This window comes from Hyperoodon ampullatus, assembly GCF_949752795.1.
Source record: "Hyperoodon ampullatus genome assembly, chromosome: 5".
In the NCBI taxonomy this organism is placed as follows: domain Eukaryota; kingdom Metazoa; phylum Chordata; class Mammalia; order Artiodactyla; family Ziphiidae; genus Hyperoodon; species Hyperoodon ampullatus.
Window position 1 is genome coordinate 87,349,229 of NC_136918.1, and position 72,089 is coordinate 87,421,317.

At 36.5% G+C, this 72,089-nt stretch overlaps 1 protein-coding gene and 1 pseudogene across 2 annotated transcripts; one reads left to right on the forward strand and one right to left on the reverse strand.

The window, feature by feature from the left end:
• Nucleotides 1–9,153: 9,153 nt before the first annotated feature.
• Nucleotides 9,154–41,129, forward strand: CD200R1 (CD200 receptor 1; the record flags this gene model as incomplete). Its single annotated transcript, XM_079705470.1, has 8 exons — nucleotides 9,154–9,220; nucleotides 28,902–28,985; nucleotides 30,039–30,098; nucleotides 35,069–35,386; nucleotides 35,502–35,753; nucleotides 39,451–39,556; nucleotides 40,276–40,321; nucleotides 40,989–41,129. The coding sequence occupies 8 exons, from the start codon at nucleotides 9,154–9,156 to the stop codon at nucleotides 41,127–41,129; spliced, it is 1,074 nt and encodes a 357-aa protein (XP_079561596.1).
• Nucleotides 41,130–46,202: 5,073 nt separating this feature from the next.
• Nucleotides 46,203–47,274, reverse strand: LOC307053784 (protein Cripto-like; annotated as a pseudogene). Its single transcript has 2 exons — nucleotides 47,219–47,274; nucleotides 46,203–46,734 (listed from the first exon to the last, which is right to left on the reverse strand). The product of its transcript is annotated as a protein Cripto-like (transcript).
• Nucleotides 47,275–72,089: the final 24,815 nt, after the last annotated feature.

Genomic DNA, 72,089 nt, shown 5'->3' on the forward strand with positions numbered 1-72,089 from the left:
AAATAAGATGGCTGAAATATGATCTAATATCACAACAATATAATAAATATAAATAGTTTAAACTAACCCATAAAATGATACGATTCTCACATTGGTAAACAACAAAAACAAACACAATGAAAATGCAACATTCAAATTCATTAGGTAATTGTATATGCTGTCTTTGAGACAAAGTTTAAAGTAAAATATGTAGCCTTTTAACTTCTTTTGAACTATTGGAAGCAGACAGATGGGGTGGGCCCGAGCCAGGATGTAGCTGAGGTGATTAATATCTTGAATATAAGGAACTTCAATATATCAACAAATATTATAGTTAACTCAAGCAGAAAGAGAAAAGGCTAGGCAAAGCATATTAATGGTCAGTTTACTGAGGAGGAAAACTGAATTGTATAGAAACAAGAAAAGGATTTATGACATACTACACAATGGCTTATGAATTATATATGTTTTATGACTCTTTCGAACATAGATAGACCATCAAGAGAAGACTCAGACTTACATAATAGTAATTGAATTTGACCATCTCTGATATTTTGCCAACATTTGGCCTTATACATATCATAGGTTTACATTTTAAAACTTTTTTGTTTTGAAGTTCTATTCGTTAAGGTAGGAGGATAAAACACACTTTATTTAACAATTTGTTAGCTTGACTTATAACTTTAAAATATTTAGACATGTGCTATGTGGGCCTCCATCTGTACTCTCATGTGGGCCCAACAGATATTAGGAGTGGACTGATAAAGGAGACAGAATAATAAAAGAAAATCATAGCAGGCCTTTGTACCTATTGTGGAAGACTATACAAGCATAACAGTGGTTAAACAGTGTATTAATTTTCTGTTGCTGCTGTAACAAAATACAGCAGTTTAATGGCTTAAAACAACTTTTGTCTTACAAATGTATTGTCTTACAGTTCTGGAAGTCAGGAATCTGAAATGGCTTTATCTGGGCTAAAATCAAGGTGTCAGCAAGGCTGTGTTCCTTCTAGACGTTCTAGAGGAGAATCTGCCTCTTTGCCTTTTCCAGTTTTAGAGGCAGCCTGCATTCCTTGGCTCTTGTCTCCTTTCTCCATCTTCAAAGCCAGCAATGTAGCGTCTTTCATCCCTCTGATTCTGAGTTGCTTCCCTCCCTCTTTCCCCTGTAAGGGTCCTTGTGATTATATTGGACCCAACTAGATAATCCAAAATAATTTCCCCATTTTAAACTCCTTAACTTAATCACATTAGCAATGTCCTTTTTGCCATAAGAAACCTATTCACAGGTTCTAAGGATTAGGATGGACATGTTTGGGGGAAACATTGTTCTGACTACCACAAATGGTGAGTGGGAATAGGAAGGCAGGTAGAAATTGGAGCATTTGGAGGAATAGTTTCATTTTTTACTTTATATAACTTTGTGCTACTGTTTAAATTGCTTTCACAAAGAAGATTCTACTTTTATAATAATAACTATTAAAAATATATTTTGATCCCTCTCCACTTTTTGTTTCTTTTTATAGAAAGTATATTTTATATCATGCATCTCTTTGCCTTGTAGGAGAATTATTTCAAATGGCCTCTTAAAGTCATTGTGTTTAATACCATTTAATAGAGATACAAATTGGTGTATATAGAGCATAACTGAGTTACCTAATATTTATACTTGAATAAAGGGACAATCTTTTGGAAGAAGAATAACAGTGGAATAAGAGACTATAAATAAGATTTTTAAAAAGATTCCTTTCAGAATATCACTTCCCCAAAACTAGCTCCAATCTGTGTATTGACTCTGATTCTCAATAATACTGATACCCCAGGGCTCAAGGAGTTGTTATTTGCCTCCAAATGGGCCCAAGTTAAAATTTAAGTTAAATACCTGATGACATATTCCTGGGAAAGCTTAACTCTTTTAGTGGTAGTAATAGTTTATTTCTCTTTTTCCTTGATCCTCTCACGTCAGCAAACCAGATTTAAGCACTCATAAAATGCATCACCTTAGAAGAGAGATTATTTAATACATGCACAATGGACAAAGATAAAAGCAGCCTACCCTTCACATCACTGCCCACATCCCTTCTCCTAAATGTATCTCCCAAGACATTCTAATGGTCCGGGTTTCCTCCCTCTGGATGGAGATGCCTCACGATAGATACTGTGGTGATGATTTGCTTTGGAAGATGGAAGCGTGGCTGCTGTGTTCCCACTGCCGTTGGTTCTGGGGTTTTTGTTTTGAAAAATTAGGGTTTATATATCAACAGGTGGTGAAGTTCATCTCTGATTCATTCTCCCCAAGGTTGGTACATCTCCAGCAGGAGCTCAGTCATAATTGGCTTAGGACAAATTTGTTAGAACCAGGGCACCACTTCTTATAGGTATGATTGCTTTATCATGTTCACCTAAGGAAAATATAGAAACACTAAGCCAGATAGATCTTATCTACTTCCTTTTTTCGATACAGAGCGTTCGACATCTAAACAGTCTCATAACCTTCCCCTCCACCGACAAATGTGAGATGATCATAAAAATATTCATTGGAAAATTCCCCTAGACACACTTTCAAGTCATACTGAACCACTCTGAAATTATTGGCAGTATATTAAATAAGATGAATTAAAGCATACAAGAAAGAAACGTCACTAGTAGGAAAATAGTCACAGGAACATAATTTAGACAGAGGTTAATACAGCATAAATGATTTCAAGGAAAAATAATGTAGGACTTCTGACTTTTAAAATTCTTAAATTTGATGTATGGAATATCTGAGCTTTTATGTTTCATTAACATAGTCAAGTCTACAAGTGACCAAAATAAACAAAGATTTTAATAGAGCAGATTGCAGAAAGTCGTGATAAAATGGAGCAGCTACCAAATGCAAGGGTTCTTCAGCTTCTGGTATCTGTTTATCTTTTTGCTACTGCCCACAAGTTACATTTTTTTAAAAAAGTGCTTTTGAATTAAGAACTTTACTCTCTCTCTCTCTTTTTTTTTTTTCTGATCCAATACAGTGGAGATGGGTAGAATGGCCAAGTTAGGAAATATTTTTAAAGTTAATTTAATTAATTAATCTTTTTATACAGCAGGTTCTTATTAGTTATCTATTTTATACATATTAGTGTATATATGTCAATCCCAATCTCCCAATTCATCACACCACCACCACCACCCACCACTTGGAAATATTTTAAAGAACAAAACAAAAAGACTTGCTGATGGATTGTGGGAGATAAGGAAGAGTAAAGAATCAAAGGATGGGACTTCTATATCAGGTAATGCCAGATAGAAATTTAGACCAACCTTCCCACTGAAGACAAGTAGAAAAGCTAGAATAGTAATAATAATAATAATAATAATAATAATATAATAAATCTGTTGGAAGGTATCAGAGAACTCACAAGGTGATGAAGGATTACCTGGTCAAGATCCAGAAAAAGAAAGAAATACAGATTGGTGAGGCTAGCACCTGTAACTACTTTTACCTTGGGGATATTTGTTGATCTAGATGAGCTGGCTGAAAAGTTAAGTAGTGATTTACAGTTTCTTGGGGCAGGAGAGGTGGGGAGGCAAGGAGAAAGTAAAACTATTCCTCACGTAGATTGCAACCCAGCTTTCAGGCCCCTGGTGGCCTAGAGAATCTGTCCTTAACGTTGGATTAAGATGATGCCAGATTGCTAATGTTCAGATTTCTGGCAGAAGTAAATGAAAATCTTCTCTGGAGAAAGATAAAATCATACAGGGCCTCAGATTTTTTCTACACTTTGGAAAACAACACATAATGCTTGGCACATGAGGAAACCCGACATCACAGAAAGAATCAATAGAAACAATAGATAATAGAGATTCACTCACAGCCAGATACTTTAAAATATTCTTTTTATGTTCAAGGAGACAAAAGACAAAATCAAAATTCTGGTGGAAAATGAGAAATTAAAAAATGACAGCAGATTTGAAAACAAGAATCAAATAGACATTCTAGAACAGAAAAAAAAGATGCAGTAACCAAAAACTAAGCAGCAAAACTGAAGTTTGAACCCAGGAAGTTCAACTTTGGTCTTAACAGCTACTCTGAAAACTAGGCAAAAAATTGTCAACATTCTTAAACTTCCAAATTTAATGAGAGTTTAACCAACTTAAACTACATTCTGGTTAATCATTGAAAATATTATGTGATGTCATGAAAGATAGACAAATATGTAGTATGGTCAAATACGTAGTTTGGAAATATAAATTTTAAGCCACTGATATAATAAAACTATGGTCAACAGAACATTTGTCACTTCTGTGAAAAAGTTCCATTGAAAATTGAATGAAACTGTAGAGAGATACCAGCTTCTATGAATGATATAATTTTCATGTTTCATATTCTTTTACCAGAAAGTTGCACAGAAATAATTTATTAATTTAATACTGTCTAAAACTTTTAAGGTGATCCCATTTAGCTCAGTCTGGAAAATTTATTTTTAAAAGTTCCTGTTTCTTCTTGACTCTAGTAATTAAGGCATTTTGGAGATTAGATAATATGTGTCTCTTTTCAGAATAGTTTGCCTGGATATTGGTTTTTAGCCAAGGTATATGACTTGGCTTTTCATTCTTTTCAATTCATTTCTGTATTCTTCTGGACTTCCCCGTCCCAGTTGTCACTCATAGATGAAAATAACATAACTTCCTCTGAAGTTTTTTTTTTTTCTTCTCTGAGAATTGCCAGTTTTACCCAAAGTTGCCAAAATCGTCACCAAGATTCACCAAGGGGTGTGTAAGGGGAATTAGGAGGCTCAAACACTGACTGAGGGGCTGGTCAGGAGTTTGGAAGGAGGGAGAAATGGGTTGGGGAGGTCCCCAGCTGTCCCTCCCCTTTCTAATGCCACAGAAAAGGGATGTTTCTTTGGTCAGCACTCCTCCCCCTCCCCCACATCCAAGTTCTCTTTGGGAAGTGGAGTAACATGTTAGAATGTTAACATACTTTGTAATCAAAATCTCAAAGTGTAGCTGTTACTGAATTTGCTAATAAATTTATTTGTAAAAACATTAGCTTTGGTTTCACTGAATTATCCCCAGGGGGCAGCAGAGAGTGATCTTACTGCAAATAGTGATTAGAGGCAGAGCACCGAGTTACTCCCTCTCTCTCTGTCTCTGTCTCTCTGTCTCTGTCTCTCCATCTCTGTCTCTCTCTCTCTCCCTCCATCCATACGTCCATGTATCTCTCTCTCTCTCTCTTCAAAACAAACTATTAAGTTGTAAGAGTGCCCAAATGGAAGAAAGAGTGAGTAGATGAATAGATTTAGGAAGGGTGATAAGTGTGGGAGATGTATTAGAGTCAAGACAGAGTTAAAAAATAGGTAGTAAAGTAATTTGCCACATAATTAAGAGACAGATTTGGAGTGAGATTTCTTGGGCTTGAATTCTATCTCCATCACTTATTAGCTGTGTGACTGGACAATTTACTGACTTTAGTAAACTATAAAATGGGGAGAGTAATGTTTTTACTTCATAGGGTTGAGAGGGTTAAATGAGGCCATATTTATAAAATGCTTAGAACAGGATCTTAACTATTTACTATGGACAGAACCAGTGAGGTCTAGAATTGATATTTTAACAAAATATAAATATATAAAATGTGGCTACTAATTTCTCTCTTCTGGTTTTACTTGTTTATTTGATATTGCATACATTTTAGTTTCAAATATTTATTTCTAAATTTTCTTTTTGTACAATTTATGAACTTATATTGGAAAACAATGATTAGCTCTTATCTATCTTCTAACTTTTAAAGGAGAATTATGGAGGTATAGCATCAACTGTATATTGAAAGTGAAAATTTTCAAGGTAAATATCAATGACATAGTAGAATGTAAAAAATAGAAATACACATTTTGTGAGGCTTTTTTAAGCTACTCATCAGTACATTTAATGACTGTGCATGGAAGAAGATCCAGGACTTCAGATGGGTCTTCAGAGCTTGGGTCAGGGAAAATTGCGGAAAAGTGAATTAGAGAATAGGGAAATAGGAAATGGCTAGGAGACCAGCCATTTTATGCAATCATAGATTGAATTATAGTGGCTCTGTGGTAATTCATTAGCCTTAGATCTCTAACCATTGCACCATGAGGGCAGGGAGGAAATAAAATAAAGAGTGGAGTGTTGTAGAGTTTGAATTCTTTGAAATTCTTCACATTGTTGGGCATTGTTCTTTCACCTCCATGAAATAGTTACATTAGCAACTGGGTGGCAGTAGGACAGGGTAAACTGAGGGACTTGGAATTAAGTGTTTAGTAGTGTGCATGTGAGTTTGTGTGTGTGCGTGTGTACGCACATGCAAATGGAAGGGTAAGTCAGGCCACATATCTAAGCCAGAATGTTCACAGAGAGCAAAAATGACAAGGCAAGTAGGCATTGGCCCATTATCGCAAGGATACACATCCAGAAAATTCAGGTAAGGAAGGAGGAGCAGGCAGGTACTTCAGTTACAGGCAGTCAAGACTCAAATCCAAGAGGTGAAAGAGCAGGCAATGGAGAACAAGGGGTCAGAAATAAAAGGCCATTAGAGTCTGTGCAGTAAATATTCAAGGTCCATGCAAAGCCTTTATATAATGGGGAGGTGTCCCAAGGGCAAGATGACATCTTCTTGACTGGTTTCAGTTGTGGCTAAGCATGACTGTGACAGGAGACAAAGAGATACACCTGACTGGAAGAAGTTTACTTCAAAAGCATTTATAGGCAGATGAATCTTTTTTTTTTAGTAAATCAACAGAGCAAATTGGGGGCATTATGTCTTAAAGCAGCTCTAACTTACTAAAGCTTACTAGGCCTTTTCGCCTTGGCTGCTACAACATTAACCTGCGTAACATTGTTCTGTGTGTCTCTGTGGGCACTGATTCATAATTGGCAGTACTGAAGAGGAGTTGGAAGACTGGTGGAGTAAAAGGTTTGAGTTTCTGGTTTGAGGGGTACCTTTCTCTTGATCTTGCTTCCATCTTTTGCTCTGCTTTTTGGGACCCAAGGGGCACACCTAAGGAGGATCTTTGAGATTTTTCAGAGACCTGCATATACAAGACAAGCACATTTTTCTCTCATTCTGTTGACTTTCACGGCTTATGTTTGGTGGATGGTTATGCTAAAAAACTCTTGGTCTCTTTATTGTTCTTCCAAATACTTGCTCTGCATAAGAGGTCAAGGTGGGAGTTGGGAGGTTGGGGGGATGGGGTTTTGGGATGGAGGGGATGTAAGAGTGCGAAGAGAAGGTCTCATCCCGCCAAATCTACTTTGAGAATTCTATGGTTTTTCACACCACGCACTTGACTCTTAAAATGCTGATTGTACATTGTGGTTGGACCTGAGATGAGGGCATAGGAGTGTGTCTATTTAAAGTTGTTGCCTGAAATTTCAAACTAGAGGAGTTAACTGGAAAGAACAGAGGGCTAGTGAACTTGAAATGTGAGTTTTACTCCCAGCTTTGTCACCAAGTCACTTTGGGACCTCACGCAGATCATGTAACCCTTCTGTGCTTTAGTTTTGGCTGTGTCATTCAACAGGCATTAACATAAATGATCATCAAGAATTTTTGATGACATGAGAAAATGCTCATCTCAATATAATATTAACTGGAAAAAATAGGTCATAGACTCAATTAAGAAACTTGCCTAGTATCATCAGATTAGTAATTGTCCAGCAGAGACTCAACCCATGGTCTTTTTAAGTATTCCATGCCCTCAAGCACCTGATTTCACTGTCTTAAATTGACTCAGTGGAAGGAAAGCTTGAGAAGGGGAAGAGGGGAAATATATATTGTTTACTCTTGGGCAAGAGGCAAGATGGAACTGTTAGCTTAAAGAAAAAAAATGCATGTTATTTAATTTTTTTCCTGTTTGCAATGTTTTCTTCCCCTTCCTGGGGAGTTTTGCCTTGGGGTAGGAAACTCTTAGTACATAGAGGAGTTTGTTCCTCCCAAACATAATCTAAATACCTATGAATAGTCACATTAAGGCAGGTGTTTTTTTTTTGTGTTTTTTTTTTTTTTTGGTAACTCTAAATTCCCGATGTGTGGCAACTAAAGATGAGTATTTATTTGTAATTTGGTTCAAATGATCATTCTAGCTCTTCAAACATGAAAGTGAATGGGAATAAGTACTGAATTGTGATAGACAGTATTATGCCCCCCACAAAGATGTCCGTGTCCTAACCCCTTGTAAATGTGTAGCCTTACACAGGAAAAGAGACTTTGCGGATGTGATTAAGTTAAGGATTTTGAAATGGGGATATGATCCTGGATTACCTGGGTGGTCCAATATAATCACAAAGGTCTCTATAACAGGGAGGCAGGAGAATTACCACCAGAGAAGATATAACAAAGGAACAGGGGTGGGAATGATGCAGCCATGAGACACAGAATTCAAGTGACCCCTAGAAGCTGGAAAAGGCAAAAAACAGATTCTCTCCATGTGTCCAGAAAGAACACAGCCCTGCCAACACCTTGATATTAGCTCTATAAGATCTATTTTGGACTCCAGACCTCTAGAATTGTAAGATAATTAATTAGTGTTGTTTTAAGCCATTCAGTTTGTGGTAATTTATTACAGTAGTAATACACTTATGATGCTTCTAGAATTTTATGTGACTCCCATTATAGACAGTAATCACATAAGAATTTTCAAGGGAATATCTTTTATTCTAAACTTGATTACTGAGGCTGTACACCTCTTCAAACTGGAGATAACTGCTAAAAGTTATGATGACTGGGAAATTTACAGGATGGGTCAAATATGGAGAAATATCCTGTTTTGCTTTTTAAACCAAATTTAGACAAATCAGTTTATCTTGGGCACGTTCAATGCCTTACTGTAAAGTTTATCTGTGTACAGCAGAAGTGAGAAGAGGACCAATGAGCTGAAAGATAACTCAATCAATCCACTTCCTCCGTCTTTGCTTCAGTGCTTCATACAGGAAATCTATTGCCGTGTCAAGTTCCAGAGAAGTTTCTTCTGTTCCAAGTTACTAATCAGGCTGAAACACATAGAGTTGACGGAAAGGGCTAGGAGGAAAGAAGTGCCGTGCTGCTTATGGGCTAAGAGGATCCAGCACGGAGAAGTGGACGAGAGAGAGCCTCACCATGTCCATAGCTCCTTTTACACCTGTGTGGAGGAACAGTGCTGAGTGAAGGGAAGAAAATAAGAAAACAGAAATGCCCTGCACTTGGATAACTTCTGATCTTCAGCTACTACTGATTTTGACTCTCTTCTTAGTTGCAGGTGGGTTTGAATTCTCTTTGGGAGGGTGACAGGAGAATGACTGGTGAGAAACCTGGTCTAAGATTTTCCTGAGCTTTCTTTGCCTTTCTTAGGGAGCAGAGCACGATAAATGCAATCTGAGATATGGGGGGTGGGGTTTCCTTCTAAATTTACTTCACTTTATTATTCTTATTTTCCTCTTTGTCTTATTTTATTTTGTGTCCTACTACACTCTACATCTCTCTATAATTTGCCCCACTGCCCATTTCCTTATTCCCCCTCCCCCTTTTTTGAGTGAGACAGAATTAATTTCTAGTAGCAATTCAAGTCACCTGAAAAAAGTGGCGCTATTTTCGTCTCCCCCTCTTAAAAAACTTAAATAATAATCCCAACCTATTTATGTCCATATTGTTAACAGTATAAATTAGGAAAGTTTATTGCTTTCTTGTCACTTTCGATGACCAGGCACTTTTAAAAATAGAATACGTTCCCAAGCTTGGTGGTGCGTCTGTGATGTAGGTCTGTATTTATCTTTAACATGTGTGGGCTGTCGGAGACAGTTTCTGGGTTAGAAGACACGTTCTTCAACATCTACTTTCCTGAAGGAGTTGTGGAGAACTTGGGGCTATTGCGGGGCTGTCCGAGTTGGTAAGGTTGGTAGAGGGTTGGTAGGAGTGGGAGGGTCTTTTCAGGTTTCACTTGTAGTAGATGGAAGCAGCTGCAAGGAAATATTTGGTTTTAAATTTTATAGTTTGGTAAATGAAGGAAGAAAAGTATTTTTTCTCATATAAATGACTTTAAAATACTGTCTATCTTCCAGCAAAACATCTGTTTTTCTGCATGTTAATCTTACTGGTGAGCACACGTAAAGTAACTATACTGTATTACTGTACTTTTCTATGGAGCATTTTCACATACTTTTTCTCCTCTGATCTGCACAGCAACCCAGTGAAGCAGGCATAGAAGACATTTCTCCATCTTACAAAGGTAGAAACTGAGGCATAGAGAGGTGAAATGATTTGTCCCAGGTTACACTACTAGTTTATGACAGTCATACCCAGTAATAATATACATCTGTAAGCATCACTAAAGATTTGAATAGGCAATTTTCCTCAATACTTAGTCATTATGCTTTTCACTAACAGTGCCACTAAGCCAATACTTAGTTATAAACTGAATGGAGTATTTACTCACTTAAAAAAAAATCAATTGATCTGAATCTTTCAATAGTTGAGGTCTTGTAGAAAGTTTTTAAAGAAACCTGTGCAGGACCCAACTTGGCAGGGAATATCAGCTAGGCAATGAGCTATTTATGTCAAGTTGCACTATGACTTTTGGGTAAAAGAAAAAAGATCAAGATTAAAACATAATCAATAATTTTGAATTTAATGCTTTAAAGGTTTGGATTTTAAAACTATTTCTAACCACAACTAGGCGATACTACAAATATCAAATCTCTGAAGTCTGTGCTTCTATAATTATAGTGTTATCAGAATGTTTAGGATAAAGATATGGAAAAGCAAATTACTTTATGTGCAGTGATTTCGCATGATAAATTCACCATGAAATAATTCCGAATAATGATATGTAAAGCACTTGGGGCATGAGTTTATATCTTTATCACTAATACTTCTTTGTTATTAATGCTGCCAAACAGAAATAACTCACTCTATTATACAAGACAAACTCACAAAGGAGGAGAGCTAATGACTTCACTGTAAACAACATACTATTTTAAAAAATCCACTGACTTTTTTTTTACTTATTTGATTATAAATTCAAGCAGTGTGGTAGTTGATAGGCAAAGTTGGTAGACAAGGTTTATTAAGAAAATACCTGAGAGGGAAAAATAAAAACAATGCTAATCATCCACTGCATAGTAAAGCTCTCGAACCCTATGTCTGGTCCCCTTCCCTCAAACTCCCTTTACCCCACACCACTTCTTTTTTATTTTATTCTATTGTCTTCTAGATTTTTTTCTTGTGTTCAAATTATATTTTGACATCCCCATCAAAATCTTTTATAAAAGATTCTATCTTTTATAAAGATATATAATCTCACAGATATTGAGATTATGAGTTACTGAAAAGGAATCCTCCACCTTTTTTCTTCTTTGGGCTAATTTTGACCATTTGTTATTATCTCCCAGTAGGGGGCAGGCAGTAACAAGAAGGGGAGATAAAAATCATGGCAGGGCTGTTAGGTAGCTTCAGCAGATTTGCAAAAAAACGAAAAAGAGATTAAAAGCAATTGAGAAAAAGAAGGTGTTTGTCCTCATTAATTTGTCTTCTCTTCCTTTTCTAATTTGTGATAGCTGTGAATTTACACATTATAGTAATTTTTAGGTGTGGTTTCCTCTAAACATCCATGCTTAAACAATTAATAAATGAACCAAAAGTCTTTATATAGAGTCTTGTATATAGAGTGTGTGTGTGTGTGTGTATGTGTGTGTGTGGGGGGGGAATAGGGCCTAAAAATTGTTAGCAATCTAAATTAGAGAGATCAAGCTAAGATGAAACAAGCAGAGAACATTTTCAATCAGTCAGTCTTGAAATTGTGTATGAATCTAGTAAAAATCCAAAGATAGGAGAAATTATGGTGGGTTGGACTTATTGAAGACTTTATGGAAGAGATGGGCCTTGAATGATAGGTTTGGATAGATGCAGAAAGGCAGAGATAGAAAGTGGGAGGAGGAGACGTGTAGCATGATCAAAGGCAAGGTTGTTCAGGGAGAAAAAAACTCTTAGCTTGATGGATCAGAGATTGTTTGTTATATGATTGCAGGAAATAAGGCTGAATTTCAGGGGTCCTTGATCTCTAAACAAAGAAACTTGGATACCGTACACTAGTCAGGAAAATAATATAATAAAAAAATATTTTGGAGAAAAATGTGGCAGCGGTAGCTCACTGAGTGGGAGTGGCACTTGGTAAAGCTTTATTTTGAAGCAGGGGCAAGAGCTCCTACCCTTGAGTTTACATTTTAGGAAGGCCCATGATATTACTGAGAGACACTGGCAGCTGAGAAGGGAAGTTTCTTTGCAGGGGAAGATGTTAAATTCAGTACAGAGAGGGCAAACACATAGGATGAAAATCCCTATAAGTACTTGGAAGTATAGCACATCCAGAATTTGTGGATGGAGGATCCCACAAAGAGAGTACACATGAAGAGATAAAAATAATAGAATAAACTCTAGAGATTTTTGGATTTGGATCCTAGGAGTGATAATTATTTCTTCCTCTGTATAACAGAGAGTAAGATCTGAGAAGAGATGGGAAGGGAGACAATCTGCCATATAAATGGAATGCTTCACTTTAAATAAGAGGACAGAAACTCTTCTGAAATTGCAGAGTAAGATGAGAAGCTGGATATAAGGACGCTAATAGGTTGAGGATAGAAATAAGGAAATGGGAACAAATGAGAGTTCCACGGTAGATAAATTCCCTCCCAATAAAGTCATGAGTATTTCAGTTAATGGTGCTAGTTAATAACATAATTCAGTTTTCATTTGGTTTCATGTTGTACCTGAAAAATCAATCTGTACAGTGATTAAAATGTAGTAACTTTTTCTTTTTTTTTTGTGGTATGCGGGCCTCTCACTGTTGTGGCCTCTCCCGTTGCGGAGCACAGGCTCTGGATGCGCAGGCTCAGCGGCCATGGCTCACAGGCCCAGCCGCTCCGCAGCATGTGGGATCTTCCCGGACCGGGGCACGAACCCATGTCCCCTGCATCGGCAGGCGGACTCTCAGCCACTGCGCCACCAGGGAAGCCCAAAATGTAGTAACTTTTAATATATACTTTTGCCTCTTCCCCCTTGTTGTCATCAATACACATTTGATAATTCCTAAATGGGATTAGGGAGCAGATCTGTGGTTATGAAATGACTTTGGACTGTGTGATGCTAATTGCTCCTAAGAATCAAACCATTACTTTTTTTTATAGTTATAAACTTTAAAAGTTGAGTTTTGAGCAGAGAATATTTATTAGTGAGGACCTTTGGAAGAAACAGCTGGAAAGTAGGACAAGGGAGCAGAGGGAGAAGTCCACCAGCAATCTTAACCATGACCCTCATCTGACCCCTCATGGGGGTCTCTAGAGTTAGAGTGGCTCCAGAGAGACTCTGCATTGAATCAAAATGGCTGGAGCTTTATACCTCCAAATTAGTCAACGGATGTGGGCTGCCCTGGGAAAAGTCTGACTGTGTGTGAGACAACTGAGTTGATCTCCGAAGATGCTGAGAACTGAAGGCTGTCTGCTGACAGTGCTCCTAGCAGCAGGAGCAGAAACTCATTCCTCGAATAGGATTCCGCGTACACATACTATCTCCATCATAGCTGCCATTTCCAGGGCTCTTCATTCCTTCCTGAATCTCTGAGTTTCTGTCTGGTGTTATTTCCCTTCAACCTAAATAATTTCTATTATCATCACTAGTAGTATAGTTCTGCTGGTGAGGAGTTCTCTTAGTTTCCTTTTATCTGAATATGCTTCATTCTTGCATATTTATTCTTGCATATTTTTGCTGGATGTAGAAGTCTGGTTGACTTTTTTTTCTTTCAGCACTTTAAAAATGTTGTTTCACCATTTCTGATGAGAAGTTGGCAGACTCAAAACATTGTTCCTCTGACTATAAGGAGTCATTTTTTTTCTGGCCGCTTTAAAGATTTTCTCCTTATTGTCAGTTTCGCCACATATAATGTGTCTATGTATAGTTATTTTCACATTTATCCTGCTTGAGGATTACTGAGATTCTTGAATCTGTAAATTTATGCTTTTCAGCAAATTTAGGGAAATTTTTAATCACTATTTTCTTCAAATATTTTATCTATCAACTTTCTATGCTACTTCATTGCAGGTCCCTATAGCTATTATAGGTTGTTTTTTTCAGTTTTTTTTTTTTCTCTCTGCTCTTCAGATTGGATAACTTTTATTGATATATTTTTAAGTTTGCTAACAATTTCCTCTCTCACTTCTCTTAAGGCCATCCACTGAATATTTTATTTCAGATATTGTATTTTTCAATTTTAGAATTTCCATTTATTTCATAACCTGTCTCTTTTCATTCTGTTGAGATTTTTTGTTTTTTCATTCATTGTGAGTCTATTTTCTTTTATATCACTGTGCATAGTTTAATATTTACTTTATGGTCCTTTTCTGATAATTGCAGTATCTGTGTCAATTTGAGGTTGATTTCCCTTTAATGTTTTTTTTTTCCTTCTAAGAATGGGCCACATTTCCCTGGTTCTCTGTAGGGTGAGTAATTTTGTTTAGATTGTGAATATTAAGTCTTAGAGGCTATGTTCTGTTATATTACTTTGTTGATTTTTTTCCCCCAGAAAACATTTACCTTGGTGGAACTCAAACTAAAAACTTTCTCAGACATTAATTTATTTCATTATTTTTTTAAAATTATTTATTTATTTATTTAGGCTGTGCCAGGTCTTAGTTGTGGCACACGGGATGTTTGTTGTGGCACGTGGACTTCTTAGTTGCGGCATGCAACTTTTAGCTGCAGCATGCGAAATCTTAGTTGTGGCATGCATGCAGGATTTAGTTCCCCGACCAGGGATTGAACCTGGGCCCCCTGCATTGGAGCACAGAGCCCTACCCACTGGGCCACCAGGGAAGTCCCATCTCTTGGACAGTATTTTAAATCTCGGTGCTTTTACCTTTAGCTAGTTGGCTTCAAGTGTGCCCTGCCATGTGGGGCTTGGGGTCAGACAGAGAGGTGGGTACAGTTTATACACAGAATTTAGAACTCTAGCTCTCTGCCTCTCTCAATTTCAAGAGACCAAGGTTGCCCTGAAATTTATCTTCTTGTTCTTCAGAGAACTGTGGGTTTTCTACTAGAGTTTTAGCTGTCCAGTGTCATGCCAACTGCACCCTTTTCTGGGACTAGAAGTGGTAAATATGGGAAACTTTCTTTCTTTCAAGGATTGATACCTCTCAAGAATCTTCTTGCTTTTTCTACTTGCCAGTGGCTTCAAATAGTTGTTTTTCTATTTTGTCCAGAATTTGTGGTTGTTATGTGTGGAAGCTTACTTGTCCATAAACAAAGTAGAAGTTTCTTCAAATCTATGTCTTTTTAATATCATTGTGTTTTTACCAAGCGATATTGATTTAGTTGGTTGTATTATCTTGGACATTTAGATTGAATGTATTATATTATTAAATGACTTTTTGTTTTCTAAATTTCATCCATGCCTTGACTATTTTGGTGTTTTTCATTTTTCTCAAGAAAATCTCAGTCCCCTTTCCCTCGTTTTCTAGATTCTTATATATCTCTGTATTGGACTTAAAGATCCGTCATGAGATATAATTCTAACCACTAGCTATGTCATCTTTAAGAAATACTTGCCCCCCCTTTAAACAGTAATTTCCTCATTTGTGAAATAAAGGAGATGCATGACACTATTGAGAAGTATTGAGTTTTCAGACAGGAAGGATTTTAGAAACCTTCAAATTAAATTCTTTCATTTTATACATGGACAAATAAAGCCCAGAAATGTTTAAGGAATTACTAAAGACATTACCCAACTTTTTAGTCGATGAGCTGAGCTTGGAAATCCTCCATAGCACCAAAAATAGAGGGGAAAATGGATGTGGCAAGTATATGTGGGAGAATCTATGGTTTTTTAGATGTGATGTACTTGAAGTAACAGCAAGCATTCAAGTGAAGAGAAATAGCAGCTTAAGGGTTGAGATTTTTGTTTAGGAAAAATAAGTCAAGGCTAGCATGTGGGCTAGTTTTTCTGTCAGTCAATAAGTAAGTGGGTGTCTGCCATGTGTCAGACACTATGCTTCATGCTGCAGATACTTGAATAAGACAGACATTGATCCTGCTCTCATGGACCTTAGAATCTGGTAAGAAACGTAGATATTAACTAAATCATCACAAATAATTAAACAATACGAAATGTGTAAAGAGAAGTATAAGGTGGCATGGAAATGTGTAATTGGTAAGTCTGATCTGATCTGAGGGTCAGGGAAGACTGCCCTGTGGAAGTGAGGTTTAAGATGAAGATGAGCAGAAAATAGCTAGGCAAGGAGGGTTGAGGGGATGAACATTCCAGAGAGTCAAACAGCCTGTATGAGGGCAGAGGGAGCTAAACTGTGACTGAAGTGGTAAAACAAGGAGAAAGCAACTGTGTCGAGGCCCAATTCAAATTCTGGAGGTGGGAAAGGATGGTGAGAGATGTAAAGGGAGAGAGGAGCAGGCGAGACTTGGGGCAATACCTTTATTAAGGTGCCTGAGGAGACAGGCAGGCTTGCAAATGAGGAGACAGATAGAGAGAAGCACAGGGTAGTGGTAGAGGTGAAGGAAGGGGTTTTAGAGGGAGAGGAAAATAATAGGATCAAAGTACACCAAGCAACTCAGGAACATAAGCACTGAAGAAAGGTCTAAAGTTTGACTGTAAAGGGCCTGGTAACCTTCAAAATTGTGGTTTGAGTGGAAGGGTATAAGAACCACAAATTGCTGACATAGAGGATGGAGTGGGTGGGGGGGAAATTGAGACTGTGGGCTTAGACGGCTAATTCTATGTTAATTTTCTGTCAACATAGGGGGAACCTGAGTGTGTTCAAACTGTATCATTGGAGAACAGTCAGTGATTTGGTAAAGATACTTTCCCAAACAGGGTGTTCGCATATGCAGTTTTAAATTGTTTAGTGATTTCTTTTCTTTGCCCTTGCCATTTTGTTACTTTACCATGAAATACTATGCCATCTTTCCCTACAATTTATCTATTACATCATATGGGAGTATCTGGTTATAGGATTTATTTTTGTGGTATTGACAATTTTTGAAAAAATGTTCAAGTAGTAAATAGTGGTAGATTCAAAATTATTAGATCTAGTTGTTTTTATTCTCCAAAATATCATTCTATCTGCCTTTTATTGGCTCTCTCCTACATGTTACCCAGAGGTTGTTCTAAGCCAGTAATTTTAAGCTAGTTGCCAGACAGAGTCACCCGCAGGGCCTAAAATATTAAAGATACAGTGGTGGTATCTTAAGCCTACTTAATCAGACCTTTTAGGGCATCTGGACTTTCACAAATCTTTGCAGGTTATTCTGATGGGAGCTAGGATTAAGAACACTGTTTTAGGTCTTTCTTCATTACCCAAACTATCCCTGTTGTCCCAGATCTACAGGCTGCTATGGATCAGATTCTGCTCACCTTCAGATTTACCCATCATCCAATGTGGACTTTAACTTCCACAAATGATAAGGTTTCTGAGGGCCAAAGCCTTGCCTTATTCATTCTACCATCCCCAGAACTCTGCACAGCTACCTGAAGCTGAGTACGTATACTCAGAAAACGTTTGTCAACCTAAACTTCCTCAAAATGTCTCTTGCCTCTGTAACCACTCTTGCCTTTTATGCTTCTCTCTCAAAAACCAAGTGTCAGTCTTCAAAAGCAAGCCTCCACTTTGCGTTTGTCTCATCTCCTCCCGCTACCTTTAGGATCCTGCTTTACCAGTTAGCCTCTTTCATTCTTGTAACTTCTAGTGCTCCCTCTTTCTGTCTACAAATATGCTATGTTCTCCTCTCTTCTTAAATACCCTCTCAGTCCTCATAGTTCCAGATATTGCCCCATATCTCTCTTTCAGGTTTGACATGAAAGGATAAAGCCACTGTCCCATTCTCCCATATCTCCCATACCTTCAAGGTCAAACTTCTTGAAAGAGCAAGTCTACATTTGTTGATAATTGCTTCTGCTTGGTCCCTTGCAATCTGTTCTACCCATCCCTCTGTACTATAACACTACTTTCTTACAGCTCCTAAATGTCTCTGATGACCTTGTTAGCAAACCGTAAAGCCTCTTAGTCCTTATTTTAAGACTTTTCATACATGATTTGACCTTGATTATTTCTGTCTTGAAATCTCTTTCCCTGGCTTCAAGACACTGCATTTACTTTCTACTTTTCCTCATCATTTCTGCTAACTTCACTTCCTCCAACAGATCCCTAATTTTAAATGTTTTCAAGACTCTGGTTATGGCCTCTTCTCTAATTTCCACAACAGAGACAGCAATTTGGCAGCCCATGGGCTGGATCTGGCTTGAAGAGACTTTTGACTGGTTCATGTACTATTTTTAAAAATTTGAATTTGTTGCCAATATTTTTAAATTGGGAAATTTTACCCAAAAAACCTGAGATAGTGTCTGGGGTTGCTGTGAGGATTAAGCAAAATGATGTATATAAAACACTTAATACTGTGTCTGAATTTTACAAACATTAAAAAAAATCACTTCAATAATTATTTTGCAGTTTCCAAAGCACTTTCATAGATATTATTTTATAACTTATTTAATTGGCCCCTACAGATAGACTTTTTGGTTGTTTCTAGTTTTTTTTTTTCCTTGGAATTAAAAACTATGCTGGAATTAATATCTTATAACATAAGGCATACCTTGGAGATATTGTGGGTTCAGTTCCAGACCACCACAATAAAGTGAATATTGCAATAAAGTGAGTCACACAAACTTTTTGGTTTCCCAGTGCATATAAAAGCTATGTCTACACTATACTGTAGTCTATTAAGTGTTCAATAGCATTATGTCTAAAAAACAATGTACATACCTTAATTTAAAAACGTTATTACTAAAAAATGTTAACCATCATCTGACAACACAGGGTTGCCACAAAACATCAATTTGTAAAAAACTTAGTAAAGTGAAGCACAGTAAAAGGAGGTATGTCTGTATCTTTGTATATTTGATATGCATATATATTCATGATCTGTCCACTGAACGCACTGACCCTTGTGATCACTGATACACATTTGTACAATATCTTCTATGAGCTAGGGAACAAATCTGTCTTCATTAACTAGTTTTGGACTATGTGATGGTAACTGCCTCAAAAAAATTAGCCCAACAATGTGGCTTTCATTAATACTGTGTCCTAATAAAATGATGCAGACTTTGTGACTATAGTCACACACACAAAAATTATTCCCAGAAATATGGTTTTTATTAGCATTGTATCCTATCCATATTTCTTTTCCAAATGGCTAATTAGTTCTCCTAGTATCATTTATCAGTGATATAAATAATCATCCTTCCCCTTACAAATTTAAATGACCACTGTTATCAGATACTAAATTCCCATATGTGTAGATAAAGCATCTGAGGTTCAGAGAGTAATCTGTGCAAGATTACAGAGGTAATAAATGGAAGAGCCAAAATGTTAGTTGATTTTCTTACTCTAATTTTGGTGGTTTTTTTCTATTTTTGTCTCTGCTAAAACTTTGGGTTTTTACCCAATATTTTGTTTACTGAACACCTAATTAGGTGTTGTCTGCTACTAAATTAATGTATTTTAAAACGTAAATCACTTTCATAAAGTGTAAGACCACGAAATATATGTTGTGATACCAGGATCAATTGTTGACATTATTATGTTAAAAAAAAGTAAGTATTCTTGTGTTTCTTCGTACTTATTTTAATTTTCTTGTATAGTGACATATATAATATATATTGCAGAGTATGATATATGTGCATTTTAAAGAACAATTATACAGTGAATATCTATGTAAATTAAGACATAGACTGTTGCCAATTCTTCCTCAAATATAGCTCCCAAACTTTGCTCTAAAGGTAGCCATTATCTTTTGGGATAATCATTCTCTTTGGTGTATAATCATTCCCTGTTTTTTTTTTACATTTTACCATGTACATATGATGTAGTCCCTAACAAAAAAATTTATTTTGCCTTTTTTTTTGGTATTGTGCATAAATGGAATCATACTATGTATATTATTTTATAACTACATTTATTTACTCAATATTATGTTTGAGATTTAACTATATTTAAGTTTGTAGCTGCTGTTCATTAATATAAATAATTTTTATCATAAAATTTCAAATGTTTGCAAAATAGTTTTTTTCCCCTGGAAAAATTCTGGTGCAGAAATAACAATTATGATTTAAAATAAAAATTTTCTTATTTTGCATTTCAGTTTCTTTCCTTTTTGGAGGCAAGGATCATGTTAATTGAAATATTAAGCTATGAGACAGATGAAGGAGATAGTTTTAATTTTAAAAGGCATGTTCCATTTTATATTGCCAAAATGGCAAACATTTATTTTTTTTTCTCTTCTCTTTCTGTAGGAAACTACATTTGTCTCAGGGAAAAAATCCTGAAATCATTATGGGAGACTAGATTTATAGCAAAAGCTGAAACTATCTTTTTTTAGCTCTGGTCTTTCTTCGGATCCTAGTATATTCCCTCCAGATACATGTTCTCTGCACATAAAAGTACTTTTATTTGGAATGTTCTCCTCTCATTCTCTCTCTTATTAGCAGGTTCTTGTTCATTAGGCCATGTATTAATCACCTATTGCTGCATAATAAATTACCCCCTAACAAATATTTATATTCTCACAGTGAGCCAAGAGTGAGTGAGAGAGAAAACACCAGGACAGAAGCCACAGTCTTTTTATAACTTAATCTTGGCAGTGACATTCTATCACTTCTGCTGTATTCTATTTGTTAGAAGTGAGTTATAGTAAATCCAGCCCACACTCAAGAGAAGGGGATTTTACAAAGACCCAAGTACCAAGAAGGGGGAACAGTAGGCGCCATCTTAGAGGCTGCCTACCATGCCTCAGTACTAGGATAAGTTACTCAAGATACATTTTATGTACTTTTCATTTATTACTATTGCAATTTCACATAATTATTTGATTATTTGGTTAATGTGTATTGTCCCCATTAGATTGAAAGCTCCATGATAAATGGGCATTTATTGAGTGCCTAGCTATTGTAATTGAATAAATAAATATTATTAATGCAGCTTCCAGCTTCCCTCCACCAGTCCAAAAGCTCTTATATATGTGATAGGTGGTCACTAAGATACCATCTCAATGAAAACTAGTGAAAAAAGGCAGAAAAAAACCTATTTCCTTTCTTCCAAAATTTCTAGTAAAATTCGTGCATTACTTTTCAGGTAGCTTTAGTAGAGAAAAAGATCACATGAGTCTGTTATTCCAACCATTCCTGTTTGCTATCTAGAAAATAAAATTTTGGGGAAAATTGGCTATGCTTTCAATTATTCTTACAGGGGTGGGAGTACTTTTAAATTATATATCAGAAAAAAAATTGTAAATTAGGATCCCTTCCCCCGAGTTACAAAGTTTATGGATTTTCTGGCCAATTATCATGGACTTCCACTCGTTCCCAACATGAAAATCAATGCATTAGAAGCAGAAATAGAATTAGACTATTTGGATGACAATTCATCTTATTTTCAGTACCTCTAAAGAAAACAATTCAATGTCTCTTCTTGCTTGAATCCATTCATAACTCTAAAAACTGTTGGGAAATAATACTTTTATGTCTAACCTATATCCACAATATGCAGTTTTATAAAACACAGTACAAACATACTAACTAAAATGTTAAGATTGATATTTTAAGCTTTCTGGAGCCAAAAAGTTATAGTAAAGTTTTCTATACTGTATTTACTTCACGATACTGGTGATTAGAAAAAGTTATGTGCTCAGTATAGCTAAATAAAGTTCTTCCAGCAATGTAATTTTAATTTGCTTTGTGTGATTAAGATCTCAGTCTCAAAGTTGCATTTATTTTAAATGACACTTGAATCTTTAGGAGAGATGTATGGTTTCCTTTTTACTGGGTTTAAAACCTCAGTTTGTAATGTTCGTTGGATACCTTTCACTAGTTATTCCTTACTTATTAAGTAAGGATGACAGTCTGTGTTTTGCAGAGGAGAGAACTAGAGTAAATAAATTCATTTAATTATTTATAATGATTCAGGCAAGAAGCAGAGTAAGAAGCAAAACTCATATCCCTCATATTTTCCTGCCATTGCTTAATCCAAAATCGTCCAGTTCTGTATTTATTATAACTTGCAGAGTTTTAAAGTTTGAGAGCTTGAAACACCAAATATTTTCCTTGTGTAAAATATCAGAATATTCCCACAGATTTCAGTGTATTGAAATATATTCAATATATTTGTATTCTATGTTCCTTTTTTAAAAGAGTTGATAGTAAGTTCATTAAATGTTAAATAACAATAAAGATGACAAGATGCAAAGACCATAATAAGCAATAAGAATAACTTCTAATTAGTTCAATACTAGCATAGAAGCCTCAAGTTTTGGAGAGAAATATCAGAAGAAATGTAAAAATAAAGCTATTCTCCATTATTCTCTTTTACAGCTATATGGTAATTTTATTAGAGCATAGCCAGATACTTTAAGCTACAGTTTTCCTTCAATTTTAGAATTCTTTTAGCTTAAAATTCATTTGATCAGACTCCTTACTGCTTGTTTGTATTCTCCCAAAACTTTGCCAATGAATCAAAGGGCAGAAAAATCTTTAATTTTTTGTCTTCCATCTTCATACATTAGAAATAATCATCTAAGGCACTATACTGACTATTTAAGTATGGCATAATCCATGTTCTATTTTGGTTAACAACAGTTACTGAATCAGAGGTTTTTATTGAGAATGGTGAAATTATCAGAAATGCCTATCTCTAACTTTTTTAGTCAGTAGAGCCCAGCAGAGCACAGGATTTTACAATAGATAAAAACTGTTAAGTAGCACAAAAAAACCATGTGCTGTTTCTGAGAGCCTTTTTCACTCTCTGGAGGAAGCCTTTGGAGTATGGGTTTGCACAGTCAATGCCTATACAGTGTCTATTGTGTGGGTGGTATATGCTTGCTCAGGCATATGACAAGGACGATTTGGGAAAGAAAACTCAAAGTGAGTACTCAAAGTGACTAAGAGGTTTCATTAGTAGTCAAATCACAAAACATCTTACTTCTACTGATGATTTTGACTTAGATGGAAAAGGGTTTTTTTTAAACATTATTTTCAGTGCCAAGGTTTTTCATTTGTATTTTCTTTTATGTTTATTTGTGTAGATGCATGTTCTAATATTATGTGTGTTACAACCTGATGTTTCGATATTATTTTTAATTAAATCTAGGGATAATTTATGTACAATTAACTGCATCCATTTAAAAGGTACATTATGATGAGGTTTGACAGTTGTATATATCTGTGATCATCATCACAAACAAGATACAAAACATTTCTATCATTCCCAAAATATTCCTCCATGTATATTGATAGTCCATCCTTGTCTTCATTCCCATATCTTCAGGCAACCACTGATCTGCCGTTTGTCACCATAAATTAGTTAGCATTTTACATTAGTAGTACTCTTTTGTGTACTGTGTAGTGTACTCTTTTGTGTCTGCCTTATTTCACTCAAGGGAATGATTTTGAGATTCATCAATGTTGTGTGTATTCCTTTTCATTGCTGAATAGTATCCCATTGTATGGATAACTAATCTATCCATTTGCTGACTGGCATTTGGGTTGTTTCTAGCTTCTGGTTATTTGTGAATAAAGCTGCTATGAACATTCATGCACAAGTCTTTGTGTGGACATATGTTTTTATTTCTCCTGGGTAAATACTTAGGATTGGAATGGTGAGGTTATAAATGGGCATGTGTTTGACTTTTGAAAAAAACTGCCAGAAATTTTCTAGTGCAGTTATACTTTTTTACATTCCCATTTATAATGTGTGAGAGTTCCAATTGCTTCACATTCTTGCCAATATATATTATCAGTCTTTTTAACTTTAGCCATACTGATAGGTGTGTAATCATTATCTCACTGTGATTTAAATCTGTATTTCCTCTACGATTACTAATGTTGAACATCTTTTTGTGTATTTATTGGCAATTTGAATGTCTTATTGGTGAAGTGTCTGTTCAAGTAATTTCCTGTTTTTTAATATTGATTTTTAAAATTATTGAATTGTAAAAGTTCTTCACATATTCTACATAGCAGTCTTTTGTTAAATACATGTATTATAAATACTTTCTCCTAATCTGTGGTTTCCCTTTTCATTTTCTTAATGTTCTTTTTCAAAGAGCAAAAGTTTTAAATTTTGATAATGTCCAGTTTATCAAATTTTATTTCATGGTTTGTTATTTTGTATTATAAGAAATCTTTGTATATGCCAAAGTCACAGAGATTATCTCCTATGTTTTCTTCTAGAAGTATTACAGTCTCAGCTTTCTACATTTAAGTCAATAATCAAATTTAAGGTAATTTTTTGTGTATGGTATTAAGTAGTGGTTAAAGTTCTTTTTTTCATCTTACATACGGATATCTAGTTGTTCCACCATCAGTTGTAAAAAAGACTTTTCTTTTCCTTTTAAATTGTCTTAACATTTTTGGTGATAATCAATAGACCACAAATGTGTGAGTCTATTTCCGGACTCTCTATTCTGCTCTATTGAAGTATGTGCCTATCCTTTAGCCAATGCCAGACTGCCTTGATCAGTGCGGCTTCAGAGTAAAGCTTGAAATTAGGTAATATGAGTCTCCCAGTCTTATTCATTTATTAACTGTTGCTTTGGCTATTCTAGGTTTGCACTCCCACATAAATTTCAGCTTCTTAGTTTTCACAGAAAAGGCTACTAGATTTTAATTAAGACTGTGTTGAATCTGTAGACCAATTTGAGGAGAGTTGACCTCTTGAGTCTTTCCATCCAAGGACAAGGTATTTATCTCCATATATATAGGTATTCTTTAATTTATCTCAGTAATATATTTTGTAGTTTTCAGTGTATACGCCTTGTGCATCTTTTGTTAAATTTATTCCTAAGTTTTTTCTTTTGCATTACTACAAATAGAATTGATGTAAAAATTTTATTTTCTAATTATGTGTTGCTAGTATATAAACATATAATTGTTTTAAAATATTATTAGCATTTTAATACTATGACCGTACTAATTTCAATTAATTCTCGGAGCTGTTTTATAGATTTCTAACAATCATGTCATCTGCAAATAAAGACAGTTTTATGTTTCTGTTTCTGATCTATATGCCTTTTTTTCCTCTTGCTTTATTGCAATCTCTAGAACCTGTAGTACAAAATTGAAAAGAAGAGCAGAACTTCTTGCTTTGTTCTTGATTTTAGAGGGGAAATATTTCATTATTTGTATGATGTTAGCTATAGGATTTTCATAGATACTCTTTAACTGTTTGAGGAAGTTTATTTCTATTCCTAGAGTTTAAAAAATCATGAATGAGTGGTGAGTTCTGTCAAACGCTTTTTCTACATCTGCTGAAATGATCATGTTTTTTCTCCCTTATTGTGTTAATGTGGTCAATTTCATTGATTTTTTGAGTATTCAATCAACATGCATTCTTTTTTAATCAACATGCATTCTTTTTTTTTGCGGTACGCGGGCCTCTCACTGCTGTGGCCTCTCCCGTTGCGGAGCACAGGCTCCGGATGGCAGGCCCAGCGACCATGGCTCACGGGCCTAGCCACTCTGCGGCATGTGGGATCTTCCCCGACCGGGGCACAAACCCGTGTCCCCTGCATCGGCAGGCGGACTCTCAACCACTGTGCCACCAGGGAAGCCCCAACATGCATTCTTGAGAGAAACCTTATATGATCATGTTGTATTACAAGTGCTAGATTTGATAATACTTTGTGAAAATTTTTTGTCTTAAAGTTTATAAGGGTTACTGCTCCGTCGTTCTTATTTGTAATGTGTTTGCCTGGTTTTGGTGAACAGTTTATTCTACACTCATAAAATGAGTAGGGAAGTGTTCCCTCCTTGTGTATTTTCTGAAGGGGGTTTGTGTGTAGAACTGATATTACTTCTTTATTAAATGTTTGCTTAAATTTGTCAGTGTAGCCAATCTGATGGGAAGATTTTTATCAACAAATTTAATTTCTTTAATAAGTATAAGGCTCTTCAGATTATCAGTTTAATCCCAAATGAGGTTTGAAAGATGTGTCTTTCAATGAATTTGTCCATTTCATCTGTTACTGAATTTGATTAGCATAAAGTACTTAATATTTGCTTGTTATTCTTTTCATGAATGTATTATCTATGTTAACGTCCCTTCTTTCACTCCTGATATTTGTGTTGTTTTTTTCTTGATAAATATGGTTATTGGTTTATAAATATTGAAGAACTTTTCAAAGAACCAGCTTTTTTTTTTTTTTTTTTTTTTGGTCACGCCACGGCTTGCAGGATCTCAGTTCCCCGACAAGGGATTGAATCCGGCCCCCGGTTGTGAAAGCACCGAGTCCTAACCACTGGACCACCAGGGAACTCCCAAAGAACCAGCTTTTGATTTTGCTAATTTTTGTCTTGCTTGTTTTCTGTTTTGTTGCTTTCTGCTCTTCCTTTTATTATTTTCTTCTTTCTCTTTTGTTTTTAGCTTCTTTAAGTGGATTTTAGATATTTCTTGTTTTGTAATTAGTATTTAAAGCTATTAATTTTTCTGTAAGCTGTTTATTTTTGTTTTAGCTGCATATCACAAAATGTGATACTGTATACACTTTTATCTGTCCCTCTTCTTTCACTTAACAATATGCCCTGGAGATCACTCCATAATAGTAATATAAAGATATCTCTCATTCTTTTTAGGAGTTTCATTATACTTCATTTTGTGGATGTCCCATAATTTAGACAACTAGTTCCTTATGGGTGGCTATTTGGGTTATTTCTAAAAGTCTTGCTATTACAATGTTGTAATGACGAGTCTTCTGTATACATATATTTTCATACGGTTGCCTGCATATCTTTGGGATAGATTCTGAGAAGTGATATGGCTGCGTCAAAAGGAAAATGCATATGTAACTTTGCTATTTACTGTCATATTTTCCATTATCGAATCGGTAACATTTTACATTCCCACCAGCAGTATATTGGCATGCCTATCTCTCTACAGTTGTGCAAACAGAGTATGCTGTCAAACTTTTGGGTTTTGACGATCTCATTGGTGAGAAATGGCATTTCTGCATAGTTTTAATTTGCGTTTCTTTTACCATAAATGATGCTGTGCTTCTTTCTAAATGACTAAGAGACATGTATACTTCTTTTTCTGTAAACTAACTGTCCATATCTTTAGTCCAGCTTGCTATAGGGTTGTGTTGACCTTTATTTTAAACCCACCTTGAGCCAGACACCTGCAAGGGAGCTGTGCAAATCACTCTTCTAAGCATTGAGGATGAAGAATGAACAACATAGATGAAAATCCCTGCCCTCCTGGAGCTTACAATCTTGTGAGGGAGTGGTGGGTTTGGTCCATGAATTTTGGCAATTGTCTCAAATCTTCCTCCTTAGCTTAACTATTCCCATTCAGATCCAGCATTCATAATGCTTGTATCCATGTGCCATTATAATCCTGATTTTATGGACTTGCCTTTTGATGTGCTTTTTCAGACCGTTGTCCATCAGTGTTTCTACAGAAACATGGCTTGGACTTTCTTCTCCAACTCTCTCAATTTGGGTAGTGTATTTATCCTGGTGTATTTCTTAGGATCCAACCCTTGGTTCCTACTCACTGCAGGAAGAACTACTCACATGAAAATAATTGGGCAATTGGAGCAGCTTATAAGTTGGGCGGCCTTGGCCAAATTGCTTCATCACTGTGTATCTGTATTTCTTCATCTCTAAAATGAGGATGATAATACCTGTCAATGTGGAGAGACTAAAATGAATAACATGTGCAAATTACCAAAAATCTGTTTCTAACATGAGTGTTCAAAAATTATTATTTATCAATGTTTTGTAAAAGAAAATGGTAGCTAAGAGAAGTAGTGTATTCAAAATTTCTCCAGAAAAACACTGTGCACTGAATTTTACTGTAAAATGTTTCTCTTTGCTGGACAGATACATCCATTGTAGATGCATTAGAAGTGTATCATTTCCTTGTGAAAACTTTTAGGAGTGTTGTGTCTTCCATAGTTAGAGCCCGCCAATATCCAGCCTCAATTCTAATCACACATCCAGTTTTTCTCACATAATGGCAATATAATACATAATGTGTAGTTCTTTGAAAATCCCATGGTTTCATCCCTTCCTCTAAATGTCATTCTTTGTGCAATTTTCTTTTTCCTTCTACCTTCCTAGAAAACTGATCTTCTAAGATCCAGCTCAAATATCATCTATTGTAGAGTCTTTCCTAGTCTCTTACTACTGCACTCTTAGAATGAAACATCTTTTCTTTTTATCTTCTGGACACTATGTATACTGCTATCATCATACCAACAACTTTATGTTATTATTGTTTACATAGCTAATTTCTCGCCTGGACCTTAGGCTCATGGAGGGAAGAAGCTATTGTTTATTATGATGTCTCTATGCCTAGTGAGTATTTGCCAGGAGTTGATACGCTAAAAATGCTTGTTCTCACTTAGAGCTCGCCTTATAAAATTTGAACTTAATAGACAGTTGTCTATATGATGTGATCTCAACAATGTTTAGGAAGCTCCTTTCTTTGCTCTATACCAGCATCCAACCAACACATCACTTCTAAACTTCTTCTACTTCATCACTGGTGCCTGAAAAATCTGTACCAGATAGTAAAACACTTTTTCACAATTGGAGATAGATTAAATGCATATAAGCCTGGGAGAAGAAATACTTTGACTTGAATATAAAGACAGGAGGGTGGTAAGGGGCACTCTGGACTGAAAGTAGGGGTATGCCGAACAGGTAGGAAGATCAATTCAGAAGTTCATACTGAGACAAATTTTTCTGAGACTTTTGCTTGCCTGTCATAATTTATGTATTTATTGGCAACTGCAACCCTAAAATAGCCCAAAGGATGTGAAAAAATGTGATTTTAGGCAGGAGTCAGAAATACTAATGCATATTCCTCTCTTTACTCCATATGTCTTTTCAGAATGCATAAGTGCAGTAATGGAAGATCTTGTTACATCAAACAACTCATTAATGCAGCAGATGGTCAAGGATAATTACAGTTGGGGTAATGCTCACCTTTTAATGATAATTCTAATAGAAGAATGCTTGATGCTTGTATAGTTTTCATGTATAGTTTTACTTTTTAACCCCAAGGTAGGTGTATTAGTCAGGGTTCCTGAGATAAACAGAACAGGATGTACATGTGTGTTGGGCATACATCCTGTAGAGAGAGATTCAGAGAGAGATAGAGATAGAGATAGAGATGAGAGAGAGAGGTTGTGTTACTTTAAGGAATTGGCTTACATGATTGCAGAGGCTTGACAAGTCCAAAATATGCAGGGTAGGCCAGCAGGCTAGAGACCCAGGGAAGAGTTGCAGTTTGAGTCTGAAGGCAGACTGCTGGCAGAGTTCCTTTTCCCAGAAGGTTAGTCTTTTTCTATTAAAACCTTCAACTGATTGGATGAGGCCCACCTACATTATGGAGGGTAATTTACTTTACTCAAAGTCTACTGATAAAAAGTACCTTCACAGAAAAATCTCAAATAATTTTTGACCAAGTACTTGGGTACTGTGTCCTAGCCAAGTTGTCACATAAAATTAACTGTCACAGTAGAAAAATGGGGGAGAAAGAGGGATGAACTATTCTTCTCAATTCTGGTTTCAAAATTCTTGAGAAAGTACTCTGATTTGTCCTGCTGGGTGAGGTGCCTACCAATGGACCAGACAATTTTAATCAGGGTGTGGCATCTGGAAGGAGGACTATCATCAGCCCAACTCATGTGAGGTGCCCATGATGGACGAATCCATTATGACTAGGGAATGGGTGGAGGCTGCGTTACCTTGTACAGAATAGTTTTACGTATAAAATGAGGTGTCACATAAATGGGGAATCATTGATTAACAGCTTATAAATGTAATTTTCATATGTTCAGGTTTTTTTCCATATAGTGATGGAACAGCTTCTAATTTCTCTTTTTCAAGGATTTTTGTGTAACTTTAGTTATGGTTTGTTGATTTTCTATCATGTTGCATACAAGTCTTGTGGAGAAATAATGGTTTTCACTCCATTTAAATATCTAAAATTGATTTCACCTACTTTCCTCTGAATATTTTCTAGCTTCAACAATTACTTCATCTATGGACAGAAAGCAGAGCACTGTAACACCTCCTGCAGAAGGTAGTATGCTGTTTGTTTGTTTGTTTGTTTTTTGAGGCCAGTACTGAAGCATGGAATGTTGAGCTTCCTTAGAAACATAGTCGATGGTCTGGACCAAGTCCAGCCTTGTGCCCAGTTGAAGAATATGGTGATCTGAATGCTGTGGGATGAGGGACCTGAACGACCTCACCCATCTTCCCCTAAAACAGTTCAATTCCACTGGAAGACTGTGGAGCCTTCTCTATCAGGCACTGTGCTAGGCTTTGTGGGGAACATGAAGATAAGCAAGATGAGCAAGACTATCAGAGAGCTCACAGGGAGCTCAGTTTTGTGGGGGAACCCCGACAGGAGCACAGTTATCACACAGGCAGAGGAGGTAAGCACTCACATCGAGTGTACCAGGAGTGTACAGAGGGAGTGATTAAGCATCAAGGCTTAGAGAAGGCCTCACAGATGATGTAGCATGTGAATCAGGTCTTAAAGGTAGAGTACTTTAATAGAAAAAGAGCATCATGTAGGGCACCTTAGAGAGTGAAAACGATGTGAGAAATGACATAGAAATGGAATTGTGCTTGGTGTTTTTTTCTGCAGTTTGGGGGAATGTAGTGGGTGATAAGATTGCAAAGTGAGTCAATGTGAAAAAGAGGGCTTTCAAAGCCAATACGAAGACATTTGAACTTATTCTTCAGACAGTGAGAGATCTCTGGAGGGTTTTAGAGTTGAGGGAATCACATCTGTGTTACAGAATGAAGTACTGGCTGCAGTGTAAGGTATGAACTGAAAGGAGAAGGGTTTTGAGACGGAGAGAGAAGTTAGGAGGCCTTTGCAGCAATCCAGGTACATGGCAATGAGGACTTAATCTAGGCTATGGTTGTGAGAAAAGAAAGGAAATGCCCCAAAGCCAATAAGAATTTGTCAGTGTGCATAAGGCTGGATGAGACTGGAAGATATTCGTAGGCAAAGGATGCAGAAAAGATGGGATGTGACTGCTGGTTTGGGAGCAGAGATGAGAATCTACTATCTTCTCAGTGAAGCAGGAAGTGAAATCACCCTAGCTGATCACAGGAGCATATGGAGAATATATCTGTCAGACAGGTGCCAAACCCACTGAGTGTTGTAGAGGTACTGGCCATTGTGTAACTTATCACAACAGGTATGAAAAAGGAAAGAAGAGGATGAAGAAAGGGTGAAAAAATAACAATAACATAAGAACTATCATTATAGGTGTAGGGTGATTGACTGAAGTTTATAGAATGGAGGAAAGTGAAAGAACAGAGAATATCTGCAGTGCTTGGAATCCTCACCATTAGAGTTACTTCTTCGGATACTGTGCCCCTATTCAAATACATGTTTGTTTGATTAGCAAGAACTTTCTTTTACAAAAATGAGTCAGATACTGAGGTTAAATATTAAAGCCTTATACTGCTTATAAGCTAAACTTCCAAATCCCAAGAACAACAGGACATTCACAACTTGCTATCTCGCCAGTCTCTTATTTTTCTGGTTTTATCTTAATCACGATTCCCTTATGCACATATGTGCTTCCCACACCCAACCTCTAGCAGTTCTCTAACAAGCCATGTTCTTGCTTCTCTCCAAGCCTTTGCCAAATTGGACTTTCTTGCTATGAGGAGATGCCACTTGGAGTGATGGGAAGAGCATGGATTTGCCTGCCCTCTTAGATCTGCATTAAAATCCTCCCTCTTCCTTCATCTAGTAATATGATCTTTATATGGCCATGAAATGCAAAGGCTTGAGTACATCACAGAGGGGGAAGATGACACCAAAAGAGGATAGGAGAAATATTAAATGCAAAGTTTAGAAAAAATAAGCTTCATCCACATAAAAATTTTGCCATACCACAGCTGGTTCTGTTCATGTTAAACTGATGAAATCAATGATGCTCTCCTTCGTTACAGGTGACTTGTGACAGATACACCTAATCACCTGTCAGCAAACCCCTTTCTGTCAGGTACACATGTCAGCTCATGGGAAAGCGTGAGCTTCTACATTAGGAGATGCTTGCTGGTTTTAATTTGTACTTTAAAATATGGAAAAATAGGTCAATGCTATATTTAATCCTGATAATGATATTGAATGTATGGAAACAAAATCTGTGAGCAAGGTTCACAGCAAACTGTCAGGGAGTATATGTGTGAATGAATAGGAAGGAAGAGGAACTCACTGAAAGGCCATATTTGACACTATTACATGCTTGCAATAAAATCCTTTTTATAGAAAATTTACAGAGGAAACTAATCCTTGTTTTTGCATTGATTTGTATTTATATACTATAGTACTTTTTTTCTAGAAAAATACTTCTAAGCATCTCTTACCACTTGGCATCATCATTTTTCATTTTTGTGAGGTGGTCAAACTAAAGAAATTACAGATTATTTAAAAATCTGTTTATTTTTATTAGTTAATTATTTTATTTTATTTTTTTTTTTGCGGTACACAGGCCTCTCACTGTTGTGGCCTCTCCCGTTGCAGAGCACAGGCTCCGGATGCACAGGCTCAGCGGCCATGGCTCACGGACCCAGCCGCTCCGCGGCATGTGGGATCTTCCCGGACCGGGGCACGAACCCGTGTCCCCTACATTGGCAGGCAGACTCTCAATCACTGCGCCACCAGCGAAGCCCTTATTAATTTTTATTGGAGTATAGTTGCTTTACAATGTTGTGTTAGCTTCTACTGTACATCAAAATGAATCAGCTATACATATACATATATCCCCTCTCTTTTGGATTTCCCTCCCATTTAGGACACCACAGTGCATTAAGTAGAGTTCCCTGTTCTTTACAATATGTTCCCATCAGCTGTCTATTTTATACATGGTATCAATAGTATATATGTGTCAATCCCAATCTCCCAATTCCTCCCACCCCACCCCTTTCCCCCTTGGTATCCATACATTTGTTCTCTATGTCTGTATCTCTATTTCTGCTTTGCAAATAAGGTCATCTATACCATTTTTCTAGATTCCACATATATGCATTAATATATGATATTTATTTTTCTCTTTCTGACTTACTTCACTCTGTATGAAACTCTCTAGGTCCACCCACGTCTCCACAAATGACCCAATTTCGTTCCTTTTTATGGCTGAGTAATATTCAATTGTATATATGTACCACATCTTCTTTATCTATTCCTCTGTTTATGGACATTTAGGCTGCATCCATGTCCTGGCTATTGTAAATAGTGCTGCTATGAACATTGGGGTGCATGTGTCTTTTTGAATTATGGTTTTCTCTGGCTATATGCTCAGTAGTGGGATTGCTGGGTCATATGGTAGTTCTATTTTTAGTTTTTTAAGGAAGCTCCATATTATTTTCCATAGTGGCTGTATCAATTTTCATTCCCACCAACAGTGTAAGAGGGTTCTCTTTTCTCCACACCCTCTCTACCATTTACTGTTTGTAGATTTTTTGATGATGGCCATTCTGACCGGTGTGAAGTGATACCTCATTGTAGTTTTGATTTGCATTTCTCTAATAATTAGTGATGTTGATTATCTTTTCATGGCCATCTGTACATCTTCTTTGGAGAAATATCTATTTAGGTCTTCCACCCATTTTTGGATTGGGTTGTTTTTTTGATGTTGAGCTGCATGAGCTTCTTGTATGTTTGGAGATTAATCCTTTGTCAGTTGCTTCATTTGCAAATATTCTCTCCCATTCTGAGGGTTGTTTATTTGTCTTGTTTATGGTTTCCTTTGTTGTGCAAAAGCTTTTAAGTTTCATTAGGTTCCACACGTTTATTTTTATTTCCACTACCCTAGAAGGTGGATCAAAAAGGATCTTGCTGCGATTTATGCAGAGTGTTCTTCGTATGTTTTCCTCTAAGAGTTTGATAGTGTCTGGCCTTACATTTAGGTCTTTAATCCACTCTGAGTTTATTTTTGTGTATGGTGTTAGGGAGTGTTCTAATTTCATTCTTGTACATGTAGCTGTCCAGTTTTCCTAATACAACATTGTAAAGCAACTACACTCCAATAAAAATTTATTAATAAAAAAAGAGTGAGATTGATGTAGGTATACTGATATGGTGATAGGTCTATTATATATCAACAAAAAAGCAAAAGACTTAGGAAAATATACACAGTATGATATGCAATATACATCTCAATTTATATATATATATATATAAATTAAAATATGCATGTTTGTATGTAAATACATACTGAAGTGTGCATATTTACATCTGAAAGACAGAGCAAGTGCTTTTCAGTGTTGTTTTGTAGACTTAGGAAGTACATCTGAGGTGTTAGGAAGAATAAAGGAAATTTTTATTCTTTATATAAATAAATAAAATCTGTTGATTTAACTGATTTTGTGATTCTCTGAATAAAAATTAAACAAAATAATTTCCACCTTGTTCAGCCTGATTGCCATCTTAGCTGTTTTTAATGAAAGTACCATATCTTTCCACATTTATGTTTGTCTGAATTGCCACCCTTAAGGATAGGTGTTTAGTTTTGATGTTACTGATTTTTCACTTTCATCAGAACTTAGGAGGAGAAAACCACATCACTAATTATTCAATTTTTCCCCCCCTGAGGAGCATGAGTTGTATGATAAATCTAATAGTCTCTGAAGCCAAAAGATTAGATTTAGAAAACTGCCTTTGTCTTTTAATTTAGATTCTGCATTCTCATCTGTTTGTCTTATAGATCAAATCTCCTGAATTAATTTCATAACACTTTAAACAATTTTGTCACATATATAATTCATGTTGTTTTCCTAGTGATGCATAATACTGGAGGAAGTTGGTTAATCTTTGGATGGGTTTAATACTTTATGTATACTTCATGAATGTTAATTTCTTACGTAAGTCTAATATTTCTGGAATAAGACCATGCAAAGTAATGTTCAAGTACAATTTCATGTAATATGCTGTGAATAAATTTTAACACTGAAATTCTTTATCAAGCTTTTCTCTTATTATTCTCTGTTTGTGCATGTGTGTCTTTGTGTGTGTGTGTACAGTTAACACTTCACTATCAGTACTAGTGGGTACAAAGACTGTGCTCTCTTGCCCTCTTGTGCTGTGGACAAGTATACTGCTAACAACATGGGAAATAGTCCTCAGAGACAAGTTGCCCTGCTTCAGAGCCTTCAGGGGTGATACAAATGAGACCAAGGGAGGAAACTGTACCGATGAGAGAATAACCTGGGCCTCCAGACTTGACGAGAATCCTGCCCTTCAGATTGATCCAGTGGCCATCACTCATGATGGGTATTACAGGTGTCAAATGGTAATACCTAATGGGAATTTCCATCGTGGATATCACCTCCAAGTGTTAGGTAAGGAACGTCATATATTGTGGTGTTTCAGATAACCAGATTTTGGGCTGCAACAAATCTCCGAATCCCATGTCCCATGTGTTAAGACTGAAGCATTTCCCTTACATTTCTGCAGTGCCCCCTGAGGTGACCCTGGTTCAAACTGAGAATGGAACTGCAGTGTGCAAGGCAGTTGCAGGAAAGCCAGCTGCACAGATCTCCTGGACCCCAGAGGGAGATTGTGTCACTGAGCAAAAACGTCACTGGGGCAATGGCACAGTGACCATCCAGAGTACATGCTACTGGGAGGGCCGCCATGTACCTAATGTGTCCTGCTCTGTCTCCCACTTGACTGGCAACAAGAGTCTGTCCATAGAGCTGGATCAAGGTTAGTAATTTTTCTAGTTTTGTTTTTGATCTTTCCATTCTTTCAGAAGAGTTACCTTAAGAAGGAAAAAGGAGTGTGCAGAGAAATTTCATTCAAGGATGTCCTTTCCACCCTCCACTTTATCTCCCTTTCCTCCTCAAAGTAAAGAGATTGCCTGGAAGAATAATATAAAAATTTATTGTAAAAAGTCATATTATCAAATGCAATTTATTCTACTTCTTTTTTCGGCCATGCTGCACAGCTTCCGGGATCTCAGTTCTGGGACCAGGGATTCGAACTGGGCCATGGTAGTGAAAGCCTGAATCCTAACCACTAGGCCACTAGTGAACTTCCCAATTTACTCTTCTTTTAATGTTCTCTTCTGTACTACTAAATTGGCTTGTGTAGTGTACATTTACATAAATACTTATGGTTTTAATAGAAGGATAATGGGTAATTTTAAACAAATAATTATTATTTTATTAGAAGAATAACGTTGCTCATAAATTATCTTCATGAGTTTTCAGTCTGGTAGAATTTTCTCCTCCAGGCTCTTCCAGTGAAATTTCTTTAATGTCTTATAATAGTATCTATGATTCAGTTCATTACAGTTTAGTTTCTCTACTCTCTGCTCCCATCTACTCTTATTTTTTGTTACAAAAATATTATTCTAATCAACATAACTCATATAGTTTAAAGTCTACGTTGTTCTATAAGGCTACCATGAAAAACATTAGCCATCTCTCTGCCTCTCCCACCTCTCCATTTTTACACAACTCTCTAGAGACAAGTACTTTCAGATCTTCAAGTGTTTCTTCTAGTAATTGACTCAGTTTTTATAAACAACATGGTTGTGCTGCTATTTCTTAATATAGCAAATTTAAACCTAGTGTACCCACTTCCTCTTACGGTAGATGAGGATTTAACTTTACCTTCTCTTCCCTCACCATTCATATATAGTAAAATAGCAATTTTTGGTTAAATTAAATAGCCAGTGTTTACATTATTTTGAACATGTATGTTTTGTTAAGCTCTGAATCAAGAAATAAACTCATACTTTCATTTTTGAATAACTTTTTGTTTTTCCTGGCCTTAATTGCTTTCCTTTTTCATTTCCTTAATAATGCATGTACCTATTATTAATTATCACTAACACTAAAAACAAAACAAAACAAAACCCTAGAAAACGCCTCTTAATACTTCTTTCCACATGGTCAGATTTGTTAGGTAATGTCAGTTCCATTTTTTTTTCTTGAAGACATTCTTTCTTGAGTTTTTACACGCTCTTGTTCTAATCTGGCCTGGCTGGTCACGAGACATGCTGCACAGCTATTGTCCTGGATGTTCTCTTTCCCTCAGTCCTCTGGTTGATGCCACGTCTGTGTAATCTGAGTTCCTTCTGCCTTCCTGACATTTGTTTGTTTTAATCTTTCTTCCACATACAAGGCTTTCATTAACTCCTTGGCTATCTGTTCACTTCAAAGTGAGCACTAAGGAGCTGATTGGAAGCTATATTATCTGTGAGTGGGTTTGTTAGCTAGTAGGTTTCTATAGGGTGAAAACAGGTGATTGTTTTAAAATTGGGGATTCCTTATTTCCTTATGTACCTGAAGGTCTTTTCTCTGAGGCTATATAGACTCTGCAGAAAATAACTCTCCAGTCTCTTGCCTGGGAGGGATAATCCTGACTATCAATGTTCTGGGAGCAGGGAGGAGAGGGAAGTGTGTGTGTGTGTGAGTGTGTGTGTGTGTGTGTGTGTGTGTGTGTGACTGTTCAGAACTCAACTTTCTTTTAATGACACTTCATCTTCACCCTCCATTATGTCTGGATCCTTGACACTCTGGAGTTTCTCCAGTTCATCTTTTTTGGGCCACACTTCCTGTTTTCTGCTGGTCGGGGAAGGTGTGAGACCTGGTTGCGTGGGCTGGGAGGAGACTTGGCAGCCCATCTGTTCTTAATACAGACCTTCAAGGAAGCTTCTAACTTTAGCTCCACGCTTCAGTCCCTACATTCCCCCTTCTCTATATTTGGTCTTTCCTACTCTAGAGTCTTCCTGGAGTTCACTAAGGTTTATACTTATTTCACTCTGAATTATTGGCCATTCTTCTGTTCATTTTTCACCCTAAAAACAAGTTGAAATCTTTCATCTGCTCTTGTCTTCATCCATGTTCTCTTTGTCTTTGCAAGTCTATACTTTAAAAAATTCTCTGATGATATTTTAGTAAGTGTTAAGAAAGGAGAAGAGGAAAACACATGGGTTTAAACCACAATTTTCTAATATCTATTCTTAAAGTTTTATATACATATTAATAGTTTAGCAGTATTTACTGAGAAGAGTAATTGCCACTGGTTATGTATGAAGTCCGACCACCCAGTATTACAATATGATGTCATATTTATAGAATCTCAGAACTGGAGGGACTCTCTAGTTCACTCCCACCCCATGCAGATATGTCTTCCTCGCAGGGTGGACCTTCACCTGTGCTAGTGCACTTCCAATAAAAGAGAGCCCATTAGTTTGAAAGAGAGGGTTTCAAAACAATGTTGTCATTTTAAAATGCAAAACCAAATTTTTTCAAATAAAAATCCAATGTTTAAAAACAAAGTATTGAAGGAAGATGGAGGGACTGGATGTGGCCTCCACTCACCTCCCTCTGCTGCCCCAGCCGCATTCACAAAACACCAGGAGCACAGTCTCAAAACCTCTCAGAGCTGGCAATTCCTTGGTTGACTTGTCCTCCTGTCAGATTGAACTTTGTATTGCTGCCAGCAGTCAGTGAATAGTTTAAAGTTGCTGCCATGCATTCATTTCAGTTTCAATGCCCTGGAAGAAAGGTGACTTCAGAATTAGGGTTATTTATCCAAATAGCTTCCTTACAACTCTATTTCTGAATACTGGAGATGAGAAACACTCTATTACTGTAACAGAGAGGTGTAGATTTCACATCTCTCTTACAGGAATTCACCACATGAATCCTTAAAGCAACAAAATACTGACACAAGATGATGTCTTGTTGAAAACTTAAGAGTCTGAGGTGATAAAGCAATTTAATTATAACAATTATTTGAACTATAAATGGATCAAAAGTTTTTCAAATAAAATCACAGAAATGAATTTCATGTACTGTGAGACATTCTTGAACCATGCTATATATAAAATTTTTAAACAGACTTTATTTTTTAGAGCAGTTTTATGATGATGGAGTATTGAGTGGAAAGTACAGAGTTCCCATATAACCCTTGACCCTACACATGCATGGTCTCCCTGTCTATCTAAATCCCCCCGCACCGCGGTTGTACCTTTGTTATAATGAATGACCCTACCTTAACACATCATTATCACTCAAAGTCCATAGTTTACATTAGGGTTCATTCTAGGTGCACATTCTATGAGTTTTGACAAATGTATAAATGCCACGTATTCACCGTTATAGTATCATATAGTGTAGTTTCACTGTCATAAAAGTCCTCTATGTTCCACCTATTTATTCCTCCTTCCACCTTAACTTCTAACAACCCCTGATCTTTTTACTCCATAGTTTTGTATTTTCCAGAATGTCATATGGTTGGAATCATACAGTATTTAGCCTTTTCAGATTGGTTCCTTTCACTTAGTAATATGCTTTTAATTTTCCTCCATGATTTCATGGCTTGATAGCTCATTTCTTTCTACTGCTGAATAATAGTAAATCATATATTTTTGTGTCTACATTTACAGATGCCAAAGCATCAGCACCCTTAAGAATTTTACGTATCGTCCCCCCTATTTTTATTATCTTGGTCATCGTTGGATCCATTTGGCTTTTGAGAATCAGTGGCTGCAGGTACTGACTGATGCTTTCACTTCTCCTGCTTTATTGGATTAAAAAGAGTCAGAAAAATGGAATTGACTAGGTAAAAAAGGAACTCTGCTCAATATTCTGTAATAACCTAAATGGGAAAAGAATGTAAAAAAGAATCGATATATGTATATGTATAACTGAATCACTTTGCTGTACACCTGAAACTAACACAACATTGTAAATCAACTATAGTCCAACATAAAATAAAAATTTTAAAAAAGAGGTTAACCTCAGTTCTCTCATAATCAATAAGTGTGTCCTGAAAATAACAGACTTGGACTACACTAATGATGAGGGAGATTTTTCTAGGTTACTTAGACATGCAAGCATAGTGAATTAGACATGCAAGCACAGCCCACTTAGGGCAGGATCTTGGGAGAGACAGTGCATGCTATTTTCTATTTGAGAAAAGAATTACAATAATTCATTTCATACACCAAATATGAGGTGTCACATATATTCTATTACATCAAACTTCTTTGCATAATTTCACTTCCCTTTCCAAAATCCAGAATTACCTTATTTGGACAAATTAACTTACAAGCAGCATTCTTCACTCATTTCTGGTAGTTCATTTCTGATTTATTAAGGCTTCTATCAAAATGAACCACAATTGTCAATAGCATACTGTTTTGTTTTTCCATTTTCAATCTGAATAATAATGTTTTGACATTCACTCCAGCTAATTTTTATTTTTGCAGAAAATGTAAATTGAAAAAAACAGAACATACTTCAGTTGTTGAGGAGGTAAGATAAGATTAAAAAGAATATTTACAAACTTTTAAGCTATGTAGTATGAAAATCTAGTCACATAATTTGTAATTTGCATCATTATTAGTATTTTAGTTGAAAAGCAAAAATTCTAACTTTACAGTGCTGTCAGGTGGACTTATTTTGTTAATTATCCACCAAGTACTATTTATATACACTCCAAATCCATATTTTTATTTCAAGAACTGCATCCTACAAAAGACATAATGTTTGCCTCATTTGGGCTGTAATCTTTGGAGAAGTTGAATTGGTATTTCCTCTCCCATTAAACCAGCTCTAATTCTTGACCTCCTTTTTTCAATACCATCATCATTTCTCTTACCCAAGCTTAAAACCTATCCAGCTCTATAATCTCTTATAGCCAATAGCTTACTAAGTCTTTGACACTCTCCTCTGAAATACTTCTCATATCACTCCATTCTTCTCCACTCCTACTTTCAGACAACTGTTATCATGTCACACTGAGACTTAAATAATCAATAATTTTTTGATAAAATATTAGAAAAATCTTGCTCTTATGTTCATGTAAGCCCAGAGACTACTATTGGTAGACACTAAAGCTGTGGGCCCTTGTTAGAAAAACATAGGTGGTTACTGATTTCTGGCTTTTTTGAATTGATTTTAACTTTGGGTTATTTCTTAGGATGAAATGCAGCCCTATGCCAGCTACACAGAGAAGAACAACCCACTTTATGATACTACAAACAGGGTGAAGATGTCTAAGGTGTTACAAAGTGAAGTTGATGGGATGAGTCTCCATACTGTATATGTTCCTGAAGTGTAGTGCCAGGACAAATGAATCAAGATACAGTACAGATACTGTTTTGATTTTCTTGGAGTTCTGGAATGGAAGGCTTATTTTGAAATTAGCTTTTCAAAGATTCTTAGAAGACAGAGACATTCTAGAGGATTTGCATTCATATCCTTATACATTTGAAATTTTAGAATTTTAGCTGTTACTAGGTAGTTCTTTGAAGAACTGATATTATTACAAAGAAAGCTCATGCTCATGATAAAATATTCAAATTGTTCAATACAGTAAATGATGAAAACTGAGTTACCTCAAGTAACTCCACAGAAGGAACAATTAACCAACAGTTTTTATGTAATCTTCTAGAAAATTTCTATGTGCATATGTCATATCTACATGTGCATGGTATATGTGTGCACTTATATGTCCATTTACATATACATACACATATCCTGTCAAGACACAAATGGGAACATACCATAGTTTTGTTCTGTACTTATAGAAAGCTAATAATATAATATATCCTGAAGATCTTTTATATCAACACAAGCAGAGCTACCTCATTCTTCCTAATGGTTACAAAAAATTCCATTGTATGTAATGGAGTTTAATTTAATTAACCACAACTCTAGTGGTGGACATTTAGATTAAGTTTTGTTTGTTTTGCTATTATAAACAATACTACATAGAATGTTTCTTGTGACTATATCTCTTTGTGTTTGAATATATTTGTAAGATAATTTCCTTGAGTGACATTTAGATTGTTTTGTTTGTTTTGCTATTATAAACAATGCTACATAGAATGTTTCTTGTGACTATATCTCTTTGTATGTGTTTGAATATATTTGTAAGATAATTTCCTTGAGTGAAATTGCCAGGTCAAAGGGTTTGTGCATTTCTTTTATTGACTAATATGTCAAACTGTGTCAATTTACATTCCCTCCAACCCTGTTTGAATGTGCCTTTTCTGTTATTTTAATATCTGTAAAATGCCAACCTACTGCTAGCTAATATAAGATTATAATAAGAATTTCACTATTTAATAAAACTGAATTTATATTTTTCTTTCATGCTTGTGTGTGTGTGAGAGAGAGAGAGAGAGAGAGAGAGAGGGAGAGGGAGAGAGGGACGGAGGGAGGGAGGGATAACAGACACGTGAGGACATTAGCTTCTTCTGAACTTATATCTCTATAGAGGTATTGCTATCTAATGCCTAATAGTTTTGCAGATGTGATAAATTGGAAATGTGTATTTTTATGGTGTGCACTTTATTGTGATGCATTTATCAAATAACAAATTTTTATAACCAGCTAAATATGCATTATGGAGGACTTGGGATATTTATAAAATATGATCTATGTGCTAAGGGAATAGCCATGGGATGACATGACCCTTTTCTACATTTTTCTATGGAATAAAAAATTGGGAATGTGTATATTAATCATTTTTAATATTATTAAATATATGTTTTAATTATGAAAAATATGTCTATTTACTCCATAGCAGGAAAAAATGATACTGAAAATTAAAAATTTTCAACATGGTAGAAATTAAAACAAAATCCATTTCATTCTTTAATTGTGCCATTTGAAATGTTTAAGACAGCTATTTTGTTTTGTTAATATGTTTGTCTCCCTGAAGACATTTTGGTTCCTCTAGGCTTTATCCTTAAAAGGATTTTTAGTCTATTTTGGATGTAAAACTAATAATGACACCCGACACATGATATTTTGTGTATATATGTACCACATCTTCTTTATCTGTTCCTCTGTTGATGGACATTTAGGTTGCTTCCATGTCCTGGCTATTGTAAATGGTGCTGCAATGAACATTGTGGTGCATGTGTCTTTTTGAATTATGGTTTTCTCTGGGTATATGCCCAGTAGTGGGATTGCTGGGTCATATGGTAATTCTGTTTTTAGTTTTTTAAGGAACCTCCATACTGTTCTCCATAGAGGCTGTACCAATTTACATTCCCACCAACAGTGTAGGAGGGTTCCTTTTCCCCACACCCTCTCTAGCATTTATTGTTTGCAGATTTTTTGATGATGGACATTCTGATGAGTGTGAGGGCGAATTTAAACTTTTAATAAGAGAATTTAAACCATTCACATTTGTGATTACTTACATATTTGGCCATATTTTTACAATCTTACTTTACATGTCTCATTTACTATGTTTCCTCCCCCAGCTCTGTTTTATTTTTTCTTTTACTCTGCTTTGCTGGATCAATTATTTACAATAGCCAAGACATGGAAACAATCTAAGTGTCCATTGGTGGATGCATGGATAAAGAAAATGTGGTAAATACCTACAATGTATTATAATTCAGCCATAAAAAAAGAATGAAATCTTGCTATTTTTGACAACATGGGTGGACTTTGAGGGCATTATGCTGAGTGGAATAAGTCAGACAAAGAAAGATAAATACCATATGAACTCACTTATGTAGAATCTAAAACAAAACAAAACAAAAAGACCCCAAACCAAGTTCACAGATACAGAGGATAGATTGGTTGTTGCCAGAGGTGGGGGGTAGGAGGTGGGTGAAGGGAGTCAAAAGGTATAAACTTCCAGTTATAAAATAAATAAGTCATGGGTATATAATGTACAGCATGGTGACTATAGTTAATGATACCCTGTGTTGCACATTTGAAAGATGCCAACAGAGTAAATCTTAAAAGTTCTCATCATAAGGGAAAAAATTGTAACTATGTGTGGTGACATGTGTTACCTGGACTTATTGTGATGATCGTTTTATAATATATTCAAGTAACAAATCATTATGTTGTACACCTGAAACTAATATAATGTTATATGAGTTAATTATGCCTCAATAAAAATGGAAAGGCAACCTACGAAATGGAACAAAATATTTGCAAACCATATATCTATAGGAGGTCAATATCCAAAATATATAAGGAACTCATACAACCCAATAGCAAAAACAAAACAAAACCAAACCAAATACTCTAATTTAAAACTGGACAAAGGACATGAGTAGACATTTTTCCAAAGAAGACATATAAATGGCCAACAAGTACACAAAAAGGTGCTCAACATTAGTCATCAAGGAGATGCGAATCAGTCATGATGAGCTATCACCTTGTACCTTTTAGGATGGCTATCATCAACAAGAAAAGAGGTAACAAATGCTGGCAAGGATGTGAAGAAAAGGGAACCCTTGTGCACTGTTGGTGGGAATGTAAACTGGTAAACCACTATGTAAAACAGTATGGAGATTCCTCAAGAAATTAAAACTAGAACTACCACATGATTCACTAATCCTAATTCTAAGTATATATCCAAAGGAAATGAAACTATTATCTTGAAGAGATATCTGTACTTTCATTTTCACTGAAGCATTATTCATAATAGCCAAGGTATGGAAATAACCTAAGAGTGTGTTGGCGGATGAATGGATCAAGAAAATGTGGTATATACATGTAATGGATTATTATTCAGCCTTTAAAAAGAAAGGAAATCCTATCATCTGTGACAATATGGATGAAGCTGGAAGGCATTATGCTAAGTGAAATAGGCCAGAGAGAGAAAGACGAATGTTGCATTGTATCACTTATATGTGGAATCTAAGGGAAAAAAAGTCAAAATCATAGAAACAGAGTAGAATGGTGATTATCAGGGGTTGGGATGTTGGGGAAATGGGGAGATGTTGGTCAAAGGGTACATACCTTCAATTATAAGATGAATAAGTTCTGGGAATCTAATGTACAGCGTGGTGACTATAGTTAATGATACTGTATTGCATACTCGAAACTTGCTAATTTCAAGTATACAAAGAAAGGTACTATGTGAGGTGATGAGTTTGTTTTTAAAAAACTTCCTATGACTGATGTTAGAAATGACAACCACCAACTCCCAAATACTATATTAAATCTCTGTCAGAGATACTAAAGAACAATTTTGAAAGGGTGTGAATTCCCCTAAAACTTAGGTGTAGTGATGAACTACAGAATATCCTAATTAATTAGAGGTATCCCTTATGGATGGATCATGTATATAATAATACCTCAAATTATTTTATTCCATCCATGTGTTGCAGCTTCTGAAATTAGGCCAGTAAGTTCTGTAAGTTTGCAACCAACTTCCTTTCTATTATCCTAAATTTACTAACATCAAGATTTGAGATATAGACCCCAGTTTCATTTTTTTTTTCAGCGTACTTCCCACTTTTACTAGGCACACCAGATACACACCAGATACATATTTTTAAAATGGGCTTTACAATGTATAGTTTTATCACCTCATTTACAATTAAATATACTGTGAACATTTTATCTTTTACCACCATTAAAATAATTGCATAGTATGGAGAAATCATAATGTATTAAGCACTCTTAATACATTGGGGGACTTTACATAGAATTTTTTTTCAAGGAGACTTTATTCTCTTTTCAAATCCTTGAGAAAACTGGTGCCCTTGTCTTATACAGCTTCCTATAGTTGATAGAAACTTGTCCTTCAACTTAGCTTTTTAGCTTGCTTCTCTATACCCATCCGATCAACCAAGTAATCCATTTTATTTTCTCAACTTTTTCTCATTTGTTCCCACTTTAATATCTAGTCTCCTAGGGACACACGCACACTTCCGTTTCTCCAGCATTCTGTCTCTCACCTCTGATATCTGCCCCTCTCTTCTTCTTTGCTCCCTTTACAGATACTTCCTTTCCTTTCCTTTTCAAGATATTATCTTAATTGATTTTGATCAACTCTGTTCAGTGTTTTATACTCAGTTCCACACTGGGAGTAATCTTTAATAATCTGAAGATAGAATTCAATTGTTTAAAGGAAACTATTAATAAGCCCTTGCTAGAGTTACATGTATCAAGAAACATAGGACTTGGGCACAAGATATGGGTTACTTTTTTTTTTTTAAGTAGTTTTTTGGAGAGGGCAGGGCAGAGGAAAGTAGTTGGTACTTTAAGGAAATGTTAGGGACCATCTATTCACTATTTCACTGTGTTAGGGAAATCTATTCACTATTTCAAGGCAACTAACAAATCATCATCTCTCAGGTGGGACACTGGAGGGACAGCCTTTACAGGTCATGAAATTTGTATGACAAACGTTGCATGCAAATATGGGTTAATTATAACTTTGTATAGCAAGGCAGATGCCAGGTAGCATAAGAGCACATGCAGACAGTGTTAATTCTGGAGTCCCAGAAGCTGTGAGGTGGTCATCCATCACAACCAGGTAGGAATGACTGAGGAAGGCAGCAAAGCTGGCCATGCCAGCATTTACACATGGAACACTTCCTGGGCAACCAGGTGTGATGGGGCACAGGTCCACAGTTCTCTTTGTGCAAGTCATGCTCACAGTTCCGTCCATAGAAAGAGGGAGGGCAGGCAAAAAGGACCCCAGGATGCAGGTTTCCCCATACAGATAGCAGGTTCTGTTTAGCTCCTTACTGTCCTGGATTCCCATGGATGGTACAAACTGGGAAGGTTGATGAGGAATTGCAGGCTCCTCCCAGGACTGAAGGCCATCATCTCTGAAGGCCAGGTCTCCCTGTGATTGATGGGCAAGTTCATGGTGACCCAATCCAGCAACTAGTTCAAATGCTCTGGAAAAGGCCATGATCAAAATCACACTGGAAGAGAGGCTCTCCATCTTCCTTCAGTCCATGTCTCACAGGCCAGTGCTAATAAACGCTTTGACTATAACCTTCAGGGAGTTTCTCCTCCCTCAGCCACACCTGACTTTCAATTTTTTTAAATTGAAATAATTAAATAATTATAGATTCACATGTAAGTGTAAGAAATAACACAAGAGATCCCTGTGCACCATTCTCAGTTTACCCCCATGATAACATTCTGCTAAATTATACTATATTGACAGTAACCAAGATATTGACGGTAATAAAATTCACCAATTAAAAGAATCCCAACTTTCATCTTCAAATGTGTAGAGGAATTATCTATCTGGTGACAAGAAGCTGATCCTGATGTTTTTCACAAGAAGTTTTCATTAATCGTTCCTTTGGATAATCAAACTGAAACCTATGTTAACCATTTGTTAATAGAACAAACCCAAAGGGAAGGATTATCATCTGTTCAAGAAGATGTAAGGAGAATTTATAAGCAGAAACTTCTTCCTACCAGTCCAGCCCCTCAGCCTTCACTGTCTCTTCCACATAGAAAACCCAGGTTAACATTGCATTGAATCTGTAGATTGATTCCCCTACCACGCCACCCTCTATTTTGTGGTAGAAGACAGCATATCCCGAAATGCCTTAGCCAGAAACAAACAGAATAAAGAAGAAAAAAGAAATAAAGTGGAAATTATGAAATAGAAGAGGGTAACATCATCAGCAGGGTGTGAAAGTGTAAGGGTGAATGTTTAGGCAGGTCGGGTGGAGGCAAGGAGGACCTGGCCTCTCCCACGAAAGGTCTGAGCTTGTGCAGTGGGCAGTGGTGTCCTCTGTTAGTTTGTGGCAGGGATGACATTCCACTAGGGCCATGTTCAGAAACAGCAAGGGGGCAGCTGTGCTGGAGCCAGGTTGGAGGTGCCTCAGAAATGCCAGATGCAGCATTATCATGGTACCTGGTCCCCTCCTCACCCGCAGAAGACAGAAGCCCAGGGCTTGTGCATAGGATTTCTTGGATGGATCAAAGTAAAATTTCCTCAGCTGGGCTTTAATTCCTGAATGCAGATTGACCTCTAGCTCCAGTCCAAACTTTCTACTTGGAAGGGGTCATATGAGTGGAGAACTATTTGTATTATGGTTTTTTGGAGTGTTTTACTTTTAAATACTCTCTGCCTCAGTGTTTTTTGTATTAAAGTGCATACCTCTAGAGGAAGAGATCATGTTTGTCGTCTCTCATAAACTACACAACAAATTACCAGATATACATAGACACACACAGACACATGCACACACTCACACACACACAATACAGTGCAAGGGAAGGAAAACTATCCATGAAAAGATCACGGTTTCTATCCTGGTTCTATAGCTCTGTCATTAATCAAGTTAGGATAAGTTACTTAACTTCTCTACTTCTTTATTTATAAAAATGAATATACTGATACATGCCTCATAAGAATCATTTTTTAAAATAAATTTATCTATTTTATTTTATTTATTTTATTTTTGGCTGTGTTGGGTCTTCGCGTTGCTGCACGCAGGCTTTTCTCTGGTTGCGGCTACTCTTTGTTGTGGTGTGCAGGCTTCTCATTGTGGTGGCTTCTCTTGTTGGGAGCACAGGCTCTAGACACACGGGTTTCTGTAGTTGTGGCACATGGGCTCAGTAGTTGTGGCTCACGGGCTCAGTAGTTGTGGTGCACAGGCTTAGTTGCTCGATGGCATGTGGGAACTTCCTTGTCCAGGGCTCGAACCCGTGTCTCCTGCATTGGCAGGTGGATTCTTAACCACTGTGACACCAGGGAAGCTCCAAGAATCATTTTAACATTATCTGGGATATAACTCAAGTGATTACCATTGGATCTGAATAGTGGGTCAAATATATATGCTTCGCTGGAGAGAAATAAATGTATAAAAGCACAAACCAGGAAGTTCAGTCATTATCACCTCAACTCTACAAACAGGAAATGCTTCTTCTTAAATTGCTCAATAGCCAGAAATACAGTGGAGTAAGACAGTAGGGGATTTCTCATCAGTGCTTATGAGAGAGATCAGGAGAAGAAAAAGACCACAGCTAGGTGTATGGTATGGTGGAAGGAAAACAGAGAGGTAGGGATAGGAAAAAAAAAAAAAAAAAAAGAAGGCGGGAACTCCCTTCAGAATATGTCTTCAGCTTTTGGGATACTTTTCACAATTTTTCTCCCTTTCACAGCTGGTAAGTTTGTTTGGAGTGGTGGTGGGAAGGGTGAAAGGTATTGGAGTGAAATAGAGGAAACCATGATGAGAAAGATACTTTCGATTGTTTTCCACCAGAATTTTTCTGTCTTTGAAAATGTTCAGTTTTATTCTTCTCTTTCTAGTTTCCTTGGCTAGCAATTTTACAACAGTCCTTGTCTGGGTGCCTAATGTTCTGCATTTCTAACAAGCTTCCAGGTGAGACTGCTGCTGTTGGTCTGTAGATCATACTCAGTAGCAAGGCTTTAAAGAAGTCTTGTTTTTTGAAAAAAGACACTTGTGATAATTCTTAGACTGCATCTTTGTGTCATTTGCAAAAACAAAGAAACAAACAGAAACCCCAAAAAGGAGACTAAGAACAAACTCACACGTAAACATAAATCTCCTTATAAGTGGGTATGTGTTATTTAAGCCATGTTAGGGGATTTTTTTTTTTTTTTTGCGATACGCGGGCCTCTCACTGTTGTGGCCTCTCCCGTTGCAGAGCACAGGCTCCGGACGCGCAGGCTCAGTGGCCATGGCTCACGGGCCCAGCTGCTCCTCGGCGTGTGGGATCTTCCCGGACCGGGGCACGAACCCATGTCCCCTGCATCAGCAGGCGGACTCTCAACCACTGCGCCACCAGGGAAGCCCGGGGATTTTTTTTTTTTAAGCATTCCAGAGGCAGTGTGATATAGAAAAGTCATGGTTGTTCCCTGTGCTCCCCCCTGCTGTCTGTGGAAGCTTTGGGTTTGAGTCTCTGCTCTGCCCTTCAGAGGTAGATTCCTCATCTGTACAACCAGGGTAGCCGTTTCTCCCTGTTAGACAGTTTGTGAGTACTCAGTCTTGAAGTGCCTCTCACATAGTGGATGCTCAACGAAGATTAGTTTTCTAATCACTTTTCTATCTAATCTTTTGAAGAATCTATTTATTTATAAATAACTACCATTTTTACATTCAAGATAATTTTAATTTCTTATCTTTTTATCAATTCTTAGTGCATTCTGACAATGCATTTTAATTATTACATTGTGTTACTGTACATAATTAAAACTAATAACACCATTTATTCTAAAAAGTGTTTTAAAAGTGCTTTTGCACTAAGGTAGAGTGATCTTCTTTCCAGTTATTTTGGATTATCAAGGAAGTTTTGATAGAAGAATACTGGGCTTTAGGTCAAAATAACTGATTTTAAGCTGTCACTTACTAAGATGACCAGGATGCTTTGTACTTTACCCATCTTTGTATAATTCATGGCACCTATCACAATGTTTTAAATATACTAATGATGATATTTATTGAGAACTTATTACATGCTACATGCTCTTCTAAGTACTCTACATGCATTAGTGCATTTAGTCATACTAATTCTAAGAGGAATATTATTTCTATTTAAGAGAAATGAAACTGAGGCACAGAGAAGCTAAGTGATATATTTCACTATATCTTAGCTGCAATATTTTTTTCACATTTTAACATCTCCAAAGTGGGATGTGCATCAGTAAGAGCAGCAGCAATAAACAAACAGCACATTTTGAGTAACTTGAGGAGAGTTTTATAAAAGTATGCATGCTTTAAAAAGATGTGGTTTCCCTAACCAATAAGAGATAATGAAGGACCTGGTGGCTTGCACCCTCTGGAAGGCATTCCACTCCTTGGCTTGAAGTTACACGATGAAGGAAGCTGAAGAAAGCAGTGGCTTTGAGAGGGCTGCCTAGAGGACTATGGCTATTGTAGTGGTATATAGGCAAACCCTGACACCACCACAGGAAAGATATAATACCCTGACCTCACTCTCCTCCCACCTTTGACCTACATTTACTGCCAATTCCTCCAATAAGTCAGCCTCTTAGGACCCAGAGAATGGCAGAAGAGATTGGAGAATTGATCTGGAGGAGAAAACGGAGGATATTCTAGCACAAGATGCATCTTACAGTAGAGAAGATGTCATGAGTAATTGGCAGAATTTTTGTTTCCTACTGTTACATAATTAATACATTACAAATTAGTATCAATCTTTTATTTGATAAGCACAGAAACTTGTTCAAGATTACACAGTTAGGAAACAGTTGTGGCAGAATTTGGACCCAGATAATCTAACTCCAGAGCCCATGCCCTTAACCAACATGTACTATAAGTAGATCCTTAATAAATATTCATGGATAAAACTTTGTTGCTTTTTTAATATTAAACTTGAACAATTTTTTTCTGTCCTCATCTACAGCATCTCCAGAGGTGACCCTTCTTCTGGGGAAGAATAAAAACTTCAGTGTGCAAAGCACTTGCAGGGAAGCCAGCAGCACAGATTTTCTGAGCCCCAGAAGGAGATTGCATCACTGAGTATGAATCTCCGATTAACAGGAAAGTGACTGTCCAGAGCACATGCCACTGGGTAGGCAACAATGTATCTTATGTGACCTGCTTTGTTTTACAGTTGTATGGGAATAAGAGTCTAACCATAGGTGAGTAGGCTTGCAGCAACTGATCTGATTATCAAAACTTCTTACCAAACAAGTCATCACCTATTTATGTACTCGGTTATCTCCTCAGGAAATTCTAATTGACTTACATTGAATTTTTCCATTCTGTCTTCCATTTGTTTTATTCCCTCTTTCATGTTTTACTTTGCTTTATGTCTTATTATTGAACTGAGGTTGATTTTCTCAGAACAATTTTCCACTTTAATTTTTTATCTGTTTATCAATTTTTAGTGCATTCTGACAATGCATTTTAATTATCAGGTTATGTTACCACTTTACAATTTTTGTTTTCAATTGTGTCTAATCTGCTTTTTAATCCACCCACTGAGATTTAATTCCAATAATTGAATTTTTCATTTTAAAAGTTCAGTTCTTTCATTTTATTTTCTGTTTCTTCTTTTCCCTTTTTAACCTTGTTAACCTTATGTTACTTTATGGTGGTTTTGGTACTATCCTATTATTTCTAGTTATTGTGTTGCCAATTCTCCTGTTGGTTGCTGTAACAGAATTACAGAATTATAGAAGAAACAGTGACCCTTAAATGGTAAATGGGAGTGGGGAGAATTTAGAGAGTACTTTATACAAGGGATAAAATTTGAATGAGGCCTGGAGGATAGATAAGAGTTTAAAAAGTTAATTAGACTGACAAAGTAAAAATAGGGCATTTTATTTTACTTTCAGTTTTTATTGGAGTATAGTTGACTTACAATGTTGTATTAGTTTCAGGTGTACAGAAAAGTGAATCAGTTATACATATACATGTATCCACTCTTTTTTAGATTTTCTTCCCATATAGGTCATTACAGAGTACTGAGTAGAGTTCCCTGGGCTATATAGGTTATTATTAGTTATGTGTTTTATATATAGTAGTGTGTATATGTCAATCCCAATCTCCCAATTTATTTCTTCCCTTACCCCTTTTTCCCTTGGTAACCATAAGTTTGTTTTCTACATCTGTGACTCTATTTCTGTTTTGTAAATAAGTTCATTTGTACCATTTTTTTAGATTCCACATATAAGTGATATCATATGATATTTGTCTTTGTCTGACTTACTTCACTCAGTATGAAAATCTCTAGGTCCAACCATGTCACTGAAAATGGCATTATTTTGTTCTTTTTTATGGCTAAATAATATTCCATTCTATATATATACCACATCTTGTTTATCCATTCCTCTGTCGATGGACACATAGGTTGCTTCCATGACCTGGTTATTGTAAATAGTGCTGCAATGAACATTGGGGTACATATATCTTTTCGAATTATGGTTTTCTTCAGATATATACCCAGGAATGGGATTGCTGGATCATATGGTAGCTCTATTTTTAGTTTTTAAAGGAAACTCCATACTGTTCTCCATAGTGGTTCTACCAATTTATGTTCCTACCAACAGTGTAGGAGAGTTCACTTTTCTCCACACCCTCTCCAGCATTTATTGTTTGTAGATTTTTTGATGATGGACATTCTGTCCAGTGTGAGGTGATACCTCATTGTAGGTTTGATTTTCATTTATCTGATAATTAGTGATGTTGAGCATCTTTTCATGTGCCACTTGGCCATCTGTATGTCTTCTTTGGAGAAATGTCTATTTAGGTCTTCCACCCATTTTTTTGATTGGGTTGTTTGGTTTTTTGAGCTGCATGAGCTGTTTGTATATTTTGGAGATTAATCTCTCTCTCTTTTTTTTTTTTTTGCGGTACGCGGGCCTCTCACTGCCGTGGCCTCTCCCACCGCGGAGCACAGGCTCCGGACGCACAGGCTCAGCGGCCACGGCTCACGGGCCCAGCCGCTCCGTGGCATGTGGGATCCTCCCGGACTGGGGCACGAACCCGCATCCCCTGCATTGGCAGGCGGACTCCCAACCACTGCGCCACCAGGGAAGCCCCTGGAGATTAATCTCTTGTCAGTCATTTTGTTTGCAAATATTTACTCCCATTCTGAGGGTTGTCTTTTCATTTTGTTTATGGTTTCCTTTGCTGTGCAAAAGTTTTTAAGTTTAATTAGGTCCCATTTGTTTATTTTTGCTTTTATTTTTATTACTCTAGGAGATGTATCAAAAAAGATCCTGCTTGCAATTTATGTCAGAGAATGTTCTGCCTATGTTTCCTCTAAGAGTTTTATACTATCCCATCTTACATTTAGGTCTTAATTCCATTCTGAATTTATTTTTGTGTTTGGTGTTAGAGAATGTTTTAATTTCATTCTTTTACATGTAGCTGTCTAGTTTTCCCAGCACCACTTATCAAAGAGGGTGTCTTTTCTCCATTATATATTCTTCCCTCCTTTGTTATAGATTAGTTGACCATAGGTGTGTGGGTTTATCTCTGGACTTTCTATACTGCTGCATTGATCTGTTATTGTGCCAGTACCATACTGTTTTGATTACTGTAGCTTTGTAGTATAGTCTGAAGTCACAGAGCCTGATTCTTTCAGCTCATTTTTTCTTTCTCAAGTTCACTTTGGCTATTTGGGGTCTTCTGTGTTTCCATACAAATTATAAATTTTTTTGTGAAAAATGCTATTGGTAATTTGATAGAGATTGAATTGAATCTGTAGATTGCATTTTGACAATATTGATTCTTCCAATCCAAGAACATGGTGTATCTCTCCATCTGTTTGAGGGCATTTTAAATAAAGATGGCTGAATATACAAAGACTTAGAATCATCAAATTACTTGAAATCACTTGAAAGAAATGCAGTGTGGGGAGAGTGGATGGTGACTAGGTCAGTGGTGTTAAGGAGTTTTAGGAGACAGACAGCTAACATAGAGGAGTCTAAGTGAGCTAGATGGTAAACTGTGGCAAAATGGAGAGCAATATTCCATGTAAAGCGTGTGAGAATGTATAAGAGTAATTTAACACTTCAGGTCCAGCAGATGATTTCCATTAGAAAATGAGGGCTCAGTATTGCCACATCTTAAAATTTCTCAAAAGAGCTTGACATCTAGATTTTTATGTAAAATTTTCTCATTTGAAAAATGTTGTATGAGCTCAAAACAAATTCACGTATCTGCAGTTTAGATTTGACCAGTGTTTCTAATCTCTCGACTAGATATAAGTCTTGAAAAATAAACTAAGGCCCAGTTGTGAAGAGCCTTCTATGCCATTCTAAGGAATTTATATTTTATTCAATAAGCAATAGAAAGGCAATAGGGGGTCTCAAATAAGGGAATGACATGATATGGTTTTCATGGGCTAAGATTAAAAGAAGTTAGTGGCAAGGAGATTAGTTTGCAGTCTATTTTAATAGTCTAGGACATAGATAATAAGGGCTAGACTTGGATATAAATAATGGTAATATAAAATATTTGGAAGGTATTTTGGTTGCAGGATCAATAGGATTTATATCAATTAAATATGGGACTTAAGTAGGAGTTACATGACTGGGTATTTTATGTCAGTAAATGTAGATGATGATGCCATTGCTTACATAAGGAATGCAAAGAACGAAGTGAAGATGATTTGTTTGGATTCAATCTGTTTTACAGATGAGTTGGAAACACAGGTTTGAAACATAGGAAGTTAAAGTGGGATTCAGATTTGGGAGTCATCTTCTTTCAAGCAATGGATAAGCCAATGGGAATGAATCAAATTTTTTTAGGGAAGGATGTTGAGTTGGATACAGAAGCAAGCACAAGATGGAATCTGGGGAACACCACATTTTTAGGAGTGGGCCAAAGAAGAGAATCTAATAAAAGAGGCAGAATGCAGTCCATGGGGAAAGAAAATCTATGGAAACCAACAGAAGAGTTTGAGGGAGGAAGAAGCAAAAATTTCACGTTCCTTCAAGATGTCAGGTGGAATAGGAATTTTAAATGTTCTTTGAATCAATCATTGGATCACTGATGACTGTCATAAAAGCAGTTTTGGGGGGTGGTGGAAAGAGTAGAGGAACTGTGTAGGGATGGGGAGGGCTAGCTTTTCAGGCAACTTTTGATTATTTAAAAAAAAATATTGTGAATCATATCAGGAAATATCCCAAAATACCATACTGATGTTCTTTTGTATAATATCATAATATTCATTTTCTAAGAATAAAACTCTTTAAATAATTTTAAATAGCACATTGGTCAAAAATATTTTGATCAGAATGCTAACATTTGATATCTTATTTACAGACTCCTTTACAAGGAACTTCTGTGGAACATTAGTCAAAATTTCACTAGAAATTCTTAAATTTTTAAGAGAAAAGCAAAACACCTTTCTCCAGATTCATTTGCTACTCTGAGCAAAAAGCATTATTAGTGTCAATAATACACTATAGATCAACCTGACTTGTCAATAAGGAATGTACCTTTAAGGCATTACTTGTGCTTGTATTTAAAGGTCTTGAGCCTCCAGGTTATTCCACCCCCTGGAGTCTGCATAAGTCTCTATTTCCTTCTGGGCATTCTGCCTGTTGTGGGATCCATTGCTTTCTGGAAGTTTACTGGATGCAAGTTATCTATTAGTTAATTAAAATGGACTGTGAATTCAAAGTACGTTTACTTAAATGGGAAATTCATAGGCAACAAAATTTGTGATCCTGCTATGCTACCCCTGTAGTCTTAGTATTCAATACTTACAGCAAACAGCAATAGCTGTCATTATTTGAATGTTTACTACTCTGCCAGGCACCATACCACATGCCTCACATGTCACTTAAACTATTTTTTTCTTATTGACAAGGATGGAACTAAATATTGGGGGTAACTGACCATTTATGTGAAAAGCTTTTATGTCTTATATGCATGCATTTTTGGATATGTCAAGGTACAGCAGTGATCTTGGTGGGAGAAAATAACATATAATAAAAAAAAGCAGGTTTCTCTTTCAAAGTGTAAAGAGCTTTTTATTCACAGTTGCTTTGCCAACTAGAATTGTTAAATTAAAAATAATGGGACTAAATAAATGAAATTACATTTTTCTTTTTTCTACATTTTTCTCCTCCCTAACATTTTTTGGCACACAAATGGATAAAAGAAGAATAATCTGAGCTTTCAAGGTTGTTTTAGCTTAGCTCTAGTTGAAATGTGGTCCAAGGAACCCTTGCAGGAGGTTTTCAAGGTTGTTTATATTTTCATAATAATACTAATATGTTATTTGCTTTTGGCACTTACATTCTCTTACATGAGTGCACATTAGTTTTCTAGATGCTACATGGCATATGTTAATAATACTGCCTTAATGGCTTATGGAGTATTTGTGTATTTGTGTGTGTGTGTATCCAAATTTTTCTAAGGCAAATTCTTTGGGATTCTCAACAATTTTTAAGGGTATAAAGAAATCCTGAGACCAAAAAGCCTGAGAATTGCTGTTTTAGCTGATATGAAATACATATTAGGATCACTTATGACTGAATTAGTTTTAAGTTTGGAAAACATAACTTTAGAAAATTATATAAAATTATAAAATATTATCAAGTGTGAAAAAATAATGAAAATTCATAAGCTGTATCATTTGGTTTACCTGAATTGATTGTAAATTACTGAGTTCCTGGCTGTGAGTCTCTCTCTCTCTCTCTCTCTCTTTTTTTTTTTAGAGTTATAACAGGTTCTGATAGTTAAGACTAAAACTCATTCCTTAGCCTCAGAGCTTCCTCTCTTTTTTGCTTTGTTGTGTTTTATAAACAATCACTTAGATTTTTATTGGTCACTTTCTTTAAAATTAACACAAGCATAACTTCAGTTTTTGTTGACTACCAACAAACACACCTTCCAACCTTAATAACCTGCCTTTTGGACAAACACCATGTGGTTAGGCCAAACAGTCAGTCTGTGGTATTTTGTTACTGCTGCCATAGCAGATGAGTACACTATGGGACTTGGTCTAACCTGCCTTAAGTATGGGTTATGTTTGATGTAAATACTTTCCATTTTTAGTCTAAATAAACATTTGAAATATTCCATTTATCCCACTTATTCTTATCTTCCCAAATCGAATTGTTTACTATATCTTTCTCTTTTTTTTTCAAGTCTCCTGCTGTTTTTCAAGATAGCTTTCTAAGTCAATTCTGCCAAATATGTTATAAATCAGCATTAACACTTACTGTGGAAATATTTATCAGTGGTCCCTAAGGTGTATAATTTTCTCTTTAGTTTTTTCTTTTTAAAAATGACATTTTATTTTTGTGAGATGAAACATATTTATTATAGGACATTCAGGCAATACAGAAAAATGTAATTTCTTCAAATTCCACCACTCAAAACAACCAGTGATAACATTAGCTGAACACTTTTCTATGACTATATGTAAAAAGAAGGAAAGACAGAAATTATTTTATAAAAATTATTTCATATAAGCATGTTTAAATAAAAATTAATTACTTTACATAAAAATTATTATGCTTATTGTTACTTTATTTTAAGTTAGTGAAAGAAGCAGAAGTCATTGCTGAATGTGAGATAAAAATGTCTCTACCACATACAAAAGTGAACATTAATGTGAATTATGATCTTTGAGTGATAATGCTGCATCATTATTGGTTCACTGATTGTAACAAATGTACCACTCTGCTGGGGATATTTGCGATCAGGGAGGCTATGCACGTGTGGGAGTAGAGGGCAAACGGGAACTCCTTGTACTTTCTGCTTAATTTTTCTGTGAATCTCAAACTGCTCTAAAAAAATTTAGCTTAAATATAAAAAAGTAAGCTCCTTTGCAGAAGCAGTATTTTCTGGTGTATCATAATAATGTATAAGGCAGCCAATAAACTAAAAACCAAAACAAAAGCACAGCATGTCAAGTAGAGAAAGTGTCTATTCCAGTGAGTTTGGACTATTACCCCCTAAATATTGAAAAAAAATATCCTTACCAGATGAGACACTCATTTCTAAAGGAGTTCTGTAAGTTAAAAAAAGATTGTGAACAATATTAAAAGGATGATGTAACTGTACATTTTAAACCTGTATTTTCACTGTCACTGTGTTTGTTGACTCCCTGCCAACAGGGAGATAAGATAAAGACCAACTTTACACTTCTTCAAACAGCCTTTCCTCCCACTTTCTGATTTGTTGGTTATATATTATTTTTACATTTTGAAGGTTTAAAACACTTGTGTTCTTTATACATAATTCTCTCAAGTATTTAGTTTTAACTATATATTTAAATGGATTTATTGTTCATCACCAATCATGATTTAGAATTTTTATTTATTTTTTTTTTGGTGGGATATCACCATCTACAATAACCCATTGTAGCTCACCCTAGTGCAGAATATGTCTATCTGTCATGCCACTCACTGAATGTGTGGTAGGATCTATTATATCTGACAGTGTAATCATGGAGTTATTAGCAGAGCTAGTTTTCCTTCTGAGAGAAAGAGATTTAAAAAAACCCCTCTCAGGATCAAAATAAAATAAAACATAGTAACAAAGTCTTATTCATAGTCACAACAATTTAGGGACTACTGATTAAATAATATATTGCTAAAATGTTAGAACAGTTATAGCAATTATAGCATTAACATAACCAACCACCTTGCCTGTGGTTCAGGTGAGAAATAAGCAAAGAACAATTTCTTCTGAGCCATGATGTTTATGATGACCACAACTGACCACAAATATTAGGTGAAAACCTAATATTTGGTTTGTGTGTATGTGGTATATTTCCATTCATGTGTTTAAAGATATTAGATAAAATGTTTGTATTAGTGGTGGAAATGTCTGTGGTAAGAATCAGCCTGAACAGGAAATTCATGTAAGTAACTATTTCAGTGTTAAAAATATGCACTTTAGAAAGGCAGGTAGAAGAGAAAGATGAGAAAGGCTGTCCAGAGAATTGAGGAAGAAGTGCAGGGAGGCAAGCTGATTGTGGAGGGTGACAGACTACCTGGAGCCCCAGATATGTCCAAGCAGAAGCAGCTTAAGCCATGTTGATGAAAGACTGCAAAGTCTCCAAAAGTGACCTTGAAAGTGAACAAATTTTGGCAAATAGGAAATAGGTTACCTCCAATGCAAATAAAAATGTCTAAGTTTTGAGAACAAAGTCAGTATGTGGGATATAACATATGCAGGATATAATTATTATAAACATATACACAATTTGACAGAATTGAAAGAAGAAGTAGGCAGTTCTACAATAATAGCTGGAGACTTCAATAACCCACTTTCAATAATGAATACAACAACTAGACAGATAACCAATAAGGAAATAGAAGACTTGAACAATACTATACACCAACTAGACCTAGCAGAAATACAGAACACTCCACCCCCAAAAAGCAGAATACACATTTTTTGTTGAGTGTACATGGGACATTCTCCAGGACAGACTATGTGTTAGGCCACAAAACAAGTCTCAATATTTAAAAATACTGAAATCATATGAAGTATCTTCTCTGACCACCATCACTGAATGAAACTAGAGAATTCAAAGATATGTGGAAATTAAACATCATTTTTTAAAACTAATAATGGGACAGAAAAGAAATCACAGGGGAAGTTATAAAATACATTGAGATGAATAAAAATAAAAACATAAGATACCAAAACTTACAGAAAATGGAAACAGTGCTCAGAGGCAAAGTTATAGCTGTAAAACCCTATGTTTAAAAAGAAGAAAATCTCAAATCAATAACCTAAATGTCTTAAGGAACAAGACAAGAAGAGCAAACTAAACCCAAAGCTAACCGAAGAAGGAAATTATAAAGATTAGAGTGGAGATAAATAAAAAATAGGAAAACAATAGAGTCAGTAAAACCAAAAGGTATTTTTTTAAAAAGATCAATAAAATTAGCCAGTTGACTAAAAAATGAGAGAAAACTCAAGTTACTAAAGTCAGGAATGAAAGGGACAGTATTACCAAACTTACAGAAATAAAAAGTATTATTATTTATTGAATACTATGAACAATGGTATACCAACAAATTGGATAACATACATGAAATTGATAAACCCTTAGAAACACACACACTACCAAAACTGACTCAAGAAGAAATAGAAGATCTGAACATATGTAATAAATAAAAAGATTGAATCAGTAATATAAAACCTCTCAACAAATAAGAGTCCAGGGCCAAATGGCTTCATTGGTGAATTCTACTAAACATTTAAAGGAGAATTAATGCCAATGTTTCTCAATTTTTTTTCAATAAACAGAAAAGAAGGAAGCACTTACCAACTCATTCTATGAGGACAGCATTACCCTCATATCAAAACCAGACATAGACATCACAAATAAAGAAAAATACAGATCAACATTCTTTATGGATATAGATGTAAAAATGTCCATCAAAATACTATCAAACTGAATCCAGTAGCACGTTAAAAGAATGATACACTATGTTCAAGTGGGATTTATCCTAGGAATGCAAGGTTAGTTCAATACATGAAAATCAATCAATGTAATTCATCATTTGAGTAGACAGAAGGAAAAAAAGCCCACATGATCATCTGAATTGATATAGAAAAAGTATGTGACAAAATCTACACTCTTTCATGATAAGAACACTCAACAACCTAGGAATGGAAGTCCTTAACATAATAAAGGGAATTTATAACCCCTCCCCCACAGCTAATATCGTATTTAGTGATGAAAACTGGAAGCTTTATCCCTAGGATCAGGAACAAGACAAGAATGTCCACTTTTGCTACTTCTATGTTTTGGAATTTCAACATTATACCAGAAGTTCTAGCCAGGGCAATTAAACAAGTAAAAGAAATGAAAGATGTCCACATTGGAGAGGAAGATATAAAACTATCTCTGTTCACATATGACATGATCTTCTTATATGTAGAAAATCCTAAACGTAGTACTCCCACACCAGTAAAATTAGGGCTAATAAACAAATTCAGCAAAGTTGCACAATACAAAATCAACATGCAAAAATGAATTGTATCTCTATGCACTAGCAATGAACAATCTTAAAGGAAAACTAAGAAAACAATTTTATTTACAATAACATCAAAAAGAATATAATATTGAGGAATAAACTTAATCAAGGAGTTGCAAGACTTGTATACTGAAAACTGTAAAACTGCTCAAAGAAATTAAAGAAGATCTAAATAAATGGAGAGACATTCTGTATTCATGTATAAGAGATGTAATAATTGTTAAAATGACAATATTCTTCAAAGAAATCTGTATATTTAATGTAATCTCTATCAAAATTCCAGTAGCCTCTTTTTTTTTACAGAAATGTAAAAACCTCAAATTCATATGGAATTGCAAGGGACCCCAAATAATCGAAACAATATTGAGAAAAAGGAATAAAGTTGGAGAACTGACATTCCCAATTTTAAAACTTTCTACAGGTTTACAGTACTTGAAACAGTTTGGAACTGGCCAAAGAATAAACATGTAGACCAATGGAAAAGAACTGAGAGTCCAGAAATAAAACCATTCTCCCATGGCCCATTGATTTTCAACAAAAGTGCAAAGACCATTCACTGTATGTAAGAAAAGTCTCTTCAACAAGTTGTTCTGGGACAAATGGATCACCACATGAAAAAGAATAGACTTGGATCCCTATTTCACATCATATTAAAAAATTAACCCCAAGTAGATTTTAAAAACCTAAGTATGAGCACTAAAGCTATAAAACTCTTAGAAGAAAACATCTTCAATCCCCTTAGATTTGGCAACAATTTTTAGATATGACATCAGGAGCACAAGCATCGAAAGAAAATATAGAGAAATCAGAGTTTACCAAAATTAAAAACTTTGTACACAAAGTTTTATGTCAAAATACACCACCAAAAGAGTGAAAAACAATGCATAGAATGTGAAAAAAATTGCAAATCATATATCTGATAAGGTTTAAGTATTCAGAATATATAAAAAATTTGTACTACTCCAAACCAAACAACCCAATTTAAAAATGGGTAAAAGACTTGAATAGGCATTTTCCCAAGGTAGATATACAAGTAGGCACAAGCACATGATAGGATGGTCAATATCACTAGTCACTAGGGAAATGCAAATCAAAACCACAATGAGATACCACTTAACACCCACTAGGATGTTACTACTATTACTACTACTGAAATGGAAAACAGGTGTAGGCAAGGTTGCAGAGGAATTGGAACTCTTTTTAAAAATTATTTATTTATTTATTTTGGCTGTGCCAGGTCTTAGCTGTGATACTCAGGATCTTTGTTGCATCATGCGGGATCTTTAGTTCTGGCATGTGGGCTTCTTTGTTGCCACATGCATGTGGGACCTAGTTCCCTGACCAGGGATCAAACCTGGGCCCCTTGCATTGGGAGCATGTAGTTTTACCCACTCGACCACCAGGGAAGTCCCAGGAATTGGAACACTTATATATTGCTGGTGTATAATGGTGCAGTCACTGTTAACAGCAGTTTGGTGAGTTTTCAATTAGTTAAACATAGAGAGGGAGATTAAGATGGTGGAATAGGAGGATGCTACATTCACCTCCCCTGTGAACACATCAGAAATACAATTACACGTGGAACAACTCTTACTGAAAACAACTTGGAGACTGGTAGAAAGGCTCTTCTACAACCAACACTGTAAAGAAAGATCCCCATGAAGTTGGTTAGGAAGGGAGGAGAAGCTATCAGGTCAGGACCCAACCCTTAACAGGGAAACAGAAGATGAGGGGGACATCATGGGCTGAGGGACCTTCCCTGGGGAGCAAGGATTTTGAGGTACCCCAGCACAAGGGTCCAACACCGGGAAGATGAATCCTCTTTGAAAACCAGTGGGACTTACTAGAGAGCTGAAAGAAACCAAGATAACACTCTTGAAAAGCACTGCACATGCTTGCTTACTCCCGGGCACAGCATGGAAGAAGCAGATTGAAAACTGGCAGGGCTCTGGCCAGCTTGCCAGGGCAGCCCCAGTGTGTACCCCAGCCACATTGGGTGCCTGCTGTAGCCCCTCCTGCTCTGGCCCTGCTCTCCATTAGGGTGAAGGCTGCCTTTACCAAGGAGAGTATGTACACTTAGAGGAAACAGAACCAGCTCGGACCCAACCCTGCCTCGGACAAGGGTGGAGGCAGCCTTTGCCAGCACACATGTTCCGGTCCACCTTTAGGAGGAGCTAAACTAGCTCCAGGGTAGAGACTGACATTGCCAGCAGGAGCAAAATCAGCTCAGTAGTGAGGCACCAAACCCTCTGGCCTGACCCAGCCTCTAACCAAAGTGTGCACAATGGGGAAAAAGTGACCCAGCATTGATACGCAGTCTCAAGCCCTCAGGCCCTTTCCAGTACCCCAACCAAGGTAGAGACTGCCATCACACACGGGAAGAAACCCAGCTCCCTCAGGGCTTCTGCTCCAAACCCTTGGGCCCTGCTCCTGCCCCTGATAGGGTGGTGACTGCCATTGGGCACAGGAGAAACCCCAGCTCACATCTGGCTCTGGCTCTACCCCTCCACCTCCAGCCCTACCTCCCACCAAGGTGGTGGTTGCCAGCAAACCCTGGGGGTAGATGTGACACATGCTCACTTCAGATCCAACTATCTCACAAAAGCCACTGGGCACAAGCAGACTGCATAGTAATGCTCCCACCCAAGGACATCCCTTTAAGACCAGGATAGGTAACTGTTTCGCCTAGTTTCATAGAGACAGATAAAGTTAAACAAAATAAAAAGACAGAGGACTGTGTTTCAAACTAAAGAACAAGGAAAAAACCCTGAAAAAAACTCAATGAAATGGAGATAAATAATTTACCAGATAAAAATGTTGAAGCAATAGTAATAAAAATGCTAAAACAAAATGGGAAAAGATGAACACAGTGAGACTTTTAACAAAGAACTAGAAAATATAAAAAAAGAACCAGTCAGAACTGAAGAATGAAATAACTGACATAAAAAATACACTAAAAGGAATTAACAGCAGACTAGGTGATAGAGAAGAATGAATAAGTAATCTGGAAGATAGAAAAATGAATATCACCCAATCAGAGCCCCAAATAGAAAAAAAATTAAAAAAATAAAGATAGTTTAAGAGACCTCTGAGACAACATCAAGCATATTAACATTTGCATTATAGGGGTCCCAGAAGGAGAAGAGAGAGGAAAGGGTTGAAAATGTATTTGGTGAAATTATGGCTGAAAATTTCCTGAACCTGAAGAAAATCCCAAACAAAATGAACCCAAGGAGACCCACATGAAGACATATCGCATTTCAAAAACCCTTTTCCATTATGGTTTATTACAGGATATTGAATATAGTTCCCTGTGCTTTACAGTAGGATTTTATTGTTTATTGATTCTATATGTAATAGTTTTCACCTGCTAATCCCAAACTCCCAATCCATCCCTCTCCCACTCCCACCCTCCTTGGCAACCACAAGTCTGTTCTCTATATCTGTAAATCTGTTTCTGTTTCATAGATATGTTCATTTGTGTCATATTTTAGATTCCACATATAAGTAATATAATGTGGTATTTGTCTTTCTTCTTTCTGATTATTTCACTTAGTATGATAATCTCTGGGTCCATCCATGTTGCTGCAAATGGAATTATTTCATTCTTTTTATGGCTGAGTAGTATTCCATTGTATATATATACCACATCTTCTTTATCCACTCATCTGTTGAGGGACATTTAGGTTGTTTCCATGCCTTGGCTATAGTAAATAGTGCCATATAATTTTATCTGGATAAATTATATTATAATTTTGTCCAGATATATGCTCAGGAGTGGGATTGCTGGATCATATGGAAACTCAATTTTTAGTTTTTTGAGGAACCTCCATACTGTTTTCCATAGTGGCTGGAGCAATTTACATTCCCACCAACAGAGTAGGAGGGTCCCCTTTTCTCCACACCCTCTACAGCATTTGTTATTTGTAGGCATTTAAATGATGGCCATTCTGACTGGTGTGAAATGATATCTCATTGTAGTTTTGATTTGCATTTCTCTAATGAGTAAAGATGTTGAGCATCCTTTCATGTGTTTATTGGCAGTCCGTATATCTTCTGTGGAGAAATGTCTATTTAGGTCTTCTGCCCATTTTTGGATTGGGTTGTTTGTTTTTTTGTTATTGAGCTGCATGAGCTGCTTATAAATTTTGGAGATTACTCCTTTGTCAGTTGCTTCATTTGCAAATATTTTCTCCCATTCTCAGGGTTGTCTTTTGGTCTTGTTTATGGTTTCCTTTGCTGTGCAAAAGCTTTTAAGTTTCATTAGGTCCCATGTGTTTATTTTTGTCTTTATTTCCATTACTCTAGGAGGTGGGTCAAAAAGGATCTTGCTGTGATTTATGTCATAGAGTGTTCTGCCTATGTTTTCCTCTAAGAGTTTGATAGTGTCTGGCCTTACATTTAGGTCTTTAATCCATTTTGAGCTTATTTTTGTGTATGGTGTTAGGGAGTGATCTAATCTCATACTTTTACATGTCCCTGTCCAGTTTTCCCAGCACCACTTATTGAAGAGGCTGTCCTTTCTCCACTGTACATTCCTGCCTCCTTTATCAAAGATAAGGTGACCATATGTGCGTCGGTTTATCTCTGGGCTTTCTATCCTGTTCCATTGACCTATATTTCTGTTTTTGTGCCAGTAATATACTGTCTTGATTACTGTAGCTTTGCAGTATAGTCTGAAGTCAGGGAGCCTGATTCCTCCAGCTCCGTTTTTCGTTCTCAAGATTGCTTTGGCTATTCGGGGTCTTTTGTGTTTCCATACAAATTGTGAAATTTTTTGTTCTAGTTCTGTGAAAAATGCCAGTGGTAGTTTGATAGGGATTGCATTAGAATCTGTAGATTGCTTTGGGTAGTAGAGTCATTTTCACAATGTTGATTCTTCCAATCCAAGAACATGGTACATCTCTCCATCTATTTGTATCATCTTTAATTTCTTTCATCAGTGTCTTATAATTTTCTGCATACAGGTCTTTTGTCTCCTTAGGTAGGTTTATTCCTAGATATTTTATTCTTTTTGTTGCAAAGGTAAATGGGAGTGTTTCCTTGATTTCACTTTCAGATTTTTCATCATTAGTATATAGGAATGCCAGAGATTTCTGTGCATTAAGTTTGTATCCTGCTACTTTACCAAATTCATTGATTAGCTCTAGTAGTTTTCTGGTAGTATCTATAGGATTCTCTACGTATAGTATCATGTCATCTGCAAACAGTGACAGCTTTACTTCTTCTTTTCCGATTTGGATTCCTTTTATTTCCTTTTCTTCTCTGATTGCTGTGGCTAAAACTTCCAAAACTATGTTGAATAAGAGTGGTGAGAGTGGGCAACCTTGTCTTGTTCCTGATCTTAGTGGAAATGCTTTCAGTTTTTCACCATTGAGGACAATATTGGCTGTGGGTTTGTCATATATGGCCTTTATTATTTTGAGAAAAGTTCCCTCAATGCCTACTTTCTGCAGGGTTTTTATCATAAATGGGTTTTGAATTTTGTCAAAAGCTTTCTCTGCATCTATTGAGATTATCATATGTTTTTTCTCCTTCAATTTGTTAATATGGTGTATCATGTTGATTGATTTGCGTATATTGAAGAATCCTTGCATTCCTGGGATAAACCCCACTTGATCATGGTGTATGATCCTTTTAATGTGCTGTTGGATTCTGTTTGCTAGTATTTTGCTGAGGATTTTTGCGTCTATGTTCATCAGTGGTATTGGCCTGTAGTTTTCTTTCTTTGTGACATCCTTGTCTGGTTTTGGTATCAAGGTGATGGTGGCCTCGTAGAATGAGTTTGGTAGTGTTCCTCCCTCTGCTATATTTTGGAAGAGTTTGAGAAGGATAGGTGTTAGCTCTTCTCTAAATGTTTGATAGAATTCAGCTGTGAAGCCATCTGGTCCTGGGCTTTTGTTTGTTGGAAGATTTTTTATCACAGTTTCAATTTCAGTGCTTGTGATTGGTCTGTTCATATTTTCTATTTCTTCCTGATTCAGTCTTGGCAGGTTGTGCATTTCTAAGAATTTGTGCATTTCTTCCAGGTTGTCCGTTTTATTGGCATAGAGTTGCTTGTAGTAATCTCTCATGATCTTTTGTATTTCTGCAGTGTCAGTTGTTGCTTCTCCTTTTTCATTTCTAATTCTATTGATTTGAGTCTTCTCCCTTTTTTTCTTGATGAGTCTGGCTAATGGTTTATCAATTTTGTTTATCTTCTCAAAGAACCAGCTTTTAGTTTTATTGATCTTTGCTATCGTTTCCTTCATTGCTTTTTCATTTATTTCTGATCTGATTTTTATGATTTCTTTCCCTCTGCTAACTTTGGGATGTTTTTGTTCTTCTTTCTCTAATTGCTTTAGGTGCAGGGTCAGGTTGTTTACTTGAGATGTTAACTGTTTCTTAAGGTAGGATTGTATTGCTATAAACTTCCCTCTTAGAACTGCTTTTGCTGCATCCCATAGGTTTTGGGTCGTCGTGTCTCCATTGTCATTTGTTTCTAGGTATTTTTTAATTTCCTCTTTGATTTCATCAGTGATCACTTGGTTATTAAGTAGTGTATTGTTTAGCTTCCATGTGTTTGTATTTTTTACAGCTCTTTTCCTGTAATTGATATCTAGTCTCATAGCATTGTGGTCGGAAAAGATACTTGATACAATTTCAATTTTCTTAAATTTACCAAGGCTTGATTTGTGACCCAAGATATGATCTATCCTGGAGAATGTTCCATGAGCACTTGAGAAAAATGTGTATTCTGTTGTTTTTGGATGGAATGTCCTTTAAATATCAATTAAGTCCATCTTGTTTAATGTATCATTTAAAGCTTGTGTTTCCTTCTTTATTTTCATTTTGGATGATCTGTCCATTGGTGAAAGTGGGGTGTTAAAGTCCCCTACTAGATTGTGTTACTGTCGATTTCTCCTTTTATGGCTGTTAGTATTTGCCTTATGTATTGAGGTGCTCCTATGTTGGGTGCATAAATATTTACAATTGTTATATCTTCTTGGATTGATCCCTTGATCATTATGTAGTGTCCTCCTTTGTCTCTTCTAATAGTCTTTATTTTAAAGTCTATTTTGTCTGATATGAGAATTGCTACTCCAGCTTTCTTTTGGTTTCCATTTGCATGGAATATCTTTTTCCATCCCCTTACTTTCAGTCTGTATGTGTCTCTAGGTCTGAAGTGGGTCTCTTGTAGACAGCATATATATGGGTCTTGTTTTTGTATCCATTCAGCCAATCTGTGTCTTTTGGTGGGATCATTTAGTCCATTTACATTTAAGGTAATTATCGATATGTATGTTCCTATTCCCATTTTCTTAATTGTTTTGGGTTTGTTGTTGTAGGTCTTTTCCTTCGTTGCGTTTCTTGCCTAGAGAAGTTCCTTTAGCATTTGTTGTAAAGCTGGTTTGGTGGTGCTGAACTCTCTCAGCTTTTGCTTGTCTGTAAAGGTTTTAATTTCTCCATCAAATCTGAAAGAGATCCTTGCTGGGTAGAGTAATCTTGGTTTCAGGTTTTTCTCCTTCATCACTTTAATTATGTCCTGCCACTCCCTTCTGGCTTGTAGAGTTTCTGCTGAGAGATCAGCTGTTATCCTGATGGGGATTCCCTTGTGTGTTATTTGTTGTTTTTCCCTTGCTGCTTTTAATATGATTTCTTTGTGTTTAATTTTTGATAGTTTGATTAACTGTCAAAAATTAGTCTTGGCGTATTTCTCCTTGGATTTATTCTGTATGGGACTCTCTGTGCCTCCTGGACTTGATTAACTATTTCCTTTCCCATATTAGGGAAGTTTTCAACTATAATCTCTTCAAATATTTTCTCAGTCCCTTTTTTTTTCTCTTCTTCTTCTGGAACCCCTATAATTCGAATGTTGGTGCGTTTAATGTTGTCCCAGAGGTCTCTGAGACTGTCCTCTGTTCTTTTCATTCTTTTTTCTTTATTTTGCTCTGCAGCAGTTATTTCCACTATTTTATCTTCCACCTCACTCATCCGTTCTTCTGCCTCAGTTATTCTGCTACTGATCCCATCTAGAGTATTTTTCATTTATTGTGTTTTTAATCGATGCTTGATTTATCTTTAGTTCCTCTAGGTCCCTGTTAACTGTTTCTTGCATTTTGTCTATTCTATTTCCAAGATTTTGGATCTTGGAAATAGAATCTTGGATCATCTTTACTATCATTATTCTGAATTCTTTTTCAGGTAGACTGCCTATTACCTCTTCATTTGTTAGGTCTGGTGGGTTTTTATCTTGCTCCTTCTCCTCCTGTGTGTTTTTCTGTCTTCTCATTTTGCTTATGTTACTGTGTTTGGGGTCTCCTTTTTGCAGGCTGCAGGTTCGTAGTTCCCGTTGTTTTTGGTGTCTGTCCCTAGTGGCTAAGGTTGGTTTAGTGGGTTGTGTAGGCTTCCTGGTAGAGGGGACTAGTGCCTGTGTTCTGGTGGATGAGGCTGGATCTTGTCTTTCTGGTGGGCAGGTCCACGTGTGGTGGTGTGTTTTGGGGTGTCTGCGGACTTTTTATGATTTTAGGCAGCCTCTCTGCTAATAGGTGGCGTTGTGTTCCTGTCTTGCTAGTTGTTTGGCATAGGGTGTCCAGCACTGTAGCTTGCTGGTCGTTGAGTGAAGCTGGGTGCTGGTGTTGAGATGGAGATCTCTGGAAGATTTTCGCCGTTTGATATTATGTGGTGCTGGGAGGTCTCTTGTGGACCAGTGTCCTGAAGTTGGCTCTCCCACCTCAGAGGCATAGCACTGACTCCTGGCTCCTCAATTTGGGATGATTTGTTGTCTATTCATGTATTCCACAGATGCAGGGTACATCAAGTTGATTGTGGAGCTTTAATCTGCTGCTTCTGAGGCTGCTGGGAGAGATTTCCCTTTCTCTTCTTTGTTCTCACAGCTCCCGGGTCTCAGCTTTGGATTTGGCCCCGCCTCTGCGTGTAGGTCGCCAGAGGGCGTCTGTTCTTCGCTCAGACAGTACAGGGTTAAAGGAGCAGCCGCTTCGGGGACTCTGGCTCACTCAGGCTGGGGGGGAGGGAGGGGCATGGAGTGCGGGGTGAGCCTGCAGCGGCAGAGGTCGGCGTGACGTTGCACCAGCCCGAGGCGCGCCATGCGTTCTCCCAGGCAAGCCGTCTCTGGATCCCAGGACCCCGGCAGTGACGGGCTGTACAGGCTCCCGGAAGGGCGGCGTGGACAGTGACCTGCGCTCGCACACAGGCCTCTTGGCGGCGGCAGCAGCAGCCCCAGCGTCCCACGCCCGTCTCTGGGCTCCACGCTTTCAGCCGCGGCTTGCGCCCGTCTGTGGAGCTCCTTTAAGCAGCGCTCTTAATCCCCTCTCCTCGCGCACCAGGAAACCAAGAGGGAAGAAATAGTCTCTTGCCTCTTCGGCAGCTCCAGAGTTTTCCCGGACTCCCTCCCGGGTAGCTGTGGCGCATTAGCCCCCTTCAGGCTGAGTTCTCGCCGCCAGCCCCAGTCCTCTCCCTGCGCTCTGACCGAAGCCCGAGCCTCAGCTTCCAGCACCGCCCACCCTGGCGGGCGAGCAGACAAGCCTCTCTGGCTGGTGAGTGCCGGTCCGCACCGATCCTCTGTGCGGGAATCTCTCCACTTTGCCCTTCCCAGGTACATGGGGAGTTTCTTGCCTTTTGGGAGGTCTGAGGTCTTCTGCCAGCATTCAGTAGGTGTTCTGTAAGAGTTGTTCCACGTGTAGCTATATTTCTGGTGTATCTGTGGGGAGGAAGGTGATCTCCGCGTCTTACTCTTACGCCATCTTCCCCGGAAGTGAGGTTTTTTTTTGTTTGTTTGTTATTGAGTTGTATGAGCTGTTTGTTTTTTTTGGAAATTAAGCCCTTATGAGTCGCATCATTTGCAAATATTTTCTCCCAGTCCAGAGGTTGTCATTTCATTTTGTTTAACCATAAACAAAATGAAACCATCCTTTGCTGTGCAAAAGTTTATAAGTTTGATTAGATCCCATATGTTTATTTTTGCTTTTATTTCTATTGCCTTGGAAACTGACCTAAGAAAACATTGGTATGATTTGAAACATATCATATTAAAATGGCAAAGTTAAAGATAAAGACAGAATTTTAAAGGAAGCAAGGGACAAACAAAGGGTCACATACAAGGGAGCCCCCATAATGTTATCAGCTGATTTTGCTGCAGAAACTTTTCAAGCCAGAGGAAGTGACATGATATATTTAAAGTGCTGAAAGGCAAAAATCTACAACTTTGGATACTCTACCCAGCAGATTTATCATTCAGAATTGAAGCAGAAATAAAGAGCTTCAGAAGAAAAACCTAAAAGAGTTCATCTAAAGTGATCATTCAAGAAGTGTTAAAGGATCTTGTTTAAGCAGAAAAGAAAAGGCTACAACAAGAACTAAGAATTGATAGAAAAAGAAAATTCTCACTAGTAAAGGCAAATATATAAAAAGGCTATGTATCAACCACTTAGTTAAATGAGTATGAAGGTTAGAAGACAAAAATTGTAAAATCAAATATAATTACAATAAATAGGGGATAGATAAAAAGATGTAAAATATGACATCAAAAACACAAAACATGGGGGAGAATGAAATTTTGTCATTTGAAACAAGAGGGATGGACTTGGAGGATATTATGCTAAGTGAAATAAGTCAGATAGAGAAAGATAAATACTGTATGATATCACTTTTAAGTGGAACCTTAAAAATACAACAAACTAGTGAATATAATAAAAAAGAAGAAGACTCACAGATTTACAGAACAAACTAGTGGTTACCAGTGGGGTGAAGGAAGGGGGAGAGACAAAATAAGGGTAGGGGATTAAGAGATACAACTATTCTGTATGAAATAAGCTATGGAGATATATTGTATAACACAGGGAATATAGCCAGTGTTTTGTAATAACTATCAACAGGGTA